Source organism: Cornus florida, unplaced genomic scaffold, assembly GCF_030987335.1.
Source record: "Cornus florida cultivar Cherokee Brave unplaced genomic scaffold, ASM3098733v1 CherokeeBrave_3.0.0_Hap2_Chr08, whole genome shotgun sequence".
Classification (NCBI taxonomy): Eukaryota; Viridiplantae; Streptophyta; class Magnoliopsida; order Cornales; family Cornaceae; genus Cornus; species Cornus florida.
In genome coordinates, this window is record NW_026775578.1 from 3,888,119 (window position 1) to 3,940,308 (window position 52,190).

General features: G+C 35.9%; 3 protein-coding genes across 5 annotated transcripts; 1 reads left to right on the plus strand and 2 right to left on the minus strand.

Moving 5' to 3' along the window:
- Nucleotides 1-1,106: 1,106 nt before the first annotated feature.
- On the minus strand, nucleotides 1,107-26,993 carry LOC132268973 (methylcrotonoyl-CoA carboxylase subunit alpha, mitochondrial). 2 transcript variants are annotated; one of them, XM_059769919.1, is made up of 21 exons: nucleotides 26,570-26,987; nucleotides 24,738-24,859; nucleotides 24,272-24,419; nucleotides 23,120-23,257; nucleotides 22,757-22,852; nucleotides 22,610-22,669; nucleotides 19,682-19,774; nucleotides 19,443-19,554; nucleotides 18,090-18,194; nucleotides 17,679-17,815; nucleotides 14,895-15,129; nucleotides 14,651-14,808; nucleotides 14,392-14,508; nucleotides 11,766-12,008; nucleotides 11,584-11,673; nucleotides 6,974-7,295; nucleotides 3,098-3,219; nucleotides 2,497-2,705; nucleotides 2,216-2,390; nucleotides 1,879-2,013; nucleotides 1,107-1,447 (listed from the first exon to the last, which is right to left on the minus strand). In XM_059769919.1, exons 1-21 carry the CDS (start codon nucleotides 26,897-26,899, stop codon nucleotides 1,241-1,243), a joined length of 3,354 nt encoding a protein of 1,117 aa, XP_059625902.1. In that variant the 5' UTR covers nucleotides 26,900-26,987; the 3' UTR covers nucleotides 1,107-1,240. The 2 variants fall into 2 exon arrangements, with proteins under 2 accessions (XP_059625902.1, XP_059625901.1); XM_059769918.1 differs by lacking the exons at nucleotides 1,107-1,447; nucleotides 1,879-2,013; nucleotides 2,216-2,390; ... (1 more) ...; nucleotides 3,098-3,219; nucleotides 6,974-7,295 and adding an exon at nucleotides 10,298-10,579 and having other exon boundaries at nucleotides 11,578-11,673; nucleotides 26,570-26,993.
- An 8,956-nt stretch (nucleotides 26,994-35,949) lies between these two features.
- On the plus strand, nucleotides 35,950-44,986 carry LOC132268974 (protein NETWORKED 1D-like). 2 transcript variants are annotated; one of them, XM_059769921.1, is made up of 5 exons: nucleotides 35,950-36,202; nucleotides 36,648-36,736; nucleotides 36,848-37,131; nucleotides 38,039-42,891; nucleotides 43,646-44,986. In XM_059769921.1, exons 3-5 carry the CDS (start codon nucleotides 37,029-37,031, stop codon nucleotides 44,774-44,776), a joined length of 6,087 nt encoding a protein of 2,028 aa, XP_059625904.1. In that variant the 5' UTR covers nucleotides 35,950-36,202; nucleotides 36,648-36,736; nucleotides 36,848-37,028; the 3' UTR covers nucleotides 44,777-44,986. The 2 variants fall into 2 exon arrangements, with proteins under 2 accessions (XP_059625904.1, XP_059625903.1); XM_059769920.1 differs by having other exon boundaries at nucleotides 36,662-36,736.
- Nucleotides 44,987-46,143: 1,157 nt separating this feature from the next.
- Nucleotides 46,144-51,954, minus strand: LOC132268975 (sulfate transporter 3.1-like). Its single transcript, XM_059769922.1, has 13 exons — nucleotides 51,823-51,954; nucleotides 51,214-51,614; nucleotides 50,647-50,854; nucleotides 50,028-50,199; nucleotides 49,834-49,899; nucleotides 49,210-49,323; nucleotides 48,772-48,888; nucleotides 47,958-48,084; nucleotides 47,469-47,755; nucleotides 47,169-47,359; nucleotides 46,955-47,040; nucleotides 46,769-46,845; nucleotides 46,144-46,654 (listed from the first exon to the last, which is right to left on the minus strand). The coding sequence occupies exons 2-13, from the start codon at nucleotides 51,572-51,574 to the stop codon at nucleotides 46,466-46,468; spliced, it is 1,995 nt and encodes a 664-aa protein (XP_059625905.1). The 5' UTR covers nucleotides 51,575-51,614; nucleotides 51,823-51,954; the 3' UTR covers nucleotides 46,144-46,465.
- Nucleotides 51,955-52,190: the final 236 nt, after the last annotated feature.

Consider the following 52,190-nt stretch of genomic DNA (forward strand, 5'->3'; position numbering starts at 1 on the left):
TTTCCTCATTTAGGTTCATTATTCGTGAACATGGGTTGCATTGGCTCAGATTATCTTAATAGGCCCACTAGTGCCAACCATGAACAAACTTGTCTTCCATGCAATCCTTTTTCGGCGCAAGTAGTTTTGGAAATATGCTCCACTTTTCACATCGTGACAGCCCATTATATTCTATCCTCTTGAGATATCATGCCGACTCAGCATGACGTCATAGCACAATATAGGATCAGAGAGACACATGGCAACGTATTTGGATGTGATTAAGAATCCACATTCAGAGATACACATGGGGTGATTAAGAATCCACATTGTGATTTTGTGTGTTGTGATAAGCATTCACTGTACAATTCAAGATTGTATTCCCACCAACAATTAGAATAATCCTGATACTCCAATCACCAATCTACACCGACAAAAATCAAATTGGCCACACAGTGCTTTTAGGGCTTATCAGTGATTATGGTGGAACCCAATTTCAAATCCACTGTCTCTTAACATTATCAATGTGGCTCTCAAAAACTGAGCGGAGTTCACTCACACAAATGAACTTTTTCTGACTCATACATTCTGATTAATCTGTGCATCACAGAAAGAGTAAGGGTACAGTAAGGGATGAGCCCCACCATCATGTGAGACACCCCTAAAGTTTTTTGTCTTCCATTTTATTTATTTATTTATTTTAATCACAGGTTTTGCAACATTCTTGACCAAATCTTCGCCAAGTCATCCTCTCCTTCTGGCATTTGCTAAGTAACTGTAGAGTAAAAATGAACACCATCTGATCTACTATTTTCAGAACTACACCTATACAAGCAATGCATGCATATAGATGCCAATATATAAAAAAACAATTTTAGAAAAAGAAAAGAAAAGAAAAGGAAGACGAAAATGAAGAAGAGAATGATCGTCTTGATGGGAATGATTGCTATTGGAAGTATTTATCATCACACTGGGCTCTAATTTTAGAAGGCAGGCATCTGATAAAGATGTGCCAAATGATAATAATCTTGCAGCTATGACCTAAAAAATGTTACAACAGCCCCATTAGCACAAAGCCTCATGCAACAATGCAACATTATAAAGGGCTGCATTTCCACACACTGAAATGAGTAAAAATTTCAATCATTTATGCCACACAGAAACTTCATATGAGTATAAATTTGTTCCAAAACGATCTGTACTTGCAATGATGCTTTATGACATCTTTGTCAACAGAAATGAAATATATAGGGAAAAAAGATCAGGGACCACGAGCTGTGCTGAAACAGAAACATCCATGAGACTGGTCTTCTGGTATCATGCCACCTCCCTTGCTCGTATCTATTGCTTCTAACAACTTCACAACCTCATCCATCTCTGGGCGTTTGTCAGGGTTTCCATCCCAACATTTTCGCATGATGCTTGCCAGTGAACCTGGGCAACATCTGGGCATTTCTGGTCGTAAGTTCTGTCCGGATCAATTCAAAAAAATAAATAAAACCCATCAGTATAAAGTCAGAAACAAGGTAAGGTTTAGCATGCATGGATGCATGTGCTCTCAGCTTGAGCACCATACAAATGCATTCACATTTGACCTGACCAGAACTACAAAAGTTCAACCCAGATGTTAAGACCATTATTGCAACAAACTACATAAAAAACACTTCTACATCAATTTCTTTTTTTTAATTCAATTCTTATATTTAAAAACAATGCAGTATTTCCAAACATTTCAGGCCATCAAGGTAATTTAATCAACTTAAACATGTCATTATTGGGTTGGACTTTTTCACCTCATTTCATGTTGCATAATTACACATGCACCAACAAAGGAGAATCACATACATACACGAGCAGAAACCACTTGAGAATCTCATTTAGTACATGAAAGAGACAAACCTGTCTAACAACTGCAGAAGATACTTCAGCAAAGCTAAGATCAGGATAAGGCATGTCACAGCAGTAGATTTCCCACAAGCATATGCCAAAACTGTAGACGTCGCATTTCCTATTGTAAGGTTTACCATCGAGGACCTAAAAATTTGTCCGATTAGATTTCTTTTCTGGCATTCTAGACAGAAAAAAGGTAAGAACCTTCAGCAACTAAATTGTAGTCCCAAAAGTACCAAATATACAAAATTCAAAGCAATATTTGAGGTTTAATGACATTATGTGCTTCTTCATAGAGCTTTTCATAATAAAAAATAGTTTAGTAATGAAGAGTAAGTGCAAGAACCTCTGGGGCCATGTACCCAAGTGTACCAGTTTCCCCAGTCATGTCCCTTGGATTTTGAGCTTCGACTCGAGCAACACCAAAATCAGCAATTTTCAGAGTTCGATGAGAATCCAGCAACATATTTTCAGTTTTAACATCACGATGTACAATCTTCTGGGAGTGAAGATAGCTCATACTGCAAGAGATAGAACATAAAAAACATGAACCGTTAGTTAAAAAATAAAATAATATACGTGCGTGTGTGTGTGTGTGTGTAAAGAAACAGAATAAGCAAGTCTCACCCTCTAGAGAGGTCCAGAGCCAGTTGAATCACAATCCTAAAGGCAAGTTTCTTCCTTGAATTCCTAATTAAGTATTTCTTTAGCGTCCCGCCTGGAAGGTACTCAACCACCACACAACAAGCTCTCGAAGGGTGAGAATTGAGAACATCATTTGAAGTGCCGTGTGAAGGTAGCTTAAGATTTGATGTTCCCATTGAAGCGCCAACAAACTATAACAGAACATAATATATGTCAAAGGCAAGAAAATGAGAAAGAAATGAATATAGTTGAGCTAATTCCTTGAATTTTATGATTATTGAAAATTAGTTAGCAAGGTCATTTATCATGTAAAATTGTGCATTTCCCAGAAATGTCAGTCTCCGGCAGCGCCATAATTCTTGTGATGATAGTCATGATATATAACCAGTCAGCCGACCCCATCCATATGGATAAAGGCAAGGATGATGATGATGATGCATGAGTATGACTAGTTAAAATCATATAAAAATGCACGACACCATTAAATTTAAATTCAATGAACACGTTGAGATTGTATTGCAGTGACCAACACCAGTATTTTAATACATGCTAAGGGAGATTAGAAATATAATAAAATTCTTACCTTTGTAACATTAGGATGGTCAAGCTTATGCCAAACAGCAACCTCTTGCCGAAAAGATGACCGGAGATTAGCAGTCTCAGCAGCTGTGGCAATTCCATCCTCCCCCCAATCCAATACCTTCACTATAATATCCAAAAAAGAAAAAGATTAACAGTGAATATTAATTAGAACAGGTGTCTCTAATGCTCTTAACCAAACTTTTTGAAGTTTCAGAAATTTACCCAACAAAAACTGAGGGCGACCAGCATTCTATGACATTTTGTAGTATCACTAATAAATACTATAATCATATATGGACAAAAAAATATGTGCATCTCACAAGCATATGAACATACATACACCCATAAAAAAATATTATGCGTATGTATAGACCCTGAAATGATGTTAGATGGATCTGTCAATATGATGAATCAATATGTAGTGTAAATAACTTTGAAGTTTAGGATGCACAACCATTTGAAGTTAGTTCCAACTATTGAAAACTAACCATAAGATATAAAATGGCAATTTTGGGCAAACAAAAGCATGAAGTGCAGGTCAAATTTTGCCTTAAGAGGGGGGAAAAAAAAAAAAGAAACCTCCGCACAAGTTAGAAAGCAGTAGCATAAAACAGCAGTGTTTTAGAGACAAGGCCTCAACAAATTTAATGTGAACAAGGCCATGTACTTTATTTTCTTTATTATTATTATTTTTTGATAAGCTAATAAAAGAATCTAATAATGAAATATTATTATTAATGACTATAACAATAACTAACAGTGTCATTTTCTAACAGGTAATCAATAATCCATGCCGCACATGGGATCCCCAGAAAAAATAAATGTTCTTGAAACTAAGAAAATTATAAATAATGCTGAAATAAGACCATTACACATGACATAGTTTCCATACGTATATTATTATATCTACCAGTATGTGCGTGTTTATATGTTATACTCTTACGGAAAGAAGACAAGCACCAACTTCCCTTTTCAATTGTCTTGCCAAAATTCACCAAACACACAATAGCTATAAAAAAATGAAAAGAATAAAGCTAAGGTAAGATGGTTAAATTATTTAAAATTAAGGCACAAAGAAGAAGGATAAAATTTTCAACGGAGACATTCACAACATCACTGCTACCATGCAAATATAGTTTCTAACACATACATCTGATATATAGCCAGACGTCGTTGGCACTACAAATTATAATAAATTCCTTACAAAAAATTATTCTAAGCAATGTATATAACTAAGTGTGTTCGCTGTCACATTTGAGGGCAAACATGTTAATTGGTAAATAACGGGCAGAACATAATTCCATTCCATATTAAAATTAACAGAAAACATGTTAATAGAAAGTTATAACACACAAACGTAATTGTAAGATAAATTGAGAGAAAATAGTAAACAGAAGTTACAACTAAAATTAATTGCATAAGCATAATTACGAAATTAACTGAAGTGAATATTGAGACTATCACAGTGTCACGCAAAGGCAGACTGCAGCCTCCTTTTTGAACAAGTAGTAAATTTAAATATATAAAAGATAACCTACCAAAAAAATACATAAAAAATGGATATAATTTAAATACACATGAACTGTACTTTTCGGTATGAAATTATATCTACCTCTTCTTCCACCACCTTCTTCAATATATCTTGCCTCTTCTCTTTTCAATAACTTTTACATAATTGGGTTGTAAATTTTTTCTTCACAATTATATATCTCTTCTACAAAAAATAAAAATCCATTTCCAATGTGTCAACTGAGTCAATCTTTTATTTGTCAAAACTAGTAGGGTCATTAAGTAGCATAGCAAGAAGCCCCATATCCTTGGAAATCTCAAATAAAGGGAAAAGAATATATAGGTTTTTTTAAAGACCTCCCCCTTCTCCATTATTCTAATCATTGAATTAGGCAGGACACTCGTCCTACATCTAAGGATATATAGAAATGGTATGAGAGGGTTTCACTACCTCTTTTCTTTCCAAGTCTAATTGACTCAATTTTGGGTTACAAAAAGGTCGACGGTAGGAAATGAGTCAAATGAACAACGTATAGCGCTCTCTCTAATACAAATGCCAAGAAAGGAATTTGAAGGGTGTAGAGCAAAAGACGTGTCAAAGGGATCACACTAGGTGACTGAAGAGTTGTCCAACTGCTCAGTGACCAAATCAGAGAAGTTTTTACCGCTCTCTCTTCTCTCCAGCACTCTTGGAATTTACACTTATGTTCACTTATTTATTCCAAAAGGAACATCGACATAGACACAGCTATGCTATCTCACCAATGACTAATATTAAAACAAAAAATTGGTATGTGTTCACACTTTAAATATGTCATTCAACCTATTTCATACCCACAGTTATCACACTCGCAATTTAAAAACACAACATGCAGAGATGGCTTCAGAACACCGAAACAGTGGTTCACCCTTGAGAATAAAATGGAAAATCATATAAAAAAAGTTCCAATCCCAATTTTTACCACCAAATCTTAATATTTAACAAACAAAAATTGAGATTCAATCTTTTCTTATTATAAAAAAAACTAAAAATAAAAAGAGAAAGGAGGGGGGGGGGGGGGAACCTATTCAAATAATGCATATGTCCAATTCCAGTCTCTTTGACACAGCAATAAGAACTATGATTGAATTTTATGATTATCGCAATTACAAAAAGAGATGATACAGGACCATATAATTTGTTTAATTAAAGACATGCTATTTAGCTGCATGTATGTAGATACTTGTAGATGCTTGTATCAACATGTGGCATATTGTAAAATTATGGGTTCCATATGAGATAGACGGCAATATTGAACACCAAACACTACCCCAGCCAACCATCAGAGTAATCTTATAATGCATTTAACTATGTGAGGCTTGGGTTTGAGGTTAGCTATATGAAAGAAGCCTCAGGATACAGCTTTTAGAAGTCTATCCACAAAATCAAAGGTACTTACAACTTAGATGAACACATCTCAAGAGTAATTCTCCGAAAGACACCTCACATTTTAGAAGTCACTTCATATTCTGTCCAATGATTGAGTTTTTGGCACAATTCTTAAATATAAAAAGTGATGTCTTACTTGTCAGCTGCCATTTGATCAAATTAATATTCAATAATTCACACATTTTTGCTTATCAAAAAACCTTTAATACATATTCAACAAGTAGGAAATGATATCTGAAAGTAATTACAACTGCTATCTCACAACATATTTCTTCTTGATTTCATAGGAAATTTTCTAAAAAATTTATATTTGAATAAAAAATGTCAGAAACTAGTGCTAAAGTTATTTAGGAAACTTAAACGTGCTGGTGTCAGGTAGATGTCAACCGTAGAATTTTGTCACAACCTTCTAATGATGGTGATACATGATTTGTGTATGCAAGTTTAAAATGTCTGGCACCACTAAAAGCCTTCAGATGAGGCCAATGCATTTCAATCATGGGCCAATTAGAATTACCAGGTTATTGCATACACTACTTAAACATCGTTAGGATGTAATGCGTTGTGTTAGCAATAAATTTAGGCTGATCCCTGCCTAGTTTATTATGCCACGGAATATCACAGTTAAGTCTCAGCAGGCAAGTTCTGTGAATTTCTTAAAAACACCACATACAATAATGGAAACACGTTACATGAATATGGATGAATATGGAAGAAGATTCATAAAGAGTGATGATTCGTTAGCATCAACAAAATATAAATTTCCACCTTCCAAAAAACATACAATTTTCTGAGTAATAAGCAAAACAACTAAATTTAGTGGAACATGATTTAAATGGAAGATAAGAAGGCATGAATTGAGGAACAAAAAGCAATATGAAAAAGGCAGTCTAATTGACCAAATACAATTGACACCATACAGAATAAAAGATGAATTACCTGCTACATCTTGGCCATCATAAACACCTTTGTACACCGTACCATAGGCCCCATTAGCTATAACATTTCTTATGTCCAATTTTGCCAAATCAATCTCCCATTCTTCCCTCTTCAATCGGGTTCCGGTGTCCCTCGAATAAACCCGACTCAAGTGCTTCTCCAACTGTATATCCCAACTCTTGAAATCAATCTTATCTGCCCTGAAAAACATATCCTTGTTACTAAAACTTCCTACATCCTTCAACTTGTTTGATTCCAAACCACCCTTCTCCTGGGTACTGGACTTGTCAGGCCCACTGTCTCCTTCAAGGCTATCAGACTTCTTCACCGTTTCAATTCCTTTCTCTAATTCACTACTCTTAGCATCCATTTTTATTTTTATTTTTTTGACTCAAACACGATGATCAAAACACAGCAAACACAAATAAACCAAATAATCTCTTGAACCGAATTTCAAATTGAATACAGAGTTATTACCAGGAAATATATATATATATATGATGGACGAGAGTTCTCTCAACTTTTCACCATCATGGTTACATCAATAAAACCTTCTCTGTTCACTTCACCGTCTAGATTTTAACAGCACAATCACAAGACAAACGAGTGCTGTGTCAAGATAGATAATTACGGAAAAAGATATACCATATATATTGCAATATATCAAATGAAACCTAGATTTAAAATCGACCCAGTATAAGAAAGAATCAAAGAAAAGCCCCCAAAAAGAGAAACAATAAAAATCAAATCCCAGTAAAGATATGAGAGAGCGCAAAACTCAAGCTAATTGCGGGATGTAGGATATGATTTGATCATCAAACGACCTAAGCCGTTGAATCGATTGATTCAAGGCGAAAAATAAGACTTCTCTGGATGAGATTGAAGTCAAAAAAAAAAAAAAAAAATTAAAAATTTGATCAGAACAAAATTGAGAGAGAGAAAGAAGACAGAACGTAGAGGGAAAGGGAAGAAAATATAGAAATGCGGACCGCCTGAAATAGCTGCTCCATATATATATATAAGTATATTGGAGTAGTATATAAATATAGTACGACTTGTTCAACTTTCGAAATCAAACAAAAGCATTTTAAATCGTTGTCCGTGTCGATAGATACTGAGAGAAAAGGAACAAAGTAAAATTACGTTTTCCACACGTGTTACCTATAACCTGTTTGGTACGGTATGGAGGAAATTCGCGCAACTAAAGGAAAATAACAAAAAATAAAGGAAATTTTGGTTAAGCGAAGGAAAAAAGTGGCAGAGTGAAAATCACTCTGTAGTGAAGAGGATTTAAATATTTTAATTTTTTCTAATTATTTCTATATCAAGATTTGAGGATCAAATTTGTTAAATCTTTTGATTCCTAGCTAGACATAAAAATTGATTACCGTCTTGACTGGTCTGAAGTCCGCATAGTGCATGGGAGCGTGTGCTGATCAAGATTTGAGTCAGCATAAACTCAGTGCATACTCAGTGACACCAAATCAACAGAGCATTAAACTATTCTCATATACCATATGATAACTTGTTCGACTTAATATAGAATTTCTCCTCTAGTCTCATGAATTTATTGGTAATTAAATATCTTTATTAATTTTCAAATTGACTGAATTAGGATTTAATTAGCTTGTGTTAAGAAGGAATTCTAAGCCCTGGATGCCTATAAATTATTTTTCCAGTAAATAATATAAACAATAACATCAACCCTTCTATGGTCGAAAAATTATCTCTATAGCAACATAAAATTATGCATAACTCACAATAAATCTGAAATTTGGCAAAAGCTCTCTTTTTATGCTTCACTTTTTTTCTACCTATTCCGTTTTATTCAAGATGGTTCCAATCATATCTTAATAAAAATATATATATATATAGGTAAGGTCAAATAGAAGAACTTTTGGGCAATCCAAGGGAACGCATAAAATCATTCTATAGTTTACATTTTTACAAGCAAACCAACAAAAGACCACAAATATATTTTTTCCAAAAAAAACAAGTAGAAGGACAACAAAGATATGTGGATATCTCCGTCTGCTTTTCCATTTTAAGCCTATGCGTAGGGGAAATTACACTGTCTAGTCTTTATGAACATCTTCGTCCGCTTTTCTATTTTAAACCTCTGCTTAATAAGAGTAATGAAACTTACACCGAATATTTTTGATTAATTATTTATGTATAGTACATATAAATAGAAGGTCTCACTTTTTTATTTATGCATAAATGGATTTGATAATTCATTATAATAAATCGCATAAATAAAGAGGTGATGCCCTCCACTTACATGTATTATGCATAAATAAAATAATCAATCAAAAATATTCGATACAATTAGTGCAAGTATCATTAATCAAATAATAAAAGGCTCTCCATTCTCAAGGAGAAATAAAACTATTCACACACATTTTTGTAGAAAATATTATAATATACGCATGAGTATGTATATTTACAATATAGAATAGAATATCAGCGTCTATGATTTCGGAGTCACCCATGAGTTAAAAAAAAGTCCACATACAATTGTATGTTCCGTCATTTGTCATTTGCACATTCCTTGCTGTCACTGTCATTCTCAGGATCATGCAACAACACTATGCCATCCAAAGTTGGGATTGCCCTATGCAGTACTCATCCAACTGACATGTTATCATCCGTGCCAAACAATGATTCTTGAATTGATGTCGGATTCTTCACGCACTATGTGTGTGTATATATATATATATAGATTCATAGACCAAACGAGTGGTTTGTGTCTTGCGTCAAAGGAAGAATCCTCCTTTCCGCACCCAAAATGCTAAATGAGTTGCGCGACTTCTTGTGTGTATAAAATAAAGAAATGTCTTCGGATCCAAAACATTGAATAACCGTCCCATTCATTTAGCGTGTGGCGTTATTGACTTGAATCGGTCACAAAGAATATAAACATATTTTTTTTCCACTAGTGTTTTCATACGTCAACGCATGCATTATGTGGAATTCGATGGAAAGAGAATTTGGAATTGAAGGAGTGAGTATGATAGCATTCTGGTACTTTGCAGTAGTAACATCATTGAAAAATACCAGCCTATTTTGCCAAGACTCAAACCCATACGCTTCAAGAGCCAACGGGAGGCATCTTACCAGCTAGGTATTTTGCTGTACCTTTAGAAAGTTAGTAGTCAGTCTCATGATCTCCATTGCAATAAATTGATCACATAGGCAAACTCTAACCAATATTAAAGTTTTATAAAATGAATTACATACTTGGTTTGCATATCAATCTGGTATCTCAGAATCATAAATTCATGGATGCTTTTTAAAGGCATGACTGATAATGACTTGACAAGCTAAAAGGAAATCAGTAGATATATATGATTTATTTTTCCAAATCAAGTACAGTGTAAAAGTGCTTTGTTTGGTTACATCCTGAACATGGCATGGTATCTCACCATGCTTATCAAAAAGAAAAGAAAAAAAGAGTTATTTTCTTACCATAGAAATGCAATTACAGATCACGCGACTCCAATTACTGTAACGGAACTTTCATGCCCGGGCAAGAAATAACTCTCGGGCCATTTTCGAACGTCTTTTTTATTTTTATTTTTTTAACGGAAACCACCTTCACTTGTCCTGCCAAAGGAGATGAGTTAATTCAGCATTTGAGAACGTCCAAAATCCACACATTTAAAACCAGTAACTACTCTAATTACAAAAGAGCAGTTCCTGGTCAAGCATAATTAACATTATTAATTAAATATATTGACTGAACATGCCAAGTTATAAATATTATTTAAGGGTCTACAAAGTTAAAAGCTTCCAAAGTGCTAAATCAATCACTAATTATTACAACATAATGATCAATTGATCATTTCACACGACGAAAAGCTAAAGAAAACATCACTTGAGCAGTTCAATCTCAATGCTTGAATCTGGATAACTTAGAGAACTTTGAAAACATATATTCGTTTTAACTGAACGGATTTGTCAGTACAAGGTAAGAACATATAACTGATTTACATAATAATTCCACTAGTGTAGATAGTATCAATCGATAAGAACACCTACTCACCTATAGAGATATGACAACTCAAACAATATGATAACATTTCTCATTTAAATTGTGAATTGTAGGTTATAAATTTTATAGTGATCGCTAATTCTTTTTTATTCTCTAGCTTACTTCATATTCCTGGGTTCACACAGAAATTTAACGTCAGTTATCTTGACTAGAATTCAAGGTTGGTGAGCTAGAGGATCTGTTAGAAGTGAAATGGCACAAAACATAATTAGCCAAAGTAAAAACATATAGTTTTGATTGTATTCCAATTTAAACACTTAATTTAATGTGCTGGAATATATCTGATCACCACCATAAACCATGACAACAAGTGCATGAGTGTGTAAATTATTCATTAAATTATATTTCATTCATAGTTGAACAAGGTAATGTGCTCAAACATTAAACTAAACTACAATCTCTAAGGCAAAAGAACAAAAGGTTGCCATTTAACATGAAAATATTGTATACCAAACATGTTTTTACCTATCACCAATTTATTAGTAGTACATATATAACAGAGGGTGAATCTTATGCCAATATTATGATATTAAAATCACAAATGACTAACCTAGACTCTGAAGAGAATGCTACTATCAGAAACCTGTTGGCCAACGGTGACTTGAAGCCCGCAGACATACCCAGCAGTTGGTGCCTTCACAACATGCTATTAAATAGGGGGAAAAAAAGAGAGGAGAAGATTTCAAATTCCGTAAAATCAATGGAAAATAGAAAATTGTAGCCAGCTCTAGTACAAACCTCCATCTTCATTGCTTCTAAGACTATCACAGGTTGTCCTTCATTGACCTTTGTTCCATCCTTCACCAGAACTTTGACCACTAAACCAGCCATGGGAGTCACCACAGTCCCTGGAGGGTGATTTGCTGTCTCGAATGCAGGATTGTCTTGGGTCTCATCATCATAAGACAGTTCAAGACCCAGTTTACGTTTGAAGTGATGATGGTGGGAACCATGCCATATATGAAGGTGCTCAGTTTGGTCCTGGGAAAATGAAAATGGAAATTCTTACTCCAATACACACAGATACATAGAGAATGAGAGACAAGCTTCCCCCTCTTATTTTATTTATGTTTTTTTTGGAAGGCTTCTACAGATTTTCCAAAATAAAGAACCAAAAATAAACTGAATCATAACCGTGGAATTGCCAGTGCTACAGCGGAGTTATAGACTGAATCTCCCCATATGTTAGTGGGGATGGCTGTAAAGTGGGTTGAAACAAAATAGAGTTATATGATTACCATCCCAAAGGAAGAAAACCTTGTTCCTTACACTAAACCCATGAGAAGGACAAAAGTTCCAGTACGCAATACAGTGACGGTTAGCAAGGGCCCACAGGGCAAACAAGATCATGACATACATAAAAACAACACACATTCAATTTCTTGCACGACATGTACAGAAGAAATACAATATTAAGTGTCTAATAAAAATCAAGAATGCCAGAGAAAAAGTGATAAAAGGTAGAAGAAAGATGCCTGAGGCAAATTTGTCAGCAAGACTCCTTTAAGGTTCAATCAATGATGGAACATGTTAATCTCATGAGCACATCTGAAAGATAATTAGTCTTAACAGAGCAGTTTGTTAAAATTCCACCTATTTCATAGCAATCACGACCGACCACAAAGAATCCATTAGTACCAGCAACCTTTAAAAATAGGGCCGTTGGAAACAGATATTTTCACATTGGCAGTAGAATTTACTTGCGCTGAAAGTTGCAACATCAGCATTACTTGCCTAAATGGCTTCACTATTCTTGTCTATGAAAGTTGGAGTCTCCTGCTTTGTGGTGTCTCATTTGCTCACACCAAATAAAGTTTACCTACAAGAGAAGTTGTGTTCTCCATCCTAAGGACAATGACATCCCTGATTCATTTGCTCACACCAAATAAAGTTTATTCTAAATACTTACTGTCACAAAGGTGGGCTAAATGCTGGTACTGGCACCATTAGTCGTCATGTAGGCACTACACATGCCTTTCTATGTCATGTCCATGCCATGTCTGTCCCAAATAGTAGTTACCATGGAACTCTACACGTCCTCACGTGGCACCAAGGCAGCAACCAACACGGGCATATCTCCATCTAACCAAGAATCACCCTCCAACTGATGAGTATCCATTCTCTGCCACGCACAGGTGGATACATCTACATAAAGTGTTTTCTCCATTTATATTGGTTCCTCGGTTGATGACGTGGTGCCCACATCTCAAACTTCGACAAATGGGACAAAGCAAGGTTTCTCAATATAATATTCACCATCAACAAGGCTATCTCCACCACCATGCACTTTTTGACCCCCCGAGAGGCAAAATCTCTAGCTGCACAGTTGGTTTTCTCAAACAGAATCCTCATTGCATCACTTTGTCCCATCAAAAATCCATCTTACCGTGCATACATCCTAATGCATATTATACCTACTTGGATCAAGATTGGGTCCAGAGAGCTCCTCAAGCTCAGTGCACAGCCATGGAGGAAGTCCTGGATTATGCCACGGTCCACCCAGGTATCTAGAGGTTTATGACTTGGTGGTTGAAGGCAAGAGTTCCTCGAGGTGTGTTCACTTTGAGTCTACACCTTGGCCTGCTTTAGAGTGGGTCCAGAGAGCTCCTCAAGCTCAGTGCACAGCCATGGAGGAAGTCCTGGATTATGCCACGGTCCACCCAGGTATCTAGAGGTTTATGACTTGGTGGTTGAAGGCAAGAGTTCCTCGAGGTGTGTTCACTTTGAATCTACACCTTGGCCTGCTTTAGAGAGAGGTGTCGCATGACCTCTCAGATACTGTTTTTTTCTGGAAGTTACTTCTCAGACACTGTTATTCTCCCACGTTGTGCAAGTATCTCCATTTAACCACATCACCTTGTTGCGCATGCTACAACCCTTTATGTGCACATAGTTCCTGGAATTGAGGGTTACACATGTCCTATATCAAGGACAACACTCACGGATTTAGATCCTATTTGCAACTGAAACAGATATTTGAAATACTACTACAAAGGCAATGGAGCCCTTATAGTTCTCTTGATTCTCTATTACTGCAACTTGTTTTCTCTCTCCTAACACCGCCTCGGTTTTCATCCTAACCTAGTCTACTAGGATCTCCATCATCATATATGCAATACCTCCATCACTGAAACAGAACACAAAGTACTGGCATGTGTAGGATATGCATAGACCCCAGAGAAAAAGGAGTTTTATAGCACCCAAAAAATGTAGTTTCATGCATTAGCAACAGTAATCCAAACAGAAAACACATTGCTCAGCTGCAGTAGGATTCTAGGCAAACAACAACACTACTGCTGGCAAGAGCATATCAACTGCTAACTTGCAATTGATTGAGGGGAAAATGCACCCATATAAACTGTACCTTGGAATAAACAGCTAGACTAGCATCCATGCTCACACCATTAGCTTCAACTCTAAAATCCTGGTTGCCTAAATGTGATACTTTGGCTTCCAAACCAGGGGAACTGCTTTCTCCTGTCTGCAAGCATATTGAGTTACATGATAAATAACTTGAGGACAGGATTACTTAAAGTGAAAGGAGAAAAGATTGACCACTTTCTTGAAGTAAAGATACAAGAAATTATCACCAAAACTCTCTCTTCAGATATACAAAGGATTACCTCGATGAAATAGTTCCCATCTGGCTGATAAGTGACCGAAAGTGGAATAAGACATGAACCACTTTTATCATATCCGTTGTCCAACTCAAATTCCATTGTACGCCTAGCACGATGATGAACTCTAAAAGGGGGATAAACATACCAAATAGAAAGCCCCCCTACACAATGACAGAAACAAAAAGTAAGATAAATTTTGGGATTAACTAGCATATATCCCTAAATGAGGTCGTGAGCCTTGAATTACCACAGGGACGGCCCTTCAAAGATGCATGTTCCTTCTCACAAACACATGCAGCTACCAGGAATGCACCAAGTTTAGCAGAATCATATGCTTCTTGTGCTGATGATGAATTACTCCGATCAACAAATAATTCATCTTTGTAGTTCTCAATAAAATGAGTTTCAACTTCGCCATTTTCAAAGGCCCGATGGTTTGCAAGTTTGAGGAGAAAATTTACATTGGTTGGCAAACCTGCAACCTGCAAAGAAGCAAACACCATAGGTAATTCAATTAAGAAGCTTCTATAATATCATATATGTCTCAGAAAGAAGATTTAACACTAAAAAACAATTCTACTAACAGTAGAATTTGTCAGACGTGAATTATCAATGAAGAAAACCAGTAGAGTGATCTACTAAACCATAAGAATGTACGTTTTATATTATAAATATAACATATTATCTAATATTAAATAATATTGTAACATGTATGATATATAATATCTTTTATATTATTAAAATATAAATAAGCTAATGGCAGTGAGTAGATAGTCAGATTCCGACTGTAGCATGGTGCGCTAATTAGGGCGGACTATGTTACCTGGACTTGGGTATGTGTGTCGGACATGGGTATGTATCCATGCGTCGGATGTGTCAGATCTCTAAACAGAAGGACACATGGACGCTACTAAATATTCATTGTATTTAATTATTTAATTTTATTTTCTAAAGTAAAGTAATGTTTTTATCTAATATAGTGCTCAATATAGGCATTTAACTCATTTTAAATTAATAATGTAATATAATTGAATGATTGGATATGGTTTTTAACTACGTGTCCACCCAAAAGTGTCGGACGCATATCCCATACCAATGTCTGAGCAATATGTATCCGACACGGATACTTCACTACTTTTGAAGGGTTAATGTAACATAGAGGGCGAATTTACCTCAACCTCCCCAGAGGTTTCCCTTAATTACCTCCAGTTTACAGTTTTTAAGAAATAACCTTGACACACGTCAGACAGTCAAGAGTTATATGAACCGTTAAGAGAGTTAACGACATCTGTGAATTTACCAAAGTACCCCCAAAATTTAATATATCAATAGAAGACGACGCCATGCAAATGTAAATGACCAAAACTTTGAAGGACTAGACTACCCCCTCCCTCTCTCTCTCAGAAACACTCTGTTCTCAAAGGATTTATTCTCACGAGAAACCCAAAACTTAGTCACTCCACCGCCGCTGCCACTCTCCACTCTATCTCTATTTATCTCTTCACCACCAGTCCCCCCCTCTCTCTCTATCTCTCTCCATCATCACCACCACCCAGTGTACACCACAAAAATCTTAACCCTAGGGTCGAATTGAAAAAAACACTAAAAAATTATCAAAAGAACATCACCACCACTGGTTTGCTGACCCAACAAAACCACCACCTCTAATACCCACCACCACTGCTAAATCATTCGCCGTCACCTTGCCGGCACCACCTCTCTCGCTGCAGCCATCGGAGAACCATATGAGAGCGTGATAACCTCTTTGACAATTTCAGGTAGGGGTTGAAATACAGTGAGGCTCTGCTGAGAATTTCACAAAGGACTCTAGCTTTTGGGGACACGAGTGGGCTTTCAAGAAATGATGCAAATTGTTGTTGTTGTTGCAATTGTGATATTGGGATTTATGATGATGATTGGATGGTCTAAGGTATGGGTATGAGCGGAACACTTGGGAGTCAATTGCTAGGATTTTCAGCCATGGGCTCCATTGAAAAGTAGATCAGGTTGGAACTCTAAAAGAATACGTAATTATATTTTTATAGTTATTTACATGCACCTTATCTATATGAATTCAAATATATATTATGAAATTTTTTAAATTTGAAGTTTATCATTGAAGTATTGAAAATTGAAAAGCTTTATCAGAAGATTAAGTGTAAGAAATTTCCAAGAAATTGTAGAAATAAGAAGGATTAATATCCTAAAAAGAGAGAGAAAATATTGAACCTTAGAAAGATGAAGATGGGATGGTTAAGTGATCACATATACGGAAGTTTGGTCTAACTAATCATGGTTGAAATGATTATTTAAAATAGTTCAAAGGTTCATTTAGACATTTTGTTGTACTGGGGTAGTTTTGGTATTTCATGGTACTTCTTTAGTTGGCTTTTAACTGGACTAATAGGCAACTAACAATAGGGAAGGTCAGAGTAATTTCAAACAAACTTCAAGGGACATTGACCAAACTTTTTTTACAAATTTGCACCAAGAGCTATTAAGCCAAACCTCCATGGAGGTCGGGGTTATTTGCCCAAATAAAGAAGTTGTATGCTTTCACACACACACAGCATTCTGTCAATTGGTTGGTTCATCAAAGGGGTACCCAAAGTCAAAAGTCAACCAAGTAATTTGAGCCAAGAGTAATTAAGACAAACCTCTGTGGAGGTCAGGCTAATTTGCCCAAATTAATAAGTTATATGTTTTTGCAAAAACAGAGCATTCTGTTAATTGGTTGGTTCCTCAAAGGGATCTCCCAAGCCAAACGTCAACCAAGTAAACCATTCAGACCATCTTCAAATGATCACACTTTTTTCTTAATCATCCAAAAGAATTGAGAAATATTTGTTCGTTAAGAGCATTGCAACATACTTGATCCAGTGGCATTATAGGCATCCAATAAAGGATTTATCATTTAAAGGGACGAAACATCGTTCACAGGTTCCAGGTACACCCTCAAGCAGAGGTAACAACCAAACATTGCAAACACAATTAAAATGTGTTGAAGATGCATCTTCCTTGTTAGTTATACCTGAAACTTTGATAAGCAGTCCTTCAATTTAACTAATGCTGCAGCTCGATTTTCTCCCCATACTACAAGCTTAGCAATCATGGGATCATAATGCATGCTCACAGTGTCCCCTTGTTCAACTCCAGTCTCAACACGAACTGCAAAATGTCGTAGACTCAACAAAAGGAAAAACACAAAGAATATGCCAAGGGACAAGGAGGAAAAATAATGGGTGCACTCAAAAGTAAAGTCATTACAAATGGCCAATGGGCAATCCTAACAATCTTATCTATGCCTTTCATTTCAATAGAGCCAGGGGAAATATTACCCCAAAAGGGTAAGTAATTGAATGACAGTTAGAATTATCAGATTAGGGCTTTTTTATCGTAATGATAATCTGAGTGAAGAATCACCAAAGATACACGATGATACCTGTTGACGAGACTGGAACAGGATGGTAATGATGGAGAGTTCCAGTTGCTGGAAGGAATCCTTTTGGAACATTTTCAGCATATATTCGGGCTTCAAAAGCATGACCTGTCATCAAACTGAGAAATTAAAAACATGTAGGAAATCTTGTAAGTTTAAGTACACACCCAACAAAAAATGCACAATAATAGTTCAAATATTCATGAAGGATAGAAAGTTCAAAATCATTTCCAAACACGTGCAAGAAAAGGAACTGGATTGATCATACTCAGACAAGTCGGGCTATTAATAACTATATTAGTATATTGTCACAGGATCTGAAAACCTGAATGACCTGCATATGTCCCAAGGTGCTATGGGGGACAACATGCTCTAGAGGTTGGTAAGGTATCCATGAAATCCATTGTTGTTTCAGGTTTTTCTTTGGAAATAATCCCTAATCTTTTACCACCAAGGAGGCATAGAAAGACCAGGAATCTTTCTCTCATTGAGGGCTGCATCTTTCGCCATATACAGGAGTCGTCTTTCACTCCTTTTTAAGCACTCTCAGGTTAAAAGATCTGGTTCTCATCCTTCCTCACCATTTTGAGTGGACAATCTGGGTTTTCTGACTTGGGTGATTGGATTGAGGTTCGGCCAAGGATCATAAATGGATCGAGGAAGAGAAAATTGAGTTGCTGATGGTACCCTTCTTAATTATGCAGACAGTCCGCAGTGATATCCTATTCTACCGAGTTGATTTTTATTTCTGTTCTTTGGTTAAGGGGAAAGAAGATGCCTAATCTGATTATTTCAGCATCTAATTTAGCAGGGCTAAGAGTCAATTAGAAAAGGTCATGTGCCTATGTTTTTCCTTCACAGGTGGTTCTGAAGATGCAGTCTTTTGGTTTTTAAAGGAATTTACAAGACTTCCAGGCCATGAGAAGGAGCAGGCTTTATTTTGAGATCAACTTCTTGGCATAAAACAGCCTGGGATACTCTTTTTGTGCCCATTTAAACGTGCAGGCCACGTTGTAACCCTTATATTTTGGTCTGAGGAAGCTTATGAAGCCAAACAGCAATGTCCTTTGTTTTACGAATTCTCAGCACATGGTCCGTATCTTTTGAAACTTCAAACTATAGTAGCTTTGGTGATTGCAGCCCTCTTGAATTTGATAATGGCTATTGCATCCTTTTCCTTTTCATGTGTCAGGTTGTTATGTAAGAAAGCTCTAATGCAGAAATAAGGTGGTTGATTGCCTTCATTCTAGTTATAAACAGCAGATTCATGGATTCTCAAAATTAGAATGCGACAAGGATTCACAGAAACTAAAAATACAATTTATTATGGACAAAAAAGAGAAGGTAGAAATTAACCTGATAAGGGCACCTGTGATTGACTCATGGGAAGAGATTCTCCATTTGCAACACGTATTTGCCACTCTACAAGATCTTGACCAACAATCATCTCTGTCACGGGATGCTCAACCTGCATATATCAGTACATATGGTCCACATTTAGTTGCTGTTGAGCATGTGGGAAAAAAAGAGGGGGGGGGGGGGGGGGGGGGGGGGGGGGGGGGGGTGGTGATGTTGGAAAAGAGAGATCAAAGCACCTGAAGACGGGTGTTCATCTCCATGAAATAGAACTGTCCCGAGAGAGTATCAACTATGAACTCCACAGTGCCAGCATTGTAATAACCAACAGCCTTTAATCAGACAGGAGCTGCCATATTAGTGAAATAGTTGAAAGGAGTCTTTAAGAGAACATGCTGACATGTGAAGAACTAGTTGTCCAATACAAAATAATAGCAAAAACTATTAAGAAAAACCTATGAAGTGCTTTCTTGGTACAATAAAGCCATTACCCTATGTTGGTCCCACCTATCTAGGGTGTTGGAAGTAGTGCTGATCTCTGAGTACAAATAAGCTAATAAATGGTGCTACAGTAAAGCATGTAGCAGCGTATGCTGGGCAAATGACCAGATGACAAACATCTTCAACCGCTTTTAGACAGAACACAGGGCATCAACCTTTAAACAAAAGCTGAAAATAAACTCACGTTAAAAACCAGAAAACCCTCATGATTAGTTGCATATCAGCATTCAGGTCTAAAACTGCATCAAGAGATAAGCCATTCACAAAGCCACCCTAAAAATATCAAGCCCAAGTACTATTAAAAAATTTGGGATAAAATTCAATTGATGATTAAGTTCATGATATAGAACTTAAATGAACAAAGTTAACATGCATTAGAGGTAAAGCAACAGAATGTACTGAGGAGAAAAAACTTAATATGGTATTGTGAAGTTATTATATCCCAGTTTGTGTCAATCAAGTTAACAGTGTGCACAAGAGGGATGAGCTAGCATATAACAAGAGGAAACAAACAGCTGACATGAAGAACATTCCAAAAAAGAAGGGGGATGGTTCTTGTGACCGTAGTTGGTAAAATACAATTCAGGAAAGTACAAGTATATTTCGATTTTTAAGGAAAAATACATTACAAAAATTCGGCCAAAAACTGGAAATATAAAAATACAAATAGGGAAATGTATGAGTAAAAATATGTAATATGGTTCGGGACCAAAAATTCGGCTATATACATTTTATTTATTTTCTTATATGTCATATCTTTGTAAAGATAATAGTAGAAAATGTAACAAATAAAAATAAATAAATAAGAAAATGTTACAAATAATAAAATAAATACACATTCTATGCAAATTGTCATTACAATAACCACGGAAAATAAACTAACTAAAAATAATTAATCAATAACCATGACATCATCAGTTCATCACAAAATTAATAAAAAAAAAATTGTCATTCAAATAATCAACTATATTTATCTTAAAAATTAAAAATTTGCCCTAAATTTAGAGCCTAACATCAAACCAAGAAAAATCTTCATCATTCGTGACAATATTTGTGGCCTTTAAGGAATAATCCTCCCATTCTTCACGATCATTATATTCAAGGTGGTCACTAAGTTTGTCGAGATCAAATGGCTCCAAATCTTGTGCTTTTAGTGTGTTGAATTTTTCTATCATCATTGTATTCATCCGATCCTTACATATACAAGATTGTTCAGTATTTTAGGTGCCAACCGGTGTAAAAATTGTCCCAGCATTTTAGGTGCCAACCGGCGTAAAAAGTGTATTAAGATGTGAATTTGGGTTTGAGAAAAATATAGAATTAGATTGCAAAGGGAAAGGGAAAATGGTTAGGATATTAAGAAATATAAAACACAAATTAAACGGGTGACCTAGACGTATCAAGAGGTATTAAACAATTTTATATGGGTTAAATTCCATCCTGAACGGAAAATGGGAGTGTTTCCTAAAGAATTGAACGTACACGTACAATTTGTGTATCATTCGCGAATTTACTAACTAGGCTTGTGACTGTGACGGCAAATGACTCAAGTTGTTCATGGACTGCTCTACACGGCTTGCTAAACTGCTCTTTTGACTTCATTCAAGCAGTGAATAAGCTAAGCTTGAGCCATGTCATGAGGACCATTTCACTTGGTGAACGCAACCTAGATTGCCTTAGCCAGGCTCAGCTAGCTCATGAACATATTATATAGCTAACATATAAATATATATGGGTCTCAAGACTTTTTATGTTACCTTTATGATTCAACGTTATGTTATAAGGCTTGTTTCACTTAGTAAGCGAAACCAAGATTGCCCAAGCTAGGCTCAGCTAGCCCATGAACATATTATATGGCGAACTTATAAATACATATGGGTCTCAAGAATATTTATGTTACCTTTAACAAGCTTTTGACTTGCCTTCTCTCAAGCAAGGTGCGCAACATATAATAGACTATATTTGAAAGGAAATATATAATATCAGTAAATTGAAAACTACTTCCCTGAACTATCACAATTTTTAAAAATACCCCCTTATATGGCAAAAAAAAAACCTGAACTATAAAATGTTGGCAAATCAGACCATGGCAAAAAAAAAGTAAATAAATAAAAACATGTTCAGGGTGTTTTGGATGAAAAAATTAAAGAAATGACACTGGACTCAACCTGCCCATTTTGGAATGACCACTCATGTAGAGTATCAGCACGTTTGGTGTAGATTCATGTGTTGAACACAACTTCTATACTCATTATGTGTTTTATTGTATCGTGTTGTGTCAACATGGCCACAGGTACCTTGGAGGAACAAGAAAGTCCGGATAACATAGGTGGGAGCATGGTCTAAATCATGACAAAGAAAAGCAAGGAAGATTCACTTCTTTTTTCGGAAGTTAGAATTCAAATATTCGAAACAAGATATTTGAATATTATGAACAGCCATCAAAATTTTCATAAAATTTCAGAGCTTATATTGACAGCCCGTAAATATGAGAGATTAGGAAAACAAAATTTGATGATCTTGGCAATTTTGCTCCTTTTAAACAATGCATCCCAGAAATAAATCAGGTCAGTCAACAAATCTCAACTCTTTTTGAATTACTCATGTCATCTGCGAAAAGGTTACAAATATTAAAGAACATAGCAACTAATTCGTAAACAAGTCACCTTTGCTGCAGATACGGCAGCTTGACCCAAGTGGGAGCGGAAGTCATTAATGACATTAGGCTGCAATGCATCAATGAGGTTCTGTTACAACTCTAGCAGATCTACAATAACAAACCTCAACCAAAAATATAATAGTGTGAGAATTACAGCGGGGGCTTCTTCAATAATCTTCTGGTGTCTTCTCTGCACGCTGCAATCTCTCTCATATAAATGTATGACATTGCCGTGTTTGTCCCCAAATATCTATGACATTGAATAAATTCTAAATAAATAAATAAAAACCACCACGTAAAAAATAATAACAAATAACTTTTTATCATGACATAGTGACATACCCACTAAATAAACTAAAGAACAGCTTCTGTGTCATCCAATATACTAACCAAAAAAGTTTATGCGGAATTTGATTGTGAAGAAAAGAGGATGAATTTTGCAAACAACATCACTTAATATGAGCGATTAATTAGACAAGAAATGATAAATAAAGGAAATGTAAACCTATAAGAGCACCTGGACTTCTATGTGCCTTGGCTGTGTGATATACTTTTCTAGCAATATTGTATCTGTGCCAAAAGAAGCAGCAGCCTCACGTTGTGCACCCAAAAAAGAGTCAACAAATTCATTTGGACCTTGCACAATTCTCATGCCCTGAAAATGGGCAGACAAGCAGAGGGATGAAATTATCAAACAAGATAAAATATGTTACATAAAACAATTCTCCTACTTTAGATTTTTTTTTTTTAAATGCTGTAACATAAACTATATCATCATCCTTTTATGCTCCAACTTAACTCTTTGAACCCACTGAACACGTGGCGCAACAGCTATTATTAGCTTTGTATATGAAGGTATTCAATTAAAGTTGCATTTGAGTTACTAAACACGAAAAAGAAAATATGATTAAAATATTGTATCAGATGTTCACTTTCAATACCGATGTCGCCAACATTATTGACTCTAGAAAAATAAGGTCAAGTAGTAGATCATTACAAAAATATTCAGTAGACTAGATTCCAATTGTACAACACATTTTGCTGCCTAAATTTTCAATGAATCTATAATCTTTTCACTTTTGTTCGCATTTGGAAATTTACGGAATGCATGCTCCTCACTTAATGGACCCACATTTTCATGAAGGTAATGATAAAACAAAGGTGAAAAAGCAAAAGATCAAAATTTTGAAAACATAAAAAAGGAATGAAGTCACGAAGTACATATATTGGTCAACGGTACGAAAATGAAGCAGGAGAGGTTTTAGTTATTTTTAGCTGTGTTTCTTTGTTATCAATCTCTTCTTTTTTAATTAGGACTTCTCTTCTTTCCCTTGTTTGTAGAGTTTTCGGCAACAACTAAGCTTCGCCCTCCCTCTGTTTGTTTCTTCAGGCATTTCTTCTTCCAAAAATGAAAATAGAGAGTTTTATAGCAGAATTGTGTGTAAGCTCTTCGGAGCATTGTATTCTTGATTAGTATTCATAATGATCTCTCGCAACTTTGTTCCATGTTTTTTTTCCCTTTACAAATTTTTTCAACGTTAAAATCTTTGTCCTCTTGGTTGGGTGTGGTTTTACTGGTTTGAACAGATTTTTCTTCTCTTGTCTGTTTAACTCTTGTTTGGGCAATTCTATCATGAAAATTTTCAACAATATTCAATAGATGACAAACCTTTCCTCCACCTCCATGTGTGGGCTTTATCAAAATAGGATATCCAATCTTGTCTGCTTCTGACTTCATAAGGTCAATATCTTGTTCCTCACCATGATATCCAGGCACAAGTGGTACTCCTGCTGCTCCCATTATTCTCTTTGATGCACTAGTAAACATCAAAATAATAATAATAAAAATATATATGAAAATTTTCTAAATAAATTCAGAATTCATATATTGAATATTAAAGTGTGAGTGAGCAAGATTTTAATTTGCTTTCTATCCTGCCCTCCTCGGCCAACATATACAACATATGTATATATATATAGAGAGAGAGAGAGAGGGAGAAAGAAAGAGAAAGAGTGGAAGAGAAGGATGGAGAAAATTGTGCAAAGGAATTAAGAACAAAGTCACAGAAAAGGGCTACAGACCAAAACAGGATATAAAGAGAGAAGGTATGATTGTATGAAGCCAATGTTTGTACCTTTTATCACCCATGTCCCGTATTGCAGATGCAGGAGGTCCAATAAAGGTAAAACCCTCATCTTCACAAAGTTGAGCAAACTCAGCACTTTCTGATAAGAAACCATAGCCCGGGTGGATAGCCTAATTATCAAAAGAAGATATCCACTCTGAAAGCATGTCCTTCAAGTGCGAAAACACTAAGCAAACCATCTATCAATGCAACAAAGATAAGTTCAACAGAGTGTGATAAGCAATGAGCCAATAATAATACAAAAGGAGGCAACAATAAATACATTCATGCTACTAGATTTACTTTATTAATGTAAAATGAAATAGGAGGGGGAAGAAGCACCCATACGATCAACTCTAGAACTGCAATTTTCATTGATATACAAAAGATAAAATATTAGTTTACCTTCAATCGAAGAATTATTGAAACATTCAAAGATGTCAAACAATAAATTAAATATTATTTAAAAAATAAGAGAAAACAATACAGGAGGAAGGTTGAGATATCCTTAAAGAAAAAAGAAAAATACTAAGCAGTGGGCAATCACAAAAATGATGAAAGAAAAATGAACAAGCAATCATACATATAGGAACAGAGTTCTCCCCAATCCATTCCCCATACAAGCTCAAGAAGTATAAGAACTGATCCTAACCAAGGCTAAAGTTGCTAGGTTATTATATTGGCTTACTTGGAAGTAAATCGTACTTTTCACTGTGATATCTGCTGGATGATGGTACTAGTGCTCGGTACGTAAAGGTAAAAAGGGCCTAAAGAGGCTGCCCAACCCCCAAGTAAACCCAAAAAGAAGAGGTAAGAGACTCTAAATGAAGCCTACCTCAACAGTTTATTCTGTCAATGTGTTTCGAGGCAAAAGATGTAGATGAGGCATTTAACCTTGAACTATCAAAAAAAAAAAAAAAAATCAGAATAATCACTAAAGAAAGACCATGTTGGAAATAGTTAAAGACACATAATTGAAATGACAAGAATATATCTTTCAAATTAATTTCGCATGTGCAAAGAGGTGGAGAAATAGTGAATCACCTTCCCGTCCATTGCAAGGTGGCTAGGGAGATGCGGTCTTTAGTTCCTCTTTCCAGGGTTAGTTGGGTTTCTCACAAATCGGTGGGTGTTTTGCCGGAGAGTTGGAGGGGCAGTATAATTAGCTGAAGTGGATAAGTTGGTTGCAAAGTAGCCTGCATTTCGTCACATGGTGTGTTTGGAAGGAAAACAACCACTGCTGTTTTAGGGAAAGGATGCTTTGATTCACTGGTTAGAAGAAAATTTGAAATGCGTTGTTTTGAAAGGTATTGGGAAGAGTAAATCCCTCTTTGGAGCCTTTTATGTTTTGACACACAGGTTTTTCAATTTTGTATACTTCATTTTCACTTGGTCGCGACCCTTTTGGCACCTTATAATGAAATCTTACACATTTAAAAATAAAATCAATTGCCATGTAACTATCAACTGTAAATGTGCTTTTGAAGCAGGTTCTAGAAAAAGATAATAGCTATAAAAAAAAAAAAGCAATTGCAATCCAACAATGATGAAGTCATGTACCAACATCGTCCAACAGTGATGCAGTCATTTACCAAGAACGTATGGGTGTATCTTGTAAATAAATCATCAATGACTAGACAATAGAAACATGCAATGAGTAATAGAATGACCAAACAAGAAAACCTACATCCAGTCATAACCTTTTCTTTTCTTTAATTTTCTTTTCCTATTCTACTTTTCTAAGCAAACAAACGACCGTTCAATATGCTTTAAATTTCAAAACACGAATGCAAAGTTTATTGGAATCAATACAAAACGAAATGATACAGAATGACCATTACCTGTGCGCCAGTCCGAACTGCAGCTTCGATGATCGACGAAGCCTTGAGATAACTCATCCGAGCCGGTGGGGGACCAATTCGAATGGCTTCGTCGGCGGATTTCACGTGGAGACTGTCCCTATCGGCGTCGCTGTACACCGCGACGGTTCGAATCCCTAATCTTTTTGCAGTCCTCATGATTCGACACGCTATTTCGCCTCTGTTGGCTATCAAAATCTTCTCAATCCTTTGAGTCTTCTTGTTCTCTGGTGATGCAGAGAACAATCTTTGTTGAAAAATAAAAGATTTGTGGTGAAGTTTTCGGCGAATTATCGACGCCATTGATGACATGGTTCGAGTTCTGTAAGTGTACTCTTGGACTTGGAAGTGAATGTGAGAGAGAGATGCGAAGAACGAATAAAAGAAACGGATAAGCACACTTACCAAAAAATATAAGTTAGGCCTAGTGGTCAAATAATTTAGGGCTACTTTTGTACTTTCGTTTCCGTTGCATGCCTTTTTAACATTTTCTTGGCATTATGGATATGGTATGGGAGTAATCTGCTTAGCTGTTGTCCAAATCCTTTTGTTATAAATTAATGTATGTTTTTTTTTTTATTTTTTTTTTCAAGAGAATGGCATTATGGCTATGGTATGGGATAATGGAAGTGATCTGCTTACCTGTTGTTAAATCCTTTTGTTATAATTTTTTTTCTTTTATTGTCAACAGAAACATAATAATAAAATAAACTAATCTCTTTCATAAAAACTGTGCGCTCTCTGCCATACAATCCGCCAATCACAATATTATTTGGGGCCATTAATTCGTGTTCCAAACTCACTAGCATCACTCCTATCAATCATTGTCAAGTTAACAAATATATATATATATATAATATTCATTTACTTAAATAATAAAAAATGGGATGAGTTGGGTTAGTGAAATCGATTCGTTTTTCACGGATTGAACTTTTCAAATAGTGCAATATGATTACACTTTATGACTCATTAAAATTTTAAATTAATACAGTAATTAAAAATATAAAAAAATAGAAATACAGTAAATATATATTATATATATAATATATTAATATATAATTAAGGTAACGAATCGGATCGATTTTTTCAGAGTCAAATCCATTAATCGAACTGCAAATAGCGGATTACTATTTTTTTAAACTATCATCAAATCATGAGATCTGAAAATTGAACCAAATCACACTAATCGAATTGGTTCGGACCGAATTGATAAATTATTTACCCACTCCTAACCAGGATCTTATTTTTTATTTTTTTTTGGGAAGATGAGTACTCTGCAAGGTTGACGGAACTTCAGAGCAGAGCATTGCCACACATTTTTCAGGGTTTGAAAATAATTAATGATATAAGGTTAGACTTGAGTTGGAACTCAAGACATGGTTAAAGTGTGAGTCACACTAGAAATGTAACTGGCATTTGTGAACTGAGCAGCCCAAGCATCGTAGGTCTACCAGGGAGCCCGGTCCAGATACCAATTTCTTGGGCTGTTGCCTGAAACGGTACATGGTTGCCACAAGCCCAAGTCAAAAGAAAAAGTCCAACCCAAAAGAAGTGTCAACACATAGTATTAATTAGACCAGAGTGCTGAGCTGAATCAATCAATTGTTTGGTAGATTCTAGGCCGAGATATAAGCCCATGATATAATCATCAATTTTCTTACCATACCATATGTTTCCGTGATTTGGAAGGGTTCACCCCTTGGTGTTTATCATATTTTCCTCCCTAAAACTCTAAATTGTTTCGTTCCGCAGTCTGTCATTTCAATTGCACAAAATTACTTTAGGGTGGAGACTATTAAGGTCAATCCCTTTACCACTTGGACAACACCGTCAAATTACATGGTTAGATATAACTTAAAACTTAGATATTTTAAAAATTATAAAATGTGATCCTATGATGAGTTAAAGATACAAACTCTTGCAACAAAGGAAAAATGTGTTTTAAGTCCAACATGAAGTGTTGGGGGGGAAAGCATTCCATCCCATGGCTGGGATGCTTTTGGCCCAACACTTTCATTGAAGTGTCTCACTTGTCTATCATTAACTCTTGAATAATATTATATAAAGTTGAGATATAACCGGTGACTTCAACTCATCTCAAATAGGAGGTTGAGATTGCTGAATTTTTGGGTAAACTTAGATGCACTCGGTGATGATAAAAATGCGTATTCGAATGCACATTTATATGTGTTTATGTAGATATAAATAAATACATTGATTAAGCAGTGTATGGACCTCTTTCCTCAATAGTCCATTAAAACTTTGTAAGCAATCCTCCGTATTAGTACATCTATGAGCCACAAAAGTAAGTAAGATGTGTGGTGTATTTAAAAGCTGCACATGGCAGAAGAACCTCTCATGGCAGTTGGGTGGGCCTAATGGTTCTCCTTCACTCTTGTTCACGCTTTTACCAAACAACATGATTCTCAGCATAGCAATAATACCATATGTTCGTGCCTTTCAGACTTGTTGGTTAGAAGTGCGCCAGGCTATAGATATATATATATACATATATTACCGTGGATCGATAGTAATTTTTTGCATATCAGTTAACTAAAAAATTTATCAACATCAAATTCAGCGATTAAATCATGTTTAGGGTGGATAATTTTTTTTTGTTCACTCGTGAAATCATTAGGTGTGTATATATATATATATATTTACTGTCGCTATATACCATGCGTGAGCGTGAGGTCCCACCAGCAATCCTATATTTTCATTTCTATTTATTTGTATGTCAGAAAGAAGGGGAAGATAGCCAAAGTTATGGGGAAGAGAGGTGGGTGGGTTGTTGATAGTTTTGGAAGATAGAATGCTAGGTTTGTCTTTTAAGTCCTCCAACCAAAAAATGATTCTTTTTCTTATTTATCCAAAAAATGAGTCTTTTTCTTATCCATCTCTCCTCATTTCATTAGCATTTTGCAGGTGTTGTTGATTAAAATTTTAGCAACACGTAATATAATTCTGTCTTTAAATCAAACAAAGTTTATTAGGAACACATTTCACATGAAATTGACCCCAACAGTACATAAGTGAACTGATTGGGACATCTATCTCTCATATCTGTCTATAACAAAACAATATCACCTAACCTTTTTTTTTCTTCCCCAAACTACCCCCTTTATTTCATACGTAGTAGTTTCTTGTTAACATCAAAGCCTCCAAACTAGTGGTCTTATCAATTGAAAGTTGAAACCAACTGATAAATTTGGTATTTGTAAATTATTTAATAGTGTTTCCACCAAACATTCCGAAATTCTAAATACCAGCTTATCCCTAGTTCAATAATTCAATTTCAAATACGAGTATTGGTATTCCCTTGATTGTGAATGTAACCGGCAGCAGCCACAATCAATAGTCAAAATTAAATTATAGAAAACTTTCAAATAAAATTACTCCCACCAATGGAGACTTTTGAAAGCATATACAAACATAACACATGTCAATTAATTCATCATCCCTTGACATAATAATATGGTCTAGTGAACATAGCAGCCATCCCTACCAACCAACTTCTATTAATATATAGTCTTAAAATCAATAATAGGTGTTAGTGTGTGTGTGTGTGGGGTCTAATAGTTGTAATTTCGTTCTGTTGTTCCTTTTATTCCCTGTTGGCTAGCTAGGCCTTGTTTGTTTCTTCTATATAATTCTTATTTATCCAAATGTTATATATATATATATATATATATATATATCGTGTTGGCACTGCAACTGATGCATCAGTGCTAACAGCTATATAATACATTCCTATTGACTTCTCAATAATTTAAAATATCTACCTTCCCAAAAAGATATATAATAACTAATTATTATTTAAGGATCAAAATTAGTTTTCAAATTCAATTTGTGTGGTGATAGATTTCACTACATGATGTTATTATGATGTCATGTGATGTGATGGGATCAATCCTAGTCTCACATAATTTGTGTTCGATAACTGTACAACTAGCCCCTAAAAAGTTTGGCATGAAATTGAGGAGGCCCAGGACGACATGGGCCGGATCTGACTTGCAAGCACTACATCCGGTCCGTACAGCTGGGTCAGCCCATATAAAGACACTGCCATATGGGCCGAACGCGAGTAAGCCCATCAAAGGTGACCAGGACTTATGGAAGAACAGGCCCAGATCCAACAATTAGTAAATATCTTGTAAATATCTTGTAAATATCTATAAATAAGGAAAGGAATAACAAAGAGGGGGGATCTTTTTGGGTTGAAGTGTAAGAATTCTAGAAAGAGAAAGAGGGAATGAATTTCTTGCATCTTCAAGCCCACTGCAGCTGGTGTGGCTGGGGGAGTATTTTTCTTCCTGCCAAAAGAAGGAATCTGAAACCTGCTCATGTTGTAGCCGAGTGATGAGAGCGCTAAGAGGTTGTCTGAAGTGAGGAGGTCTGAGCAGGAAGGAATATCGTTCAGAACGTATTTCTTCAAGTAATTACTCCTATCCCTGCAAACACTGTAGCTCAAGTCATCACAAGGTATTCCTAAGGAACGGCATAAGAAAGTACAAAAACGGGGAACGCATGTTTCGCAGGGGCAATCATGTTTATGGGATTTGAATTTCTTATAGGAGGAGACAGAACAGACACCAAAGGCGCTCGGGATTGGGTAACCCTCTGCAGCCGGCGAAGACCAAGCCCCACTAATGCCCACGATGCTATCCCTCCAACCCTTTTCAGATTTTATTGTGTCCGTACATATGGACATCTTCTCGAACGGGTAGAGGTGGTAGAAGGGCTCGTTAGTACGGATCTTACTGACCTTATAGCACAGAAGAAGGTCTATGAGGTCAAGGTCCAGATTTCTGTCACGCATCAACAGGAGCATAACGGATATGATTCTAAAGAAGTTGGGGTTGACCTGCAGGGGGGATATCCCCAATCTATTGAAGACATAACTAAAGAAAGGGTGCAGAGGGAACCTAACAACATTCAATTGAAGGTTCATGAATAAGACTCCGCCGGGCAGGAGGCCGGCACCGGTCATAATGTTAACGTCCTGGGGGCAAACCCTAACCTCGATATTGTCAGGAAGTCTAAGTCTCATACGAAGAACATCCAGATCTACAACCATGGTGGAAGTGCTTGAAGGATCTAAAAGGGGGTAAATAGAAGCCTGCCGAAAGTAAAAAGGAACAAAACTAACCTCAGAGGACTGCAAGATCGCTGGAAGAATGACTCTTGAAGGATTTCACCAGAAAAAGCTTAGCACTGTTCTAGAAAGAGAGAGATTTGACTGATGATGGAGACGGTAAAAGGACGTGAAGTGGTGTTCTAGAGCCTTATAAAGGCGAGGGGGGCCCGAGGGCCGAAGCGTCGGGAATGCGAGAAATTCCTCGAGCCCCGGAACATTGATTCTGGATCTGACCGTCCGTTCCCCCACGTGGTTTTCTCGAGCCGTCAACGTCATGATGAGACGCCATCAATAATTACCCCTTATTAAATAAGGAGCAATTATGGGGGCAGTTGAAGAGGCCCAGGACGACATGGGCCGGATCTGACTTGCAAGCGCTACATCCGGTCCGTACAGCTGGGTCAGCCCATATAAAGATACTGCCATATGGGCCGAACGCGAGTAAGCCCATCAAAGGTGACCAGGACTTATGGAGGAACAGACCCAGATCCAACAATTAGTAAATATCTTGTAAATATCTATAAATAAGGAAAGGAATAACAAAGAGGGGGGATCTTTTTGGGTTGAAGTGTAAGAATTCTAGAGAGAGAAAGAGGGAATGAATTTCTTGCATCTTCAGAAATAAATTTTTTTTTTATTTTTATTTTTTAGCTCCAAACATGTTTACTTGGATCAATTTTTTTTTTTTTTTTTGCCAAATAAGTTTGACGGGACTTGAGAGAGATGGTGAATACTAAATAGTACTGATGCATATATTGAATTCATTTGAAATGTTTTTCGAGTGTATTCGATTGAATGAAATTGAAATTTTAAAATTGAAATTAATAGAAATGAAAAAAATTTCAGTTCAATTTTCTAAATTATTATTTTTTTATTTCACAAATTTCAATTTTTAAAATTCAATTCTATACAACCAAACATAACCTTCAATTTAATTAAAAATTAAAAAAGAAATAATCTTTTCGTTCCCTCCTAATTGAAGAGAACAGGAAAGAACTTCTCTACTTTCAAAATATGAAGGTTGGAGCGGCTAAACCATAATTGAGGCACATGCATCGCATCAATCATAGCAAATTATTAGAGGGACAAATTTTTGAAAACCCAGCAAATGATCATAATTGGACGATCTTAACCGTCCAATGCTCACAATTAATGATAGAAGAATTCAATTAGGTCCCTCGAATCGGAACAACTAAATAATAATGATTAAGGAGTAAAAAATAAAAAAGGTCATGTTGATTTTAATTATTAGTGATTTGCTATAAATAATAGGTGAAGTTGAAGTATATGGACCGCTTGGACTGTTAAAAAAGTCCAAACGGCAGTTGTGATGCCTCGACAATTTAGTTTGGCCTGGAATATGCCTCTCTTTTTGCTACGCTTTGTGTCTCGAATTTTGTCCAATTTTTTCATTTTCCCAATATTTTGACTTGTGCCACTCTTGGTATGTCTTTTAGTAACAATATTCACAATGATTGTCATAAAAATATTGAAACATTCATACCTCGACTTGTTTATGATTTGATAATTAAAAAAAGAAAAAAAAAAAAGAATAACAAGAAAATATCTATAGTTTTCTCTCGTTGCTCACTGCTAGTATCTTTCTATTTTCAGACATTTAAAAAAAAAAGAAAAATTATTTAATCAAAGTAACAATTTTGGAACAAATCATTTTCTCTGCATCGGTAAATTTACAAACCAGACATGAATCATTAATGAGTTCTAGACCTCTAGTTAAATTTTTTTTTTTTTTGACACTAATTTATTGGACTATGGAGATATCTGTTGATGGGTGCTAAATTTTTTAAATATTATAATTTTCTTATGAAGAGTGGTTCTTTTTAGTAAGAAAAATTTAGGTTCGGTCATATATTGGTGGTTATTAAATGTTATTAAGTCATATATGGAGTACTATATATTATAGAATATTAAATAATACTTCTATTAATCATTAAAAAAAGAGTATATATATTGACAGACGGTACGCGTGGGGTATTTGTAATGGAGAATCTCTTGGCCGTGTCAGCGTTGGCGACCCGTGGCCACCGTCGAAGCCACCCCCACCTTTTAAAAAGCCGGACTGCTTGTCATATCAGCCAGGCACCCATCTTTAGATTACAAAATTACCCTCCGATTTCATTTGCAATCACGGCAATGGACGGATAATCCTCAATAATCAAACCTAAAATGACCTTGCTCGTGCTCGAAATTACGTAAGAACCGTTTTAAAACAATCTTGCAGTGTAGTAGTAAATCAAAAAGTTTAGGAAATTAGGAAAACTGCGGCTAGTACAGAGATTTTAGGGAAATGGGCAATTTTCAGAAGGTACAGTTTGTAAGGTGGACATTGATTGAAGCTTACACAACATGAATACTAGAACTGAAATGTCATAAAAGTAACAGTCAAGTTATCATAAATTTGACTCATTTATGAGCGGGAGCTCCCCCTCCCCATCCGTATATGATGAAGGGTGTGGGGTCCAAACACAGTTCTTACTTTAAACATTTTGTGAATGGGTAATTTTTTTTATTTTATTTTTTATTTTTCAAGTGAATGGGTAAAATATAATAAGTGAGTCGGGCATGACATGCTTGCTCAGTCAATATTTATTTGTAAAACAAATAACAATGTCGTTATTCATTTCTTTAGCTATTGCAGTCATCAAATTATTTAATTTAATTTATTTGTGAGTTCACATTCCCCTAGTTTGAGCTATTTGGATGCATTTGTGAGTGGATTTACTATATTTATTACTTATTATTAGGATAAAATGTAAAAAAATCTTTGCTGAATTATATCTGAATTTGCTAGTAATTCTCTTAAATTATATTTCGTGCAAAATACTTCTTGAACTATCACATTCTGTTGCAAAATGCCTAAATTGTTTTTTTATTAAATGATCATAATGTCTTTTATTTTTGAATTATACTTAATTTATTTTTCTTATTAAAATAATTTATGAAAAAAAACTCATAATATATTGATGACATATTTTCTTTTTAATTTGCATAAATTTACTTTTAATTTTATATATTCATTATTTAAATAAAAAAAATTAAGTAGAAAATTTTAAAACAATTTAATTAATTTCTTATTTTTTTATTAGTATATTTCATGAAAAATAAAGTATTTTTATATTTAAGTAATTTATTAATTTTTTATGAATATATTGTATGAAAAATAGGTATTTTTTACGAAAAAAAAGGTTCAAACTGAGTATAATAAGTTTTATTATAAATAGTATAACTAAATTATAAGTTAATCATATTAGAAAATATAATAACACATCTATTTTTTTTTTCATTTTTATGATAAATTGACAATAATAAAATTAAGATAAATTGTATAATTAATATTTAGATAAGAGAAAAGAAAATGAAAATAACTTGATAAGAATGACAAATTTAATGAGAAAGAGTAAAATAATATTTCCTAATGAGTTTGTCCTTCATTGTAACAAATACTCCCTCTGTCCCCAATTTAAATGTGACTTTTGGGGAGTATGAATTTTTAAGGGAACATGTGACACATGTATTATCTTCCTAGAAAGTTACTAACTTGCTCTTCTAAATTACTAACTTGTTCTTCTAAGTTTTAAATATTCAAGTTTAAAATTTTAAACTTAAAGAACATATATAGAAAGATGTAAAATATATTATTTGAAAAAGAAAAGTGGATAATTATTTTGGGACAGATCAAAAAAGAAAGCATGACATTTTTTGGGACAGAAGGAGTAAATAGTTTAGGGGAATTATTTGTAAAAAAAGTACTAATTTAGGGAATTTTTTTTCGCACTTTACACTTATTATTGTTACTACCTTATTAAAATTTATAAATTAAGAAAATATATCAACATGTTTATGGAAATGGACGCAGAGACGGAATTTGCCACTGATACGTTTTCATTTAATTCCCACACTTTTAGTTCACTGTACTGTAAGGATCTTTGTCGTGTGAAATTTCCAGAACGCCCTGCATATGGGCGATCTTGTTTTTGACATTACAGCCATCGATCCTTGTAGCTTAGGAGTAGAACAAACTCAGGAACCGGTGTGTAGTCAACTTCTAGAAAGTGGAAAAGCCCAAGGCACAACATCTTTGAAATCTTAAACAAGGGCAATCTAGTCATTTTAGGAATTTTATAGCGTTATTAACCTAATTAATTTATATTAACTGCAGAAACTCTTATTTAAAAGGAAAAGAACAAATTAGAACGGAAATATTCCACAGCAGTGCTGTAATTGGCTTCCCTTATATTTTGTCCATCTTTGTTTTCTTTTTTTATTTTTATTTTTATTTTTCGTTTGATACTCCGCAGTTCCTCCAAGTCTCAGACAGTACAAGCGCACAACAGCACACAAAGAAATCTAGAGAGAGAAAGGCAGATCTAGCAACAATGGGTTGAGAGAGAGAAGCTGCTGAAGGTGTTTTTGTTGCAGCTGCCGATCAAATCCAACTCAATTTTGATTTTCTTCTGGTGAGTAGTTTTTGATTTTGAAGTATTCGTTTCACATGGTCTTCATGTTCAACTCCATCATACACACATATACACACACATGCATACATGTATAGATTTAATTATATATACATATCATGTAACCATGTTTTCTTTGTTCTTTGACTGGTAAATTCACTTGATCACCACTGGTCATGGCTTTTCTATTTTTTTATTCATAATTCTAATTTAATTTTTTGCTGATCAGGTAGTTTTTCTGACCATTTTAGGTTTGTTCTTTTGTTTCTGTATTGATCTTGTTAAGATGAGTGTGATAAGAATTTGCAAGTTTTCTTCTGTACTCTACATGCCATTGTTGATTGCAAAAACACAGCAAATTATGTAAAACTCTGTAGCATCTGGATTTATAAATTGTAAGCGATTTGATTGAACTCTGATTACATGAACTTTTATTTTTCTGATGAAGTGGTGTTTCATCAGGTATTTGTAAATCTTTTTTGAAGAGATCAGTTCCTTTTTGTACATCAGTTTTGGACTCGTGTTTCTGTTGACGAGGTAATTTGCATTCCATTTCTGATATTTTCATCACGATCTTGGAACCTGATATGTCCTTCCAGTATTTATGGTTGCCTGAGTCTGATTTATAGTGATTTTTCTGTTGATTAGGTACAAAGCCGAGGAGTGAGAGATTCAAAACTCAATTCATTCCTTTGGTTTTAAATTGGGGTGTTAAAGTTCTATTCTTCTGGCTCTGTCTCAAATTGGTTACGAGGATATACTAGTGGTTCACAGATTGAGCTTTTTTTTGAGGGTGGTATAGATACTTTATATCACATTTTTTTGTGGCATGGCGTCTATGTCACAAGCGGAGTCTAGACGGATGTACTCTTGGTGGTGGGACAGTCACATAAGCCCTAAAAACTCAAAATGGCTTCAGGAGAATCTTACAGGTGCTCTTTCTTATGTTTTCCGTATGCCTTATTTGGGAAATTGATATATGAAATGCATAGATCTCCTACAAGCATAATTACTGAAGATCAACTATCAGATTATAAAGTTCGAAATGGTTATGGAGGAATTATGACAGAAGACCTCACATCAGCTCCGAGCTTCTAAATTAAGCTACTTGAATAGTCCTTTTTCATTTAAAATTTCTAAAATGGAGGCAGCTATATCATCTGGTTATGTCTATAAACTCTCAGTTTTCTTATTAATTTAACCATAGAGGGTGGTTACACCCATATTGAGTGCCCTGCACTTTCAATTCTGTATCCTCTAAATAGCTTGTGATTTATTTAATATGCTGCATAAAACACAGTTGAGTATCTGAGCCACGATCCAGGAAAGAAAAACATTAAATATTTAACGCAGCATTTGTAGTCAAACTCTTTTTTTTTTTTTTTTAGTTTACTTTTAAACTCCCTATTCTAGCATATTTGATGTTTTGCGGGTTATGCATATACTGAATACAATTATTTATGTATGTTTTCCTCCACTGGTTTTTTGTTACTTGTTTCATTCAATGTCTTTGCTTAGTCACTCTCTCCCAGGCAACATCAAACATGAAGCGAAAATTGGCTTTTAGGGTATACAAACTCAAATTTCCCAGTAGCCATTTATGATTTGACGTTCTCTTGTCCCTTTAATGTGTCAGATTATTCTTATGATTCTTGGATCATCTTTTATGGTTGGTGCATGTAGTCGTAATATTTTGATCTTGTAATTTCTTCCAGTTCAATTTTTTTCTGAGCTGATTTTGCTTTTATGAATCTCTCCTCTCTCTCTACACACACACACACACATATATTTTCTCTGTGTTTTTGATTCATTATAAAAAATTCTTGTTTACCTGACTAGATATGGATGCCAAAGTCAAAGCAATGATCAAGCTTATTGAAGAAGATGCTGATTCCTTTGCTAGGAGGGCAGAGATGTATTACAAGAAACGTCCAGAGCTTATGAAAATGGTTGAGGAGTTCTACCGAGCATATCGTGCTTTGGCTGAAAGATATGATCATGCCACTGGGGTGCTCCGCCAGGCCCACCGGACTATGACAGAAGCATTTCCAAATCAAGTTCCCTTGGTACTAACTGATGATTCACCTGCAAGTTCTGCTTCTGAAGCTGATCCACGTACGCCAGAGATGACACCACCTACACGTGCATTGTTTGACCCTGATGATCTGCAAAAGGATGCTCTGGGAGTATCTTCATCTCATGTCCAATCTTTCAAGAGGAATGGGGCATTTACGGAAGAATCTGATTCTGTAACAAGTAGAAAGGGTTTGAAACAGCTCAATGATTTGTTTGGGTCCGGAGGCCATGCAAAATATGCAGAAGGAAGAGTGAGAAAGGGCCTCAATTTTCATGATGCAGAGGAGAAAGATCGAAGTGCACAAAGGAATGAGAACCACAGTGTCCAGGCTCAAGACTCGTCCGGGTCTGAGCGGGTGGGGGAATTGAAGAAGGAAATTTTAATTTTAAAGGATGCCCTTGCCAAATTACAAGCTGAAAAGGAAGCTGGTCAAGTTCAGTACCAACAGAGTTTGGATAGATCATCTAAGCTAGAGTCAGAATTCGCTCATGCACAAGAGGATTCCAGAGGACTTAATGAACGTGCAAGCAGAGCTGAAGCTGAAGTTCAAACTTTGAAGGAAGCCCTCGCCAAGCTAGATGCTGAAAAGGATGCTAGCTTTCTCCAGTACCATCAGTGTTTGGAAAGGATATCTAATCTAGAGAATGCTATTTCCCGTGCCCAAGAGGATGCTGGGGAACTTAATGAGCGAGCTACCAAAGCTGACACTGAAGCCCAATCCCTAAAGCAAGACCTTTCTACTGTGGAAGCTGAAAAAGACGCTGCTCTTGATCAATGCAAACAATCTCTGGAGATGATATCAGATCTAGAGAAAAAATTATTGCATGCGGAAGAGGATGCCAGGAAGATTAAGGAGCGAGCTGATAAAGCTGAAAGTGAAGTTGAAACTCTGAAGCAAGCTCTTGCCAAACTAACTGAAGAGAAGGAAGCTGCAGCTCTCCAATATCAGCAATGCCTGGAGACAATTTCAAGTCTAGAGCATAAAATCTCTCGTGCGCAGGAAGAGGCCCAAAGGCTTAATGCCGAGATAGATAATGGAGTTGTGAAGTTAAAGGGTGCCGAAGAACAATGTCTTCTGTTGGAGAGATCAAATCAGTCTCTTCATTCTGAGTTGGAATCTATGGTCTTGAAGATGGGCACTCAAACTCAAGAACTTACAGAGCAGCAGAAGGAATTGGGGAGACTCTGGACTTGCATCCAAGAAGAGCGCTTACGATTTGTGGAGGCTGAAACTGCCTTCCAAACTTTGCAGCATCTGCATTCTCAAGCTCAGGATGAATTGAGATCTCTGGCTTCGGAGCTACAGAACAGGGTTCAGGTTATAAGGGATATGGAAGCTTGTAATCATAGTTTGCAGGATGAAGTCCTGAAGACTAAGGAGGATAACAAGAGCCTCAATGAACTCAATTTATCTTCAGCGATGTCAATAAAAGATATGCAAGATGAAATCTTTGGCTTAAGGGAATCAAAAGAGACACTTGAACAAGAGGTCGAACTCCGAGTGGACCAAAGAAATGCTCTTCAGCAAGAAATTTACTGTCTCAAAGAGGAACTGAATGAATTGAACAAGAAACACCAGGCTATGTTGGAGCAGGTGGATGCAGTGGGCTTTAACCCTGAGTGCTTTGGATCGTCAGTGAAGGAACTGCAGGATGGGCACTCAAATCTAAAAGAAACCTTCCAAAGAGAAAGAAGTGAGAAATTAGCTCTTCTGGAGAAGTTGGAAATCATGGACCAGCTTCTTGAGAAAAATGCGCTATTGGAGAATTCCCTCTCAGATTTGAGTGCCGAGTTAGAAGGGGTTAGAGAGAAGATAAAGGCACTGGAGGAATGCTGCCAGTCTCTTCTGGAAGAAAAATCTTCTCTTGTTGCTGAGAAAGCCACTCTAGTATCTCAGTTACAGAAAACGACTGAGAATTTGGAGAAAGTCTCGGAGAAGAACGCCTTTCTGGAGAACTCCCTTTTTGATGCTCATGATGAACTTGAAGGGTTGAAGGTGAAATCTAAAAGCTTGGAGGATTCATGCCAGTTGCTTGGTGATGAGAAGTCTGGTCTTATCAATGAGAAAGATAATTTAGTCTATCAGCTGGAAATCACTCGACAAAGATTAGAAGAAATGGAGAAAAGGTACGTAGAATTAGAAGAGAAATATTCATTTCTGGAGAAAGAGAAAGTATCCACACTTCATAAAGTAGAAGAGCTACGGGTTTTCTTGGATGCAAAAGAGCAAGAACATGCCAGTTTTACAGAGTTGACTGAGACAAGGTTGGCTAGCATGGATACCCAGGTCTGTCTCCTACGAGAAGACGGTCAGCTCAGGAAAAGAGAACTTGAAGAAGAGCTAGATAAATCGATGGATTCTCAGATTGAGATCTTCGTCTTGCAGAGGTGTGTACAAGATCTGAAAGAAAAGAACTTCTCTCTGTTGATTGAGTGTCAGAAAGTCTTGGAGGCATCCAGAATGTCAGAAAAACTGATTTCTGAATTAGAGCATGAAAATCTTGAACAACAGATGGAAGTGAAATCCTTGCTTGATCAAACCAATAAACTGAGGGGGGGCATGCATCAGTTGGTGAAGGCTCTTGACATTGATCTGGACCACGGGTGTGAAGGTAAGATTGGGCGAGAACAAACATATCTGAGTCAAATTCTTGGCAAACTTGAAGATACAAAATATTCCTTGTGTAAAACCGAGGATGAAAATCACCAGCTGGCTTTTGAGATTTCTGTTCTTGTCACACTTCTCGGGCAACTGAAATTAGAAGCAGCAAATCTTGAGACGGAAAAAAACATTCTTAACCAAGAGTTCGGCATCAGGACTGAGCAATTCTTGCTGTTGAAGAGTGAAATCAATAAACTTCTTGAGATGAATGAAGGATTGCATTTGAAAGTGAGGGAGGGGGGTCAAAAAGAGGAGGCACTAACATCTCAGATAGAGAATCTATGTGGGAAGTTGTTGGATATTCAAGGGGCATTCAATAATTTACAGAAGGAGAATTCAAAGATTCTTGAAGAAAAAAGATCCTTGATGCAGGAGTTCTTAGATTTGGAGGAAAAGAATCATACCCTGGAAGAGGAGAACTGTGTTTTCTTTGGTGAAACATTATCTCTGACTAACCTCTCTGTGATTTTCAAGAACTTTGTTGATGAGAAATACGTCGAACTAAAGGAGCTTAATGAAGATCTAGACAACCTTCAAGTTGTCAATGGTGCCCTTGAGGAGAAGTTGAGAGTAATGGAAGGAACATTAGAAGTGGTACAGATAGAAAATTTGCATCTCAAAGGAACATTGCAGAAGTCAGAGGATGAGCTAAAAGCAGTTACCTGTGTTAGTGATCATTTGAACAATGAAATTGCAAAAGGAAAGGATGTGTTGCAGAAGAAAGAAATGGAACTTTCCGAAGCAGAACTGAAGCTGTGTGTCAGGGAGAATGAGAAGTCAGAGTTGCATAAAATAGTGGAGGATCTGAACAGGGAATATGATGGGGTTAAGATGGTTAGAGACGACCAAGAAAAACAAATTTTCGGACTATCTGAAGACAAAATTCACTTGAGCAAGGAGAATGAGTGCCTTTGTGAAGCAAATCGGAGATTGGAGATTGAACTACACCGACTGCATGAAGAACATGAAAAAAGTAAAATCAGAGAGGATAATATGTGCTCCGAGCTGCAAAAGGGAAAGAATGAGATCTCTCGATGGGAGACTCGGGCTGTTGCATTATTTGGTGAATTGCAGTATTGTACTGTATGTCATGCTTTGTATGAAGAGAAGTTTCATGAGCTTACTGACGCATACGAGAAACTTAAAGATCAAGGTACTTCCAAAGATATGGATATTGAACTGCTGAAAGAAAGGTTAAGCACTTTTGAGTGCCTTTGTGAAGCAAATCGGAGATTGGAGATTGAACTACACCAACTGCATGAAGAACATGAAAAAAGTAAAATCAGAGAGGATAATTTGTGCTCCGAGCTGCTAAAGGGAAAGAATGAGATCTCTCGATGGGAGACTCGGGCTGTTGCATTATTTGGTGAATTGCAGTATTGTACTGTATGTCATGCTTTGTATGAAGAGAAGTTTCATGAGCTTACTGACGCATACGAGAAACTTAAAGATCAAGGTACTTCCAAAGATATGGATATTGAACTGCTGAAAGAAAGGTTAAGCACTTTTGAGTGCCTTTGTGAAGCAAATCGGGGATTGGAGATTGAACTACACCAACTGCATGAAGAATGTGAAAAAAGTAAAATCAGAGAGGATAATATGTGCTCCGAGCTGCAAAAGGGAAAGAATGAGATCTCTCGATGGGAGACTCGGGCTGTTGAATTATTTGGTGAATTGCAGTATTGTACTGTATGTCATGCTTTGTATGAAGAGAAGTTTCATGAGCTTACTGACGCATACGAGAAACTTAAAGATCAAGGTACTTCCAAAGATATGGATATTGAACTGCTGAAAGAAAGGTTAAGCACTTCTGAAGGTGAAAATGGACGACTCAAAGGTCAGTTGGCTGCATATATCCCAGTCATAACTTCTTTGAGGGATTGTATATCATCTTTGGAGAATCAGTCCTGTTTGCATACAAAGATTCAAAAAACTGACATCAAGGACACTAAGGTAAAGCTCACTTATCTGAATATAAATACTCTGTGCTATTCTGACTTGAGGTGTTCTGAACATGTAGTGATATCAAGTTATCAATTAATGTTTTTAAATGCATGCTACGTGGGATTGGTGGTGTCAGTCCAGCATGATTTAATCTGTCATAAGCCTTTATTCAAGTATCAAACAATTTATATATTCGTTTACTTATTCTTTCCATCTTCTTTGCCATATTCTCCTTTTCCCTTCAAGCTAATTCAACCTGAAACCGTATGATCTCACCTGCTTTGCAAGTTAGAAAAGTAGTCATTTTTTTTAACTTATTCGGTGCCTCTAGGCCACTAATAGCTATTATTCAACTCCACAAACCCTTTGTCTGACCAACTTGTTCAGCAGTTTGGCTTTCTTCAGCTGAATTTAGTTACTTGCAAGTTCCCTAAGATACTTAATCTACTGTTTTGTTGAATGATTTTACATGGATATTTCAATGCAAGTGAAACGGACATGCGAGGTTGAACGAGTAAATTTTGATATAAAAGTGTCAAAGAAGGTTTGTTTTTAAAATTCACCTGTGTCCATGTATCCTAAAATATCAATGTTGGGGAATTCCAATATCTGGGCACACCCACACTCAATACACTTTTCCTATTCGATGTACAGTGGTTGTGAAACATTGTTCAGATGATAGGCTACCAGTGAGTATTATCATAACTTTTGGGTGCTTATTGATCGTCTCATTTTTTATTTAATTTTATTTGCTTGCTTCCAGGATGCTAAATTGGCAAGTTCTTTGCATGTTGAGAGCTGTCCCGATGAAGATCCAAATGTCATGGTGCCAAATGCATTTTCAGACTTGCAGGATTTGCAAACTAGGGTCAAAGCTATCGAAATGGCAGTGATTGAGACTGAGAAGCTTGCAATGGAGGAAAACTTAAATGTGAATGCCAAACTTGAGGCCGCGATGAGACAGATTGAAGAGTTAAAATCTGAAAGCAGCTCACGTCAAGAAAACGCTAAGCCAATGTCTGAAATCTCTGAAGTGGAGAATGGACTTCTAACAAAAGATATTATGCTTGATCAGATATCTGAATGTTCGTCCTATGGGATAAGTAGGAGGGAACATGTTGGGGCTAATAATCAGACGCTCGAGTTGTGGGAAGCAGATCAGGATGGTAGCATCGATCTTACTGTTGGCAATGCAAAGAAGATCGTCAGTAAACCTACTGAGAAAGGTAATGAATACCACCAGATTGAAGCGATAAAGGAAAAGAACAATGCATATCCCACATCAGAAATGCTGGTGGAAAAGGAGTTGGGTGTGGATAAATTAGAGATATCCAAGAGATCTACAGAGCCTCATCAAGAAGTCAACAAAAGAAAGATTTTGGAAAGACTTGATTCTGATGTCCAGAAATTGACAAACCTTCAAATTACCGTGCAAGATTTGAAGAAAAAAGTGGAGATAACTGAGAAGAGCAAAATGGGTAAATCTGAATGTGATACTGTGAAGGGTCAGCTGGAGGAGGCCGAGGAGGCCGTACTGAAGTTGTTTGATCTCAATGGGAAATTGATGAAGAATATTGAAGACAGTTCCTTCTCCTATGCTGGATTATCCGCAACGGAGTTGGAAGAGAGCGCGAGTGTTAGGAGAAAGAAAATTTCAGAACAGGCACGAAGATTGTCGGAAAGAATTGGGCGGTTGCAGTTGGAAGTGCAGAAACTACAGTTTGTTTTGCTGAAACTTGATGATGAGAAAGGTAGCCAAGGAGGGACTAGAATCCAAGAAACAAAAAGAAGAGTTCTCCTTCGAGACTATCTCTATGGTGGGATAAGAACTGGCTACAGGCGAAAGAAAGCAAGCTTCTGCGCATGTGTCCAGCCTCCAACGAAAGGAGACTGAGGTATTTACATTTACAGAAGCATATCAGTAGAGTTTATATTAATTAAAGAGAGACTTTTTTGTTTATCTGTAAATTTTTCGTTCCTAGAGATGATTTCAGAATTACATGTGTTCCCTTGGTTTACATAAAGAGAAACTTGTCTTGTTTAGTTTCGAGAAACTGCTGTACATGTCAGGCCCCATCGAATCAAAATAAGCTGTATTCAGAAAGCTTGCTTCCTTTTAGTCTTCATAATAACTCATTTCTTGCTGGGAAACCTTTCTTTCCTGCACGATAAGTTTATATTTTCTTCCTTCTGAAGAATTTTATCACTTGGCATCTAGTTTTACATACTGCATGTTGCTACCTATAGGTGCATGAGATTCAGTGTGTTGGTTGGAAATTAAATTCGTCTTTATCTTGGTGAATTGGGAACTTCCCTGCTGAGCTAGCACATGGTTTTTAGCAAATCATAAGTTTGGGGAAAAAGAATAGCATTCGTGCAAGTGCTGTTGAGACTAGTAGTAGATGGGATCAAACCTTTCAAGGGCTGCAACTCCCATGTCCTAAAGGGAGGAGCCTGCTGCTGCCTTTCCTACATTGTCTCCAGTTGCTCAAAAGAGCCTCGAAAAATACCCACAGGGCCACACTGGTGTTTGGTTTGAAACTTTTTATTTTTATTTTTAAAAACTCAGAAACTTCAGGAAATCGCTGACGATTCCACTTGCAATAATTATAGAGTTGATCTTAAGGTTTCATATGGTTTGATGGAAATTAATAGTTGGTTGTGTAAGTAAAAAAAAAAAGTGGAGTGGATAAAAGGAAAATAAATTTTCAATCCTAGTCAAATTTTTTCAAGAAAATTATGTGAAATTACCATTTCATGGTTTGAATAAGATGAAACTTATTATAAATAAGGGGCATTTTTGTAAGCTTATAAAAATTTCTCAAGATTTTCTTCTTTTTATTTTTTATGGTTTTTTTGTAGGAAAATTTTATGAAAAAATTAGATGCTTATGGAAAGTAAGGGCAGTGTGCAAATACTGTTTGTCGTATTTGAAAACAGTTTTATATTTTATGAGTTTGTTAGAACTGTTTTCAGAGTAACAAATGAAACAAATTTTAATTTTATGTGGAGTTAGGGAAGCCTTTATTGGCTTTTTGTCTCTGAGATTGTTTTACTGCTCAATGACGTTTTGGTTTGTATATTTTGGCAGTCCTACAAGAGATGCACGATCAAATCTTACCTAAGGGGAAAATGATTTATCCAATTTTTGTAGCCCATAATTTCCATTGCATTGTATTCTATGCGCTGCATTGTAGTTGTAAACTTGGAAAGATGGGATTTTCATATAAACATCACAAGTAACAGGGGAAGCCACAATCATAGCCAATGGAATTTTCATTACGAAGTCAAAATATAATTGATTTTTAATCCACCTATATGACAATATATTCTACAAATTGCATGATGTTGGAAGATCAAAAAAACCTCCAACTTTGATTTTACGCATTACATGACTAAAATCAACACATCAAACCCTCTCTTTTTATGAGCCGCATGTGTTGCCATCCTGATCAAGTGATGTGAATGCGCGCGATCATAATTGAGCCCACATGAAAATAATCAACCTGATGAACACACACACACACACACACACACACATATATATTTATATCTATATATATATATGTGGTTCATTGGTAGCTCAGACATTGTTACTCCATGTCTCTGAATCATTTGTGGCGGTTATCATTTTGGCTGTATGAAGCATGAAGTTGCATGCTCCAACGGCCTCTCCTACTGTCAGATAGATCCATTCCTGACCTATTGTCTCGATGAACTTGGACTTGTTCAGCTTCTTCATCACCTCTCCTCCCGGATTGGCCAATACGAGCTACATACAGAAAATAAAAATAAAAATATATCAATAAAACCATCAACAACCAAAGGTGGTCTTGGATTTGATTCCCCATATACAAAGTACTATATTTATTTTAAGGTAATGTACCTTGAGCTCTCTTCTATCAAGATTCTTCTTGACCTCCTCGAGCATGCTAATGCCGCTAGTGTCAATGTTACCAACAGCTGCCAATTAACCAAAGATTTATGCAAATGAGAGTTGGGATTTCGAACTTTTTCAACAACATTAATTCCATATATATATATATATATATATTGATCCATCAGCACTTACCACCCATATCAAGTATAACATAGTTTAAGCTGGCTTCTCCAGAAGACTTTAATCTGTCTTCCTCTTCATTTACCCACCTCGATGTCCTAAGAACAAGATTAGTTTCCACGGTGAGATCACATTTGATACACACACGTTTATATTATATATGTTAATTTTATCTTATGATTAATCTTGATGTACTTGTGAGTGTAGTCTCCAATGTGAGTAGTACCTTTCTCTTAAGTAGCTAGAATTGGCAAAGTAAATTGGAGCATCGATCTTAAGTACGAGAATTCCCGGAACAGTGTTTGCATTAGGGTACTGATCGACGCTTCTGAAGATCATAGAATCTGGTATGTTACCGAGAACCAAGGTCCTTGGCCTCGCCACAAACAGAAGTACTCTAAGCAAAGACAAAGCAACCTGCATTGGCACACACATATATATATATATATATATATAGTTAGCTAGCTGTTGGAAGTGACAGAACTAGTCCTAAAATTGCAATTGGTTTGCAGGTTGAGGTACATACTGCTATGACTAAGCCAATCTCGACACTGCAAAAGACAACACCAATGTAGGCACTCATGCACACTAGGAAGTCGAACTTTTCCACCTGCCAGAGATGGATTGCTTCATCGTACTTGATAAGGCCAAGCATTGCAGCGATGATTATGGATGACAGAACCACAAGGGGAGTGTAATGGAAGAGTGGCGTTAGGAATAACAATGTGAACATCACTGCCACTGCCATGATTATGTTAGAAGCTGCTGTCTTGCATCCAGCATTGAAATTCACTGCTGATCTAGAAAATGGCCCTGCAAATTTATTTCAGACCAAACCAAATTAATTAGAAACAAGTGAAGAAAATTGGCACTCTGTATCTCAATTTATCTCATTCTGGAGTATTTATTTCTAGCCACATTTTGGTAACAAAAACCGATTGCCAAATTTTATTTTATTTTCCTAAATCAAATATCAGTGACACAGATCGATCGAGATGGGAAAACAAAACAATACCTGTGGTTAGATAGCAAGAAGTGCAAGAGCCAGCCATGTTCATCACTCCGAAAGCAATCATCTCTTTGTTACCATCAATGTGGTAATTCTTGAACATTGCAAAGCTTCTTCCCACAGCTATACCTTCCTGTGTCACATAACCCAATACTTTATGTATTAGAGATACGCAAACCAAGATGGGATAAATACGGTCTCGTAAAAATAAATCAAATACTGTAAATAATGATAGGAAATATTTGATTTTCTTCACATGAAAAAAAAATTCAAAACAATGGTATTATACATACCATGGAATATAGAACAGAGTATATCACCTCCAAAGCAAAAAATATACTAGCACTAAATATAAAAAATTTAAAATTTGTTTGAGCCTATAGTTCAGGTGAAATGTGAATTAGTTATCTTGATATTAATTTGCTAAATTACAGTTCAAAAAAATATATATATTAATTTGCTAAATTTTTCAGTGAAATATAAAACTATATATATAATAAATTTGTACATCCCAAACTTAACATCTCACATGCAGTTGTTTAAACCAAATTCACCCAACCACCAACAGTAGGTGACATGAGTGCCCAAGTAGTCAAAGTAGTCCCCACTAATACTTTTATATATTTATTAAAAAATTGGTAGCATCGACATGAAAAAATATATATATACACAAACATTGAGAGTACAAGCATGTCTACAGACATCAATTGACTATATATATAAACATTTATGTATATATAACTATGTAGAGAGATGCCAATCAGTCAATCACTTGAAGTTTAATAAGGGCCAAAATCCAAAATGGTGGTGATTTACTTACAGCAAGAGCGATGACAGCCGTGACTATGCCGGTTTTGATGGCTAGTGTCAGGTATTTTGATCCAAATGCCAGATCCGTTACTGTCAGAGGATTCAACCCCTTCTTCAAATCTCCAATCTGCGAATATAATATCAAAATAATATAGTAAGTATATCACAACTCTTATAATTATTTCTATATATATTAAGATAATAATATACAGCAACCAAGATGCGGAACCATCCAAACGTGGCCTAATACAACAAATTAAGACCTTGTGGAACCAACTGCCTATGCTGGCTTATATTATTGGCAAGCATGGCCCATCCTCTCTCTTAGAGAAGTGTATTATGTGTTTGTGTTGCTATAATGCTATATACAGAGTATATATATGTTTACAGTATTAGTATATTGTAGAGAGAGAGAAATGTCATGGTGATTGGTGATGGGAGTGCTCACCACTTCAACACCGTGGTTCTCGGCGTGGGTGAGATAAACAAGAACGCTTCCGAGGATAACAGACGTCAAAGGAGCCATTGCTGATATCCAAAACAGATTTGGTCGTTTTTTGCTCTGCATATATGTCATCAACACCATTAACAATTAATTTTACTACAATAACTCATCAAACAATTTAATTACCTACCAAAACCAAAATTAACATAATGAACCTACTAAAAATTCGGGAGATGAGGATTACAGATTTTAATAATAAGCTCATATAAGCAACGTTTACAGATTTTATTTATTAGTGGATGAGAATAAAAATAAAAATTAAAAAAAAAAAAAAAAAAAAGTACGAACACGCTTTTGAAGAGTAAAATTCAGCCACCTTCGACTGTTATGCTTCGCTACATTTTGAGTGTGAGTAGGTACTGAATAAAATTATATATAGTGCAATTAAGAAGTTGAAAAGAGTAACGCTTTTTTTATTGTTTTATATATACTTTTCAACAAAGGGAGATCATATATATATAGTGGTAGCTTTTTTCAATATCTTAATAATTAATTTATAAGAAATTCAATCCCTTAATGATAAATAATACACCAAAAGTTTTGAATAAGATAATTAAATGTACTTACAAAATATCTGGCAAGGAGGAGGTAGGAAAGGAAACAAATCCCCAGCACAGCACTTTCCCATCTCCACTGCAATTATTTTATATACTCAACACCATCAGTCAACAAGATAGGCAAGAGATCGAGTAATATAACGTGTATAAAAAATTAGAATAAATAAAAACAAAATATATAATTTGAGAGAAGGAGAGACGTACCTCATGTGTTTGGCTGAAGACAGATTTCAAGACAGATATAATATCGGTTCCACGGGTAAAATGCTCAAGCCCAAGAATTCCTTTCAGCTGTTGGAGAATCACTACAGTCGCTGCTCCGGCCATGAATCCTACTATCGTTGCATGTGATAGAAAATCCACTATAAACCCTAGCCTGTAATTTTTTATATATATATAACAAAATTGTCAAATTTCTGTAAGAAAAAATAAATTTCAATTGCAGTATTTTAGTAAAAAAATTGCTTAATTCTTTATCCTTATCAGAGTTACACCTGACCAATCACACCCTACAAACCATGGTCAAACGGGAATCCCGCAATAAGCATTTCTCGTTATCATAACCATGCAAAAGGACAAGTTACTCTAAAGCCTAAAAAAATAAAAAATAAAAATACAAAGTTGATGGCATTTTTAAGTGAGCCTTCAACAAATTGATATTTTTGTATACACATATATGCATTTATTTCAAGATATATATATATATATACTGTTGATCCGTTAAAAACAGTTACTACAGAATAGGAACATTTAAATATGATTTAACTATTTCTTGTTCTCCTTGACTGTTCCGTTATGATTTTATGTACTGATATATACCAACCTGAAGACGCCTAAAGCTGCTTGAAAAACTCCGGCGAAGAAAGTGGCCGTGAAAGCAAGATGAAGATAAAGCGTTGGATTCTCATTGACATCAACTTCACTTCCCAACATAGAAGCCGTTAGAAGCGAAGCAACAGCCACAGTCCCCACTGCCAAATCTCTGGAACTACCCATCATAGCATAAACCAACGGCGGTACAAAGCTAGAATCTGCACAAAAATTCAAAAACCCATAAATTATCTTTTCACTCAACAGAAAGTTTTCTAAAACATAATTCAAATAATAATAATAATAATTAGAGAGCTACAAAAGACAAAATAGAATTCTTTTTAAATAAATACTATTATATTTAACAACTTTCAGAAAACAGTTTTCAAAATCTGTCAAACTAAACAACTTTCAGATTTTTAGTTATTCTCGTAAACTCAAGCAAGTTTTCTTTTATATATATATATATATATATATATATATATATCATCATAAAAATTCAAAAACCCATTGATAATCAACCAAATTTCTGCACAACTAAGCTATTTTATTTAATTATTTTTAAATTTGTAACACTCACATAGGCCGAGAATAGGTGGCAGGTTGGCCAGTTTGGCATAACTGATCCCCTGAGGGACTGCAAGGCTAGCTATGGTGATGCCGGCGATGAGGTCAGATTTGAAGATGTCGAGGCTGTAACGCGAACCCCATTCGAAGATGGGAAATAAGTACTGAAGGCCTAGCCTGAACTTCCGAGAGGGTGGTTGGTTCTTGAATTGGCGGAGAGGGTCATCAGGAAACAGAGTCTCCTTGAGAGTGCACTTGAGTGACTTGATGAATGGTACCGGTGGTGGGATCGCCACTCTGTGCGCACACTCGACGGTGGTGGGAGGGTACACGTTGACGGTGGTGGGAGGGTACACGTTGTCGGCGTTACCCATTCCTCAGCTGAATTATGCACTCTGGGTGGCGTCTTTTGTGCTTAAAAAGTGATGCGAGAGTTTGTTAGATAGAGCTGTCGTTTTGCTATATAGTTAACCAAAAAATAAATAAAGAAAGAAGAGAGACGTCGGTTTCCTAAATAATATTGTAGTTATATATATATATATATATTATATACTTATATGTATATATAGTGAAATGAAGTTGCAATTGATTGGGTTGCTATGGAAATGTGGTATATACGTACTGGTGATAATTTGGGTGGTTCTGCTGAATGTTTACGGAGGTGGTGGGGGAGAGAGATTTCTAGAGAGAGAGATCTAGGGAGGGAGGGGTTTGAACTTTGAAAGGTTAATTTGGAGATGGAGTGAGAGAAGAGGGCCACTGGGGGTTTATATAGTGGAGAAAGTGCAGGTACTGTTTGGGTGCGCTTAGGGACCCACTTGGGTGGGTTCTACTGTAGAGTATGCCACGTTAGCTGGTGTTCAAAGTTTCAGTGCTGCCCAACTTTGGGTGTGTGTCTTTCGAATCTCCACTCCAAACAAGAGGAAGCAAAGTGCTGGTAGCTCACGGATTTTTATTTGTAATACTGATCTGTCATAATTCCAGCATGGC

Bases quoted from the DNA above. Each gene is read 5' to 3' on its own strand.
- LOC132268974 (XM_059769921.1), top strand. From the start codon at position 37,029: ATGGCGTCTATGTCACAAGCGGAGTCTAGACGGATGTACTCTTGGTGG. The intron at 37,132-38,038 runs GTGCTCTTTCTT...TTACCTGACTAG, and splicing joins GCTTCAGGAGAATCTTACAG to ATATGGATGCCAAAGTCAAA. The intron at 42,892-43,645 runs GTAAAGCTCACT...GCTTGCTTCCAG, and splicing joins CTGACATCAAGGACACTAAG to GATGCTAAATTGGCAAGTTC.
- LOC132268973 (XM_059769919.1), bottom strand. From the start codon at position 26,899: ATGTCATCAATGGCGTCGATAATTCGCCGAAAACTTCACCACAAATCT. The intron at 19,555-19,681 runs GTGCTTTGATCT...TGATATATGCAG, and splicing joins AGATGAACACCCGTCTTCAG to GTTGAGCATCCCGTGACAGA. The intron at 7,296-11,583 runs GTCTAGGTTAGT...GAAACGGTGAAG, and splicing joins ATAGTAGCATTCTCTTCAGA to AAGTCTGATAGCCTTGAAGG.
- LOC132268975 (XM_059769922.1), bottom strand. From the start codon at position 51,574: ATGGGTAACGCCGACAACGTGTACCCTCCCACCACCGTCAACGTGTAC. The intron at 47,360-47,468 runs GTATGTACCTCA...GTGCCAATGCAG, and splicing joins AGATTGGCTTAGTCATAGCA to GTTGCTTTGTCTTTGCTTAG. The intron at 46,655-46,768 runs GTACATTACCTT...TTCTGTATGTAG, and splicing joins TTGATAGAAGAGAGCTCAAG to CTCGTATTGGCCAATCCGGG.